The following is a 72,089-nucleotide window of genomic DNA, read 5'->3' on the forward strand; positions in this document are numbered from 1 at the left end:
AAGGGCATACGATACAATAGCAAGCTTAAGGGCAGATAATGTATGTATGTAAAGCACAGATGATAATTCAGCTTATTAATTATCTTGATTGATACGTTCGAAATTGATTTATTAGTGTTACACATTGGGAAACTACGGTTACCGTAGCCTTTAAATATGATATAACGAAGATGATCGTGCATCATCAAGTCTTATAGTTTATTTAATTTACAAAACTGAATAAGAGTTATTTTCCTTTTGTCGCCATGTTGGTGGTCAACGTCTAAAAATTCCTATACAAATCAGCCAAATTCAATTTGTTATACTGACTGCTAGACTTTAGAAATATTGTTTTCTGCACATTTTTTTTAATTTCTTTTAGCCTTGCTAAGGGCATACGATACAATAGCAAGCTTAAGGGCAGATAATGTATGTATGTAAAGCACAGATGATAATTCAGCTTATTAATTATCTTGATTTAAACCATTATGGTGACGTTAGCCTATTCATTTACCGTGGATTCTTTTTCTAGAATCAACGCTTCCTAAATCTGCCGCTGAAATGGACTCACCAAATTATATTCAATTGTTTCCTTTGTGTGTCTAATTTCATTAAGTTTGAATTGGCTAATTTACTGGTTTCTGTTCACTAATGGAATTAATTTAAAAACTTACCTTTAATTTTTGTAATTTGTATATGCCTTTACTGGGAATCGAACCCTTCCTTGAAATCTGCTATGAATGACTGACATCAACACATCGACGAAACCTCTCGGCTACCAATGGGTTACAACTTAGATGTCTATTTTATATATATAAATGAACATCGGACACACAGGGGTTGTCCCTTTATATATACACAATGGGCAGTCGTATAGTATAAGTTGGTAGCCGCGAGGTTAGCATGCTTAAAATCAACGAGTTAAACGATAGGGATTTGTCGGTTTAGGTTCAAATCCCTGTATTATCTCTGTTGTCCCAATTCTGTTTTTTTTTCTAATTTTGCATTAGTGGATATTTTTGTAATAATAGCGAGTTTTACCGTTTATTTTTTGGATTATTATTGGCTATTTCACATGTTTGAAACAAAAATGATTACATTCTATTTGTCAATTTTTGTTGTATAAATATAGTATGATTTCATCTGTTTTACTACATAATTTTACAAACGTTTGTTCGCAAATTCCTATGCGAGAAAGTCGTGATGTGCCTATAGAGTGCTAGAAATTTCGGTAACATACTTATTAATTATACTTTATGTATGCTCTTTGGTCGGGTTGTTGTCTCTTTGACACTTTCCCCATTTCCATTTACAATTTTATTAGAAATAAGTTCGAAGATGTCTTATTTTGTAAAAACAGATAATATTCAGATGCCTGATAATATAAAGATCTTTAAAGGTAGAAGTGTTATATTTGTATTTTGTTAACCAATTAATTGTGATCTGAGATTTATCAATTATGCATCGTTGGACACGATAACATGGTTATTTAAACTCACTTACAATACCTTCTAATTAAGAAAAGGCTTTAATTTTGAAAAGAAATTAACACAAAAGTTTAAGTTATAGATACAATGGATAAGCGTAGATTCATGAAAAACAAACCATTCGCCCTCCGGGCTCATGGTTTTTTTTTCAAGAATCCACGCTTATCCATTGTATCTATATAACTGATATGTTCGAAATTGATTTATTAGTGTTACACATTGGGAAACTACGGTTACCGTAGCTTTTAAATATGATATAACGAAGATGATCGTGCATCATCAAGTCTTATAGTTTATTTAATTTACAAAACTGAATAAGAGTTATTTTCCTTTTGTCGCCATGTTGGTGGTCAACGTCTAAAAATTCCTATACAAATCAGCCAAATTCAATTTGTTATACTGACTGCTAGACTTTAGAAATATTGTTTTCTGCACATTTTTTTTAATTTCTTTTAGCCTTGCTAAGGGCATACGATACAATAGCAAGCTTAAGGGCAGATAATGTATGTATGTAAAGCACAGATGATAATTCAGCTTATTAATTATCTTGATTGATACGTTCGAAATTGATTTATTAGTGTTACACATTGGGAAACTACGGTTACCGTAGCCTTTAAATATGATATAACGAAGATGATCGTGCATCATCAAGTCTTATAGTTTATTTAATTTACAAAACTGAATAAGAGTTATTTTCCTTTTGTCGCCATGTTGGTGGTCAACGTCTAAAAATTCCTATACAAATCAGCCAAATTCAATTTGTTATACTGACTGCTAGACTTTAGAAATATTGTTTTCTGCACATTTTTTTTAATTTCTTTTAGCCTTGCTAAGGGCATACGATACAATAGCAAGCTTAAGGGCAGATAATGTATGTATGTAAAGCACAGATGATAATTCAGCTTATTAATTATCTTGATTGATATGTTCGAAATTGATTTATTAGTGTTACACATTGGGAAACTACGGTTACCGTAGCTTTTAAATATGATATAACGAAGATGATCGTGCATCATCAAGTCTTATAGTTTATTTAATTTACAAAACTGAATAAGAGTTATTTTCCTTTTGTCGCCATGTTGGTGGTCAACGTCTAAAAATTCCTATACAAATCAGCCAAATTCAATTTGTTATACTGACTGCTAGACTTTAGAAATATTGTTTTCTGCACATTTTTTTTAATTTCTTTTAGCCTTGCTAAGTGCATACGATACAATAGCAAGCTTAAGGGCAGATAATGTATGTATGTAAAGCACAGATGATAATTCAGCTTATTAATTATCTTGATTGATACGTTTGAAATTGATTTATTAGTGTTACACATTGGGAAACTACGGTTACCGTAGCCTTTAAATCTGATATAACGAAGATGATCGTGCATCATCAAGTCTTATAGTTTATTTAAGGTAGCACTACAGTCTAACAATGATTTTTTGAAGATATTTTTGTTATCACATAATTTTGAATTAAGTATTATTCTGCACAGTTTGTAAAAATCCCAAAGTCATTATCATATCACAACAGGGAGTAAATTGATAATGAACTTATGTAAATAAAAGCACATCGTAATTAAACTAAATATATAGGCATTTGGGAGGGGCTAATATGTCAATCATCTGTTGATACCAGTGTCCAGCTGTTAATCCCTGACCACAAGATAAATATTGTGGTCTTATCTCATTGTATTGCAACAAAAGTAATTTATATAACATGTTTATAAACAGAGAAAAAGAAAAAGATATGAAGGAAAAAATCTAAAGGGAAGAAATCTACAAAAAATGAAAAAAAATATGGAAAAGAGTGTGAAAGTATCTTTGAAAGCCTCTGACTGCCTGTATAGATTTCTTCTATTTGGTCTTCTACATTTAAATACAGTTTTAGGCATTTTAACCAATTTTAAGTTTATGTAAAATTTTTCAATTCCATAAAACTCAAAAATCATGTTGGAATGTCTTTTTTTAAAGAAGTGGATGGTCTTGGTTCTTTTTATTAACATGTCTTTTGATGCACAATTTTAATGTTCTAGCTTAAATTTCAGTAATAGTATATTTCTTTTTAAAATACAAATGAAATTTATTCTTTATAGTGAGAATAATGATGTTAAATATTGATTATATGCAGCTGGTAAATCCTGTTATTCTCTTATCTTAGACTGTCTGGACAGAGGCGGAGCTTTGTCTATATTTAATTACTACATCACAAATAGTGGTCAAATCTGTGACGTCAAACTCCCGCCAAATGCCAAGTTAATGTTGCACAGTGCCACACATAATGCAAAATTTACAGCATAAGAGCATCAAAGAGACAAAGTGTGAGGTTCTATTGATAAAGTAATGGTGTCAGAATACTCCTGGGGTGTTCCCAGTGTAATTTTTGTATTTATGTTGCATTTATAGGGGTTCTAAGGGGGAAATTCCGTTTTTAGGTCATTTCTCAGAACAATTTTTCATGAGATTTGTTAGGAAAAAATGAAAATATAAACTTTATGGGTACCCCCTTTGGCTTGACTTTGATATAAGTGATTAAAGGGAGTATTTTCTACAATGCCGTGTCCCAGTTTTTGGATAATTTGTTTCTAAATGAATTTATAGGTCTCTAAAGATGAAAGGTGAAATGAGGTTTGGCACCCAGCAGTTAAATCAATATATCTTCTTACTGGAGGCATATATCAAAAATCTGAGACACGTTTTTGCAGTTTGTATATCGTTGATTAAAGGGATGAAAACAAATTTTTACTACCATTTGACCTGAATGTGCCATTTCCATCCAAGTTGGAAGACCATTTTTTTTGGAATTAATGAGCTATATTTTGAGATTTATCATACCAAAAATAAATTTATCTATGGATTAAGAAAGAGTAATATTTCAGCTTTAAAATGAGTTAAAGATTTTAAAAATCCATTGAGTAGTTTTGGAGAAATTAATCTTTAAAGACTGTTGATTGGAGTCAGAAAATTCTGACTGTAGTGCTACCTTAATTTACAAAAATGAATAAGAGTTATTTTCCTTTTGTCGCCATGTTGGTGGTCAACGTCTAAAAATCCCTATACAAATCAGCCAAATTCAATTTGTTATACTGACTGCTAGACTTTAGAAATATTGTTTTCTGCACATTTTTTTTAATTTCTTTTAGCCTTGCTAAGGGCATACGATACAATAGCAAGCTTAAGGGCAGATAATGTATGTATGTAAAGCACAGATGATAATTCAGCTTATAAATTATCTTGATTGATATGTTCGAAATTGATTTATTAGTGTTACACATTGGCAAACTACGGTTACCGTAGCCTTTAAATATGATATAACGAAGATGATCGTGCATCATCAAGTCTTATAGTTTATTTCATTTACAAAACTGAATAAGAGTTGTTTTTCTTTTGTCGCCATGTTGGTGGTCAACGTCTCGAAATTCCTATACAAATCGTCCAAATTCAATTTGTTATACTGACTGCTAGACTTTAGAAATATTGTTTTCTGCACATTTTTTTTAATTTCTTTTAGCCTTGCTAAGGGCATACGATACAATAGCAAGCTTAAGGGCAGATAATGTATGTATGTAAAGCACAGATGATAATTCAGCTTATTAATTATCTTGATTGATATGTTTGAAATTGATTTATTAGTGTTACACATTGGGAAACTACGGTTACCGTAGCCTTTAAATCTGATATAACGAAGATGATCGTGCATCATCAAGTCTTATAGTTTATTTAATTTACAAAACTGAATAAGAGTTATTTTCCTTTTGTCGCCATGTTGGTGGTCAACGTCTAAAAATTCCTATACAAATCAGCCAAATTCAATTTGTTATACTGACTGCTAGACTTTAGAAATATTGTTTTCTGCACATTTTTTTTAATTTCTTTTAGCCTTGCTAAGGGCATACGATACAATAGCAAGCTTAAGGGCAGATAATAAGGCATCCAAATTTAACGCGTTATTTTCACCACCTTGCTTATGATAAGCATCCAAAATTCGCGGAAAAATCATAACGTTATCCAATCGGTTACGTGGATTTGAAAGTATTTGCATAGGAAAACGAAGATAGTGTAAAATATACTGCGAGGACATATATTTCGAGGCAAATGTAGACTGTTTACTTTGCTTTCATCAATAAATACGTATATGACAGTACCTCGTACAGCTGTTTGATGAACGGCGGGAATTACTGCACGACGGTGTTGCATTCAGAAAACACTGCAACGTAATATAGAGTCAAAGGAAAATGGGATCGCCAGCATCTGAAAAAAAAAGAAATTTTCCATTTCTAGATAAAAAATGACCACATGGACCCCCACATTGTTTTTTTGGCAATCTACTATATACTGCTTCAGAATGTTATATCAAAATTGCATGAAAAAAAAACAACAGTAGATTTTTTTCTGTATGAAATTGTATTGGGAAGTAATTTTCGACGGCTTTTTATGGCCAATAATTTTAGGATTTCACAAAAACTTTTCGTATTCAGGCTTCATTTTAGGGACGTACTTTAAAGCCTATAATTTAGAGAACGCTTGGGAAAAGACGGGTGAAAATATCTCTTCCCGTTTGAAGTCATTTTTTTTCCGGAAAAGTATTGGAATATGTATTTTATTGTTTAAAAATAAAACATACATATTTCAAGTATAAATATCGCAAAAGTAATGCATATCAAAATTGACTCTGTGTCAAATTCTAATGGAAAAAGAAAAAATCAATCGTGTCGTATGCCCTTTATTATAGATCACTACGATGTAGTACGGATCTCTTATCAGACTCGATTTTATTTACATGTTTCAATTTGCATAGTCAAAAAAGAAAATCTTCCAGTTACATTTTCTACAAGATGGTCAAGGCAAATAACTCAAACTCATATTATATCATTTCGAAATCTATGTATTGTTAAAAATTCATATAAAATTAAATGCTTTGTAGATACATGTATGACATGTCATACTGTGAAACATATTCGCTACATTTTTTGTATGACAATAATCATATGTTTATTGACATTAGTGTGGTATGGCATTGCAATGTACAACTTCATAACCTTATTCGATGCAAACCTTTTGGAACTGTGAGACAACCACGAAACAACTAAATTCACTATCAAACTTATTGCAAGACAAAGGTCACATGAAAAAACAACAAATTCAACTGTATCAGGTGATGATGTTATCACTTAATTTATAACAACATATATATAAAAACAAATTTCAACGGATATTTTTATATTTATTTGGAATAAGTCGTTTTGATAAGATTTTTTTTTTAATTTCTTGTCACTAAATAGTCTTTTTGACGCTTCTTGTCGCTAAATTATTCTTCTTGTCGCTTCTTGTCGCTAATTAGTGAGACCCAAAATTTTAACCAATTTGACGCTAATGGTTGCCGAAAATGACCGTTTGACGCCTGACCGTGTGACGGTAAGGGGCATTCCTACCCTCAGGAGATGACCTGCTTTATACTATCATAATTACGTAAAGGCGTGACATCTTTCCGTTCGTAAATTTCGCGCGAGTAGAGTTGCAATTCCTTATAGGTCACATGATTTACAATCTTTAAAAATGGCGGAAGCCAGTGCCCGTCCACGAGTTTTAATCCTGGGTGGTATGAATATTTGACTATAAAACGTTTTGCTAAATGAAAATAATCCTCACAGTTAACCTACTCAGACTCATTCAATGTTCTCGGAGTATGGCAAACAAAAATGTAAAGTCTGGGCCTAGTAAAATGTAACAAAACAAAATGTTTAGACATCCTACTACATGTACATGTACAACAATATAAATATTTTCTTTTCCAAATATAACAAAGACTACAGAAAAAAAACTCTACCAACTGGTAGACATTTTATCTGAGATAAAAAAAAAATGTTAAAAGCTCTACAATGTTGAGTCACTATGACTCATCATCTCCTAGGCTAAGGGCTTGTATCATAGACATAGAAGTTTTTGGGCCACAAATATATACCAGTAGCCAGTATGTGTTCTCAACTATAAACACATTGAAGAATGCATATCAATCGACTGGCATATATTTCCGGCCCAAAACGTCTACAATACTATCCCCTGTGGTCATCTGGCATAGTAATTAGATGCCTATTTCTGAGACTACTAACACATTGTGTTATAGTAGTCTCAGCCTATTGTAAACAAACTTCCATATCATTTACAGAGAGATGGACTTCAACTGCTGTTAAATACACGAAGGATCATTACATTACATTTCCTCCATATAGTATACACACTGATACAGTTTTTGTTAAGTTTATCAGAAATCAAACCAAACTTTAAAAAAAAAGACCAAGCTTGAACTATAATGAATAGCCAGTGAACATATGTGTTTCATATTTTTCATGTCAGGGCCTTTTATAGCTGACTATACAATGTAATGGGTGTATACAGTATGGTTTTTCTCATTGTTGAAGGCCTTACGGTTGCCTATAATTGCTTACATCCACTTTATTTGAACTTTGGTGGATAGTTGTACACGACCTGTCTCATTGGCAATCATACCTCATCTCCTTATTTTTATAATACTAGAAAGAGAGAGTGATGATTTCCAAACTGATCAGAAAGGATTTGTGAATATTTCAACAAGAAAAACTGTATATATTAGCAATATATTTAAACTAAATGCTCTTGGTTGAAGTGTGCTTTTGTATTCAGTATATTCAGTCAAGAAATACATGTACTTTAGTGTAGAAATTCCCTGAAGTATTTTCCCTAGGGTCTCACTTCAGAATAAAGAAATATATATAGATAACATGTGTGATGTTTGCTGCTGGGAAAACATGAATCTTAATAGAAGTCAATCGTTGCAAATTATGTCATTGAACGATAACTTAAGAACATGAAGAATGTAAGCATTTTACGAGAAAATGCACGAATGTGAAACTGAAAGTCGTCAAAACATGGAAACATAAACAAACTATAATAATTTGTTAAAAGCTCATTTTCTTAAAAAAAATAAGATGATCATTTAAATTTGTCAAAACCTGTCCCTAAGTATGTTATTGTAAATCGTTTTTAAGCATGTCAATAATTCAGTTTTCTTTTACGTCAATACTAATGTAATAGTGGTTTGATTCCGCCAGTGTCATGAGTGTAGTTTATCCGGAGGAAGAAAATCCCCAGTGATTTTTATCCACCAACAAAAATTCACTAGGTTTTTCTATCCGGGTCCAGTGTAAAACGTCTACCAGTCATTATAAGGTTCTAAAAAGGTTTTTTTTAAGGGGAAATATATATAAAATGTGGTTTTATAGTTTTTAGTGTATTTGACACTTGCATAGTTGATTTATGTAAAAAGTGGAGAGTTATCATCCAAGGAATGTTCACACTAGCATGACTAGTGTTTTGAAACAAGGAATGATTACACTAGTGATTTTGTACCGGAATGATTGCACTAGTTATTTTATACCGGGATTAATTACACAAGTGCTTTAGATCCATACATTAATTGTGAAGTGATTAGTACTCATTTGAACACACGATAACACAATAATGCTTAGCAACGAATAAGATTTAAATAATTTTTCTATGCAAATCTATAAAATCATATCTTCTATGTCAATATCAAAGGATGCTTCTATAATTGAAACTTTATGTAAGAACAAATCTGCTCTTTAAATTTTGTTTATATCAAGTTCAATGTCCTGATCATTGATACAGAATTTTGAGTTATGAAAACGTCCTCCTGATCATCATCAATATTATTTACTAGATTGGCTCAGATTAATTAAACTGGTTCCTTGAAAATCGTTTTAATTTTAACCCATTTATTTATGTAAACAATAAACCAGTCTTATATAAACAAAACAACGATATCAAGATCGACGCTTTCACACTATTTACATCCAATATTCTCTAGTGAAAAACCGTTACATGGAATAAATACATGGCGGAATGAAAGTATGCTTACAAACTAACAGTGTGTTGAATTATGGGAATAGCAAATATTTGATTATGAGAATGGAAACGGGAATGTGTAAAAGAGACAGCAACTCAAGCATGTCAAGTAAAGAGCAGAAAACAGCCCAAGGCCACCAATGGGTCTTCAACACAGCGAGAAAATCCCGCACCCGGAGGCGGGCTTCAGCTGGCCCCTAAACAAAAATGTATACTAGTTCAGCGAAAATAGACGTCACTCTGAAATCTGAAACATATAAATGAACTAATATTTAAAAAAAAAATACAAGACTAACAAAGGCCAGAGGTTCCTGACTTGGGACAGGCACAAAAATGTGGCGGGGTTAAACATGTTTTTTGAGATCTCAACCCTCCCCCTATACCTCTAGCCTATGTAGAATAAACAAACACATAGCAATACGCACATTAAAACTCAGTTTAAAATATTGTTATCGGTATTTCCAATTTGCCTTCTCCTAGAGCGCCTCGATCCAAAAGACAATGAAAGAATTGCAGTCTTTGTCCTATTAGAATAGAAAAAATTCATGTGGGCTTGAATTTGTATAAATTTTTGCCACGGGTTGGCCTTTTATGACGATATTTTACCCTTTCTTTCGCTTGAGGTAAATGTTTACTTTTTGTTTGGAATTCTGACCAACTGCATTGCAATTTATTTTCACAATATTCTGAATTCGTTTTGTACTCTGTTGATGAATTTAATAAGAGGAGACCCATTTTGACATATTCACAAGGATTTATATTTACTTAACTCATTCAGTCATTAGTTGGCTTAAAAAAAGTGGTTCCAGAAAAGAGCTGATTTACAGTATTCAGTGATATTGTATTTTTTATCATGTTTATATGTATATGTTGTAGGTACAGGGTTTATAGGAAGAAATCTGGTGTCATACTTGGTTAAGAATAATCTGATTAGTAATGTAGGTATATCATGTATATAAAACTTAACATTGTACAATCATTACAGAGGGTCTGGATGGGGTTTACAGAATAAAGTGGACAAAGATAATCAGTCAGGGGTACTACTTATACAAGTGATTTCATTATCACCTATTTAAGTGATTTGATAAATTCAGTTTTCACCTATTTAAGTGATTTTTGTGTTTCCTTTTATCTTCAAGTGCTAATTTCATTAATTTTCCGTATTTTGACAAATTTTTCTGTAATTTTCCTACATAGATCAATTATCCCTTTCTCTTGTATATTAATTTCACCAGTGCGCTTGGGCAGTAAGCAGTCAGGGGACTTATTGAAATAAGTGATTTTTAAATCACTTATTTAAGTAGCAAATTCAAAGTTTTGTCACAAATTGTGATTTTGTAGTTTTACCAAAATTTTAAATACATAGGTTTAGATAATATCTTTTCATTAGTAAAATTGAAAAAAATGAACTTCTTGCTTCTTTTAAGCAGCAAGGTTTATGCCTTTGATGCAATCATTTAGCTGCAAATTCTATTTTAGTTAAAAAAATGCTATAAAAATGGCTTTACATAATGAACTGATACTTTCTCAACAGATTTTTCCCAGCAGTGGGAGTATTTTTCCTGTAAAATTCAAGGTTTCATCTTATAGATTATGTAATAAAATTCTACTGTTCGCGATCAAAATTTCACTGTTCGGGGATGTTGAAATTAGTGGGGGTTATTAAAATAACGATACTTAAAGAAGTGATTTTTTGGAAGGAAATTGAGGTATGATACTTAAACAAGTGATTTTTATGTCATTATCCCAGATTTAGTACAAGGTCATCACCTGACATGACCCGGTCATCCTATCAACACAGATGTTGGTTCTGATAATTTTAGCAACATAATTAGTCCCTGGATCATTAGTATTCTATATTTAAAGCTACAATAAAATTAAATCACTTAGTCTAGTGATTAATTTGTACTACTTAAATAGGTGATTATTAAAGAAAGACAACTCTTACTTCCAACCTTTATGGACATAATGTTACTTGATTCAGTGATTTAGAAAATCACTCATTTAAGTAAGTCTCCTGACTGGTAAGTTAGTGCACTAAAGCTTTTAAAAATACCCTTGGGGAATTTTTCTGTAATCAAATATTCATTAACTACTCTTACAATCAGACAAAGGTCAACAATTTTAAGTTACCTGATTGGTCTTCCTTAGAGTTAGAATGATCTACTTCAATGTTATGTCCTGATTTGCAAATTATTCCAGTTTACATGGTTTATGCATATTTTAAATAAACTGTAAAAACTGACAGGCTCATCAAGCAAAAAATAATTTCTGCATGCATATAGTTGTTTTTTAAATGAATCCTTGTCTTTTTACCAATAAAAAAACCAAGCTTGTGGGGAAAATATCAAGAAAATGTTATAAACTCTTATTGAAGTGATTACATTTTTACCTCTCAAATTACTTGTTTCAGTGATTTTAAAAAGTCTGTGTCTATTTTTGTGAAAATTTTCAATTTTTCAAAGCCAAAATCACTTAAAGATGTGATTCTGAAATCACTTGTATAACATGTATAAGTAGTACCCCTGACTGATAATAGAAAAAAAATTGGTAAAAATAATAAAGAATAGAAAACAATATTAAGGTGGTCAAATATAAAGAATATAGAAAAATGAGCAAAATAAATAAAGACTATTGAAAATGTTCTAAAAGAATTAAAAGAAAAAAGAAATAAAGGACCTGTACCAGACCCTCCGTCATTGCAGTACACTACAGCCTAAGCAGATTTTGTCATTTCCACTTGCCATTTCAAGCAGCCCACTCATTTGTAACCCCAGATATTGCTAAAAATATGGAATGTTAATATTAAAGCCAAAAAATATTTTAGGTATTATATCATGTATATGGTCAATAACAAAATTCAGCTTATACATTTGAAAGTATACAAAAAAGACATGGCACTGGTGTTAATATGTCTTTTGATTGAGTTCAGCCATTTCAATTGATATTTTATAGTATGTCTTTCTTTGTTGTGATGTTACACTATTGTTTCAGATAAGGGTGAAGGTTTGGTACCATTAAAATGTTTATACCCACTGCAATTGTTTGCACCTGTCCTAAGTCAGGAATCTGATGTTCAGTAGTTGTCGTTTGTTGATGTGGTTCATAAGTGTTTCTTGTTTCTCGTTTTTTATATAGATTAGACTGTTGGTTTTCCCGTTTGAATGGTTTTAAACTAGTAATTTTTGCCCTTTATAGCTTGCTGTTTGGTGTGAGCCAAGGCCCTGTGTTGAAGACCGTACTTTGACCTATAATGGTTTACTTTTATAAATGTTGACTTGGATGGAGATTGTCTCATTGGCACTCATACCACCACATCTTATATCTATGAAATTCAAAATGATGATTTAAGGTATAAAACCACTAATTTATAGCCCCATTGCTTTCTATGTTAAATTCTGCAATTTCAAGCATAAATGGCTACTTTATCTTAAGTTCAAATAAAGTGGCAGTTATTTCATGTCAAAACTGTACCTTATGCTGACTTGTGCTGAAAAAATCAACATACCTTTAATTGCATATTAGAGCGTACTGGTTCCCGGAAGTTTGATAGTACAAAAACAGGAACTTCTGATCTGAACAAAAGGCCAAATGAGCCCTCCTATTAAAATTTCCTATACTTCTTTATTATTCAAATAAAACTTTCAACAAGGGTTCTACAGTGACCCCAAGTCCCCAAGCTTTCATTTGATACTAAAACTACCCAAATATTCCCACTATTGACAAAGATACAGCTATGCGTAGGAACTATTTTGTTTAAAATATGTACTACTTTCTTGTATGTTCTTTCCGACCGGGCCTAAATTAGTGGTTCTATACCTATAATAAATCATTTATTAAAAAAAATTATACAAATAAACATATTTATACATTTTGAACAACATGTACAAACTTGAAACAAAAGATATATCATGATGTAAAATGCATGAGATGAAATGCTAATTGTTTCTAATTTTTAGTTTATTTAATTTGAAGATTATCTGGCAGTATGTAAACACTTTTCTCTTCAAATATACTCAACTGCTGTGATTTTTTAAAAATTATTTTGTCTGTACATATTTAAATTTTTTAGGTGAGAGTTGCTGACAAAGTGCCACCTCCCATGGCATGGCTTAGTCCCAGACACAAGGTAAGGCCACATATAATAATTCTTAAGCTTCTCAGGTGAGAGAATCTGACCAACTACTACATCCCATCATGCCCATGGCATGTCTAAGGCCTTGTCACAATTAAGGAGAGAACACACGAAATAAATCTTTAGCGTCTCAGGTGAGATGATCAATAGTGCCAGTCCCCATGGCGTGGCTTAGTCCTAGACACAAGGTAAGGCCAAATGAAATATTTTTATGCCCCCGCCATAGCGGAGGGGGCATTAAGTTTTACCCTTATCCGTCTGTCCGTCCATCCGTCCGTACGTCCCAAAATTGGTTTCCGTTCTATAACTTTAGTTTTCCTCAACCAAATGTTATGAAACTTTAACACAATGCTTATTACCACAAAACACTGATCAAGTTTGAATTTTGGTGGTGTCACTTTAACCGTTCTAGACTTGTGCCATTTACAAATGGAAAAATCGCTGAATTTTTGGTTTCCGTTCTTTAACTTCAGTTTGCCTCAACCAAATGGTATGAAACTAATACACAATGCTCATTACCACAAAACACAGATCAAGATTGAATTTTGGTGGTGTCACTTTTACCGTTCTAGAGTTATGCCCTTTACAAATGGAAAAAATTGCTGAATTTTTCGTTTCCGTTCTCTAACTTCAGTTTGCCTCAACCAAATGTTACGAAACTTATACACAATACTTATTACCACAAAACTCAGATCAAGTAGAAATTTGGGAAGCGTCACTTTTACACTTCTTGAGTTATGTCCCTTTATATGTTATATGCAAGAGGGGGCATCATCTGTGTCCCATGGACACATTCCCCATTTTTTTTTATTTTCTAAGGTGAGTGTTGCCTTTCATGGCATATCTTACACCTAGACACAAGATTAGGCCACATACAATAATGTTTTAGCAAATAAGTTGACAAACTGTCACCTCCCATGTCATGGCATAGTCCTAGACACAATTAAGGCAAGGCCTCACAAAATAATTCTTTAGCATTTCTGGCGAGAGTAACTACAGAGCCACCTCCCATATCATGATTTTGTCCTAGACACAAGCTTTAAGGTAAGGCCACATAAAATTTTTTTTTAGCATATCAGAATATCAGGTGAGAGTAGCATTAGTGCCACCTCCCATGGCATGACTTAGTTCTTGTCACAATTATGGAAAGGCCACATACAATAACTCCTTAGCATATATCAGGTGAGAGTAGCAACAGAGAGCCACCTCCCATGGCATGAATTAGTCCTTGACATAAGAAAAGACCAGAGGGTGCCACCTCCCATGTCATGACTTACTTCTATACACAAAGTAAGCACACACAAAATAATTTTAAAGCTTCTCAGATGAGAGCAGCTGAAAAGTCAACTCCTTGTTCTCTATTTTTCAGTAGACAAAAGGAATAACATCAATAAGCAAACTATATTTTATCAAATATTTGTTGTAACATGGGTCATATTACCTTGGCATCATTTTGATGTTTCTCTGACATTATTTTTTTTAAATCCACCAGTTTCTCAGCTATATATAGTACATGTAGTAACAGGTCAGTGTCCGTTATAGGGCAATATGTAATTCAGTAAAAAATAAAATTTTAAAAAGTTTCTAGTGTCATCCTTTAAGAACATTTGCTTGATTAAGTATGATTTTCTTATTAATCTTTTTTTGTAGGAGATATTTGCTATGCCTCAAGTAGAATTCAAACATTCCAATCTTATAAACCCAAGTAAGTAGATTTAATGTAAATTCACAAATTTTAGCAAGTTTTTTTTATTATTGCAAAAATTGCTATGGTATATGCTTCACTAAAAAATCTCACATTGTAAATTTTGATAGCATTATTAGTATGTAGCATTTCTTAAAATCACAAATAATCGTGCATTTGTCGATTGTTCAACAAACACAATAATAAATGCACACAAAAAAAAAGGAAATATGAGGAAAACACCACAAAATAGACAGCAACCAAACAAAACAAATTCATAAAGATAGACATGTAAAGGTCAAGTTTTGATAATTAAAACAATTAATTCTTCTGACTAGACTTAATTCAGAAATTAATGCGTGCATTTATTATTACACATGTACAACTTTTAAATAATGCCTTTTTTAATGGACAAAAATGGGTGAATAATTAATGCGATTTCAGGCAAATTTGCATATAGATATATATATATATATGTATTGAATTCAGATTACAAGTTTTTATAAATGCGATAATCATCCAGTCACATTATTCACAAAAATAAAAACCTTGCAATTCAATGTGAATTTACCTTATTTAAAAGCAAGAGAGAGAAGATAGATTTGTATTTGCTATTTTTATGGCAAGTTTTTATTGGTTAAAGGAGCCAGCTGATTGCCCTGAGTACACGGACCTTCCGCAGGAAAACTGGAAGTCCTAGTCAATTAAGATTGGATACATACACACCTGCCAGGTGCGATATTCAAACTTACAATCTCAATGTTGATGATACAGAAGGTGAAACAAAAGAGTAAGCAGTGTCTAATCCAATAGTGATGGCCATTATGTTAATCAATACAAGTAGGATGTTCCTTGCAAGGTTGGATCCAAATTTTCTTCTGTCATTAGCAATAATCATTATAATGGAAGATACAGTGAAATGAAAACAAAACATGCAGAAATTTTCTTTTGAATGTATTCACTAAGTTTTGTTAATTTGATCATGATGAAATTGACAGTATTTATGATAACTGATTACAGAGTCAGTAGAGAATGCTTTTGCGGACCCTGATGGAGAGTTTGATTATGTGATAAACCTGGCTGCTGAAACTAAATATGGACAGACTGATCCTGTAGGTATTACATTGTGTTTAGAAAAGCAATTGAAATATAAAAAAATTATAAGAAGATGTGGAATGATTGCCAATTAGACAACTATAAATTAGAGACCAAATGATGTAAAACATAACAACTATAAGTTACTGCACGGCCTTCAACAATGGGAAAAACCCACACAGTATAGACAGGTTTTTCCAATTATCTGCTTTAGTTTGTGACGCGACTCCTAGGCATGGTTCTAGTACGATCGCCATTACAACCGTGAAAAAATTGTAAACAAGATATACATCTATTTCCCAGACCGCTTATAATTAACGTAAACACAAGAATGTGAAGTGTACTTGACCTCAGCAAAATTACAAAATAAATATTAAAGTAATTAGATAAGGAATGGACATTAAAATTATAAGTGTATTGCAGGCCAGGTGTCGTGTCCTTAAAATATATCTCATTTTATTTGATACGTTAGAACCAGGACATAATATTTGCAAATACGAATCCCAGGTTACATATCGATTATAATCATTTGGTAATCGTAATATTGATTATTATAACACATACATAAATACAAATTAATTGTCTTGCAGGTCGAATGTGATATATCAGAAAAACCAGGTGCAATTTTATCGACAGCCCGTTTTCTCAGGCGCTGTTACTTACATCTTCTGAAAAAAATATACCTATATGTTATCATATAGTTATTAGGTGTTCGATTCCAATTTCTTTTGTAGAAAATTACTTGACATGAAAATACTAGTATGCATAGTATAACATCATGCTCCGGCCCGTGCTGAAAATAAATGAATGTCATTAAACCACAAAAGACACAAACGTGTAAATTTAAAGCAATGATTAGAATTATGTTTTAAAAGCTTCATTTAGTGTTTTGCCAACTTCCCCCTCCCCACCACCCCAAAACAGAGGTCTCGTATATTTTCATCCTGAATCTGTATTAGACTCCTTTATAAGTCCCCGATATATATATAATACAGTGAAATACAGAATTACAGTATTACATTAGGGATGTATATTGGACCATCCGACTAAAGTGAATATATACTTTAAGCACACATTCCTTCATATATGGACCATTAAGACGAGGTTTATAGAGAAGTGCCCTTAATAGTAAGTTTTGCTGTGATTTGTCTATAGATGCAGCTGTTTGTAAAACCTTTAAGTTTTTCAGCAAGAACTGGCACTCAGGAATGAAATAGTTTACTAGCCTTACTTTTCGAAATATGAAAGCGCCGTCCCAAATAACCAAACATCAAACTAAGTGTTAACCTTTAAATCAGTACGATCCAGCAACAGCTGATCTGCAATATGGTAGTTGAAAAGTAAATTGTGTATTTATTCCACTAAAGAACAGACAAGTTGCTTTTTAAAAAAAAAAAGACAATACGTGAACCATTAGAACTTTTTTATGCTATTTATTAATTCAACTAAATTAAAAATTATATCTCAGTGCTTTCATGGCCATGTGTGTGGAGGAGGATATTTTCTTTTTGAATTATTGTAAATCATGACAATATGAGAGTGGTGTTAATTATAAAGTGAGATGAAAATAAAAAGGGAATGTGTCCATGGGACACACATGATGCCCCTGCTTGCATATCATATAAAGTTTTAAAGGAACATAACTGAAGAACTGTAAAAGTGACACTACCCAAATTTGTAGTTGATCTGAATTTTGTGGTAATAGGTATTGTGTATAAGTTTCATAGTATATGGTTGAGGCAAACTTAAGTAAGAGAACGGAAACTTTTATGTTTGTAAAGGGGCATAACTCTAGAACAGTAAACATTACACAACCAAAATTCTAAATTGATCTGTTTTTTGTGGTAATAAGCATTGTGTATAAGTCTCGTACCATTTGGTTGAGGAAAACTAAAGTTAGAGAACGGAAATGAAAAATTCAGCAATTTTCATTTGAAAAGGGGCACAACTCTAGAACGGTTAAAGTGACGCCACCAATTTCAAACTTGATCTGTATTTTGTGGTAATAATCATTGTGTATAAGTTTCGTAACATTTGTTTGAGGTAAACTTAAGTTAGAGAACAGAAACCAACTCAGTTAAGGGTAAAACGTAATGCCCCCACCGCTACGTAGGGAGCATAAAAAGAAATGGATTCCCAGACGCAGTGTTCCAGCTTGAATCTCAGGGCAGAAGGGTGCTAATTGTCTGAAAGGGCACTTTAGCGTTATAACCCAGATTTTAAGGGCAATGTTGGACAGTGTATAAATTACCTTGAATATTGCTAGGCTCAGCTGGAGAACATTAGTTGTATTTAAACCATATTCAAAAATTAATGTGTTCTTGATGTTGGTTCCAGTAAGAATTTTTTTTATCAAATTATCATACCATGAAGCAAAGCATATCATTTTGATGTTAATCTAAACAAACTTGTACATTTGGTAAGGAAAATAATCATCAGAAATTTCAATGTTTTATAACTTATACCAAAATAAACAAGTAGTTTTGAAAGATGGAGTTATACATGCAAAATTGAATGTTTAATATAATTAAATTATCTACATTTAAATTACTTGTTCAAACATATAGTATATATGTTATTGAGAGTTATTTATTATCATTTGAATTGTTACAAAAAAGTATTTTTAAATGCACACCAAAGTGCTCCTCAGTAAGGAGTTTTATAAATATAACAGGTGAGACAGGAAAGACCATATTATATTGATGCAATAATATATTGCAGAAGGTATAAACAGTTACTTTTTTCTCCATCATTGTTAAAAGTAAATTTGTTGAGTGCTCCTTAGTATGTCAGGAGGATTATAAAATACAAGAAGTAAAACAGGAAGTGAATCTTGTTATGTTCAAAGTACAAATTTCTTTGATTTTTCTTTAAATTTCATACTCATGGTTATGAAACAAAACACCTTCTATTTAGGGCAGGCGGGAACACTGCAGACGTATTGTTTCTTAAAGAATGATAATGATTCAAAACATGGACCCATGTACCTTCTTTCAAAAATTCATAAAATAAATCTAGACATAATTAATGAGGCATTGCGAACTGGTCATTAAATATTCTTACCGACCAATTATTAATAAGTGTAACTCTCCCACGAGACGCATTGAGAGATTTCTTGATCTAATTATAAAAGCATTATTGAAGAGGCTTAACCTTTACATTCGAGATACAAAAGATTTCATTAATAAAATTGAGTCACACGAGGTCAAAAAAGCATATAAACGCATTCCAACAAGAATACCTTGCGAGGTAGTTGTTGGTAGACTTTTGAAAAGGGTCCCATGCTTAAACAATTTTAAGCAAAAAATCCCGAAACACTGATAAAATTCTGAATTATAGTTAACAAACATTTATTTAGTTAGCAAAAACGGTTTAAAGTCTTGAGATTCATTACACATTTCATAATAATTTTTAATTTTTAAAACACAATTTCATAAATTCAGATATATTTATTAAATGAATGTTGGTCTCAGTATATTATGTATTTTCAATCTTAAGTCTTATTATTGATATATAATTGCTTAAACAAACACTCTTTTTCTAACTTTCCAATGTTTACAGAATCCATTGTATGCTTATTCAGTGTAAAAATCTAGAGTTAATTGTTTTGTGTATTTGTATTTTTTTCTTTTGCATAACATATTTTTTAAAAACCTCATGAAAGATTAACATGCAATTGTTAAATCTATTTCCTTATTTAAAAAAGTATATAATATATTTTTTATTATTAAGAATATGATTATTTCCTGGGAATATTAACAAACAGTCTTTATTTTATTTGTTTTATTTTCAGTTTTTGAAATGGACATTTTTGTTTATCTGATTTGTCAAAATTACATGTGCATAAAATTTATTGTTACAAATCAACAAATCCCAAAGCCTACTAGAACTCATTATGTAGAAACCACAACACCATTAATATATATCTGGCACTGATGTTCAATACAATAGGTCGTTAAATCTTGACCATTTAACTTTCACTTGTTTATCAAACGTTGCAACTGTCAACTTTGCTCAAGTAAACACTTACGATGCATAAATATAGCTTTAACATACATGTTTGAAAGTGATCTATAGATACATTTAGTTTATTATCATATATCAGATGAGAGAATAAGCGATTTGTGACAATTTCTTTATTGTGACGTTTTAAATATCTCAGATACCCCAATATGGAGGTGCTCTTAATTGCAGGAGGCTAATACAGATAAGATGAATAAGTGTTCCAAATGAAGAATAATTTAGCTTCGGAATATTCCTCCATAGACTATATTTCTAACTAATAAATATGCGTGAACCCTCAGGGGTTCAGGCATAAACTTAGTTACATAAGACAAGTATACAATAAGGCGTAACTGTCATTCATAATATGTCTATTTATACGCTGACGTGGTTTCCTGATTTTATTCAATTTTGAACTCCTTACTCCTCTGTTAACAATATGTTTGTCTGGGTTAATGTTGTGGGAACGTCTGTCCATTTTGCAGCCTAAAGATAGTCGTCATGTATAAAAAAAATCGTCTCTTCATACTTGTTTGATTTGCATCCAATTATAACTACATGCATGTAGCCTCAGGGTATGTTTCATTATTATTATCTAAAGAAATGTGCAGGAACGGATTTAGGGGGTGCCCAGGCCCCCTTATGAAGCTTCATTCATGGTTAATTCAGACTTTTTACCGCTTCCACTACAAATTGTGTCTTGTTTGGGGACCCGTGGCCCCCCTTTCAAAATCCTGGATCCATCTAAATGTGTAGATCTTCTATACAAACAGAGGCAGATGCACTGTAGTCATCGGATTAATTTTCATAGATAATTTCGTTTGACGACGTGTCAACTTTCGTCTGCCAGTGTAATTTTACTTTCATAAAAAGTTTTATTAAAAAAAAAAGGATTGTGTGCAGTCGGCACAACTTGTATAGTTCACATATTTTATTTATTTATTTTTTTTTGCACATCTGAAATTTTCTACAATTATTTGGACAAATATTAACTGCACAAGAAATGCCTCCACTTTTTTTTATAACTTTTGGCAGTATCCATAGTGAAATACATAAGAAAATGAAGGAAATACAAATGTAAACAGAAAATCGATAATGTTTTGATCAATACACGTGGGTTATTTTTCACGGTTGTAATGGCGGATCGGTCACGTGAGAGGTTAATGGATGCACCCATGTTTTCTAGGTCAATTATAGATAAACCCGTCTATAGTCTACTATAAAAGCCACTGACATGAAAAATAAGAAACAATTCAAACAGGACAACTAATTAACAGCCTATTTATAACCATACAAAATATGACAGACATGAACCAACAACAACTACTGAATTGCAGACTCCTGACTTGGAACAGACACATAAAGAAAATTCATCATTAAAATCAAGATTTAGATTAAAAAGAATGTTAAGGATAGTGCTAATCAACAGAAAAGCAATGGTTAAAGGTTATGGTAGGGGAATTTGTTATCTTTTGGAACAAGCTCTCTAATACATTGAAAGTTTGAAGCTGACCAATGAAAAATCATCTTTTGAAATGAGTACAGCATGATGTAATGGTATTTTGCACTACACAGTACAAGACTCACTTTACCAGTCTTCATTCTAATTTAATTTTCAGTTACTGGTATTTGTTTTTTTTTCATGCATCGCTTATGCCTTGTTCACACGTACATTTAATTCGAATTGAATTCGAATCGAATGCGAATCGAATTCGCTAATCGCGTTCACACACTCTTCTTTTTTAATTCGAATTGATTCGAATTGGCTAAATCGTATTATCCAATTCGCATTAGAAATGCGTTTTTATTAATACGAATTAAAAGTTAACGTCGTTAGGACAGTAAAGCGAATTTGACGCGCATTGCAATTCGAATTAGAATTTACGTTTGGACGTTAAACGTTACGAATGCGAATTAAACTAATTCGAATTAGTTAATGCGAATCGAATTCGAATTACGTGTGAACCCAGCATTAATGTAAGATATAGCTCTGTAGAACATCTTTTAAAATATTACCATCAACGAAAATGCTCTCAGTTTTATCTTTCATGTCTTAGTGTTTTATTTTAATGTCTTAGTGTTTCCTGCAGCTTTTGAAAAGGGCAGTTAACTCAGTGGGTTCTTAGGGTAGAAACTACACTTTAATGGGCACTCTTAATAAAGATATAATTTTAGATATGTATAAAGTGTCAGGAGCCTGTAGTTCAGTAGTTGTCGTTTGTTGGTATGGTTCATAAGTGTTTCTCGTTTCTCGTTTTTTATATAGATTAGACGGTTGGTTTTCCTGTTTGAATTGTTTCACACTAATCATTTTGGGGCCCTTTATAGCTTGCTGTTTGGTGTGAGCCAAGGCTCCGTGTTGAAGGCCGTACTTTGACCTATATTAGTTAACTTTTTATACATTGTGACTTGGATGGAGAGTTGTCTCATTGGCACTCATACCATATTTTTTTATTTGTATATAAAGGCACTGTTAAGTTCTGACATTTTATTTATTTTTATATGTATATAAGAAGGTGTTGTAAAATTAAGTTCTGATATTTTTATTATATTTACAGGTATATCAAGAAGGCGTGGTCAGATTAAGTGATAACTGTGCCCAAGAGGCAGCTAGACGTAATATTAAAAGATATATAGAGTTTTCTGCTGGTCAGATGAATTCTTCAGAAAAGGTAGGATTGTATTAGTGCTATTCCATCAAAATGGATGTGGGAAGGGAGGAAAGGATTTTTAAATCTCCTCAAAGCCAGCATGCATTTTTGAATACATCAAATAAACATACAAAAACAAATGACCAACAACTCATGTCAAAATAAAAAGTGTTCTTCTATCCTTCCACATGTAATGGAATAAACCTGTAATTAATTGAAAGAATAGATGCAGTACCTACAAAGAGATTTTTGTCCTGAACATGCATGAAATATTTGCCACTGGACCTTAAGCAACGAACAATCAATCAATACAAAGAGATTAAGTATAAATTACTGATTGGAGGGTTAAGTGATCACAGTAAAACAGAATGATTGCTGGTGACTACACTGACTAGCGATTGCTTTGTGTATAAATACTGTAAATTCAGAAATTATTGCATGCATTTATTATTGCGATTTTTGAACAATGGAAATAAATGCAAGATTAACTATTGGGATTTCAGGAAAATCTGTATACAGATATATGTATAAGATTCAGAATGCGAGTTCTTATTATTGCGATACTCACCCAGTTGCATTTTTGCATTGATAAAAACCTTGCAATAATTTCTGAATTTACAGTATATTGATCATTATACAGAGAAAACATTTCCAAGTTAATCTCTCAAAATTACTATGAATGTCTACAGAAAAAGGGATTTTAATAAGATTACATTGTGAAGTGCAGTTTAGTACATTCATGGTCATATAAACTAAATAAAAGCATGATATTTTTATGCCCCCGCCGTAGCGGAGGGGGCATTAAGTTTTACCCTTGTCTGTCTGTACGTACGTACGTACGTACGTCTGTACGTCCCAATATTGATTTCCGTTCTCTAACTTGTGTTTGCCTAAACCGAATGTTATGAAACTTATACACAATGCTTATTACCACAAAATACAGATCAAGTTTGAATTTTGGTGGCATCACTTTAACTGTTCTAGAGTTATGCCCCTTTATTAATGGAAAAATTCCAAAATGTTTAGTTTCCTTTCTCTAACTAAAGTTTGCCTAAACCGAATGTTATGAAACTTATACACAATGCTTATTACCACAAAATACAGATCAAGTTTGAATTTTGGTGGCATCACTTCAACTGTTCTAGAGTTATGCCCCTTTATTAATGGAAAAATTCCAAAATTTTTAGTTTCCTTTCTCTAACTAAAGTTTGCCTCAACCAAATGTTATGAAATTTATACACAATGCTTATTACCATATAATACAGATCAAGTTTGAATTTTGGTAGCGTCACTCTAACCGTTCTAGAGTTATATCCCTTTATAAATGAAAAATTACAAAATTTTTTGTTTCTGGTCTCTAACTTAAGTTTGCCTCTACCAATTGTTATGAAACTTATACACAATGCTCATTACCACAAAACACAGATCAAGTTGAATTTTGGTGGCGTCACTTTAACCATTATCGAGTTATGCCTCTTTATAAATCGAAAAATTGCAAAATTTTTAGTTTCCGTTCTGTAACTTAAGTTTGCACCAACCAAACATGATGAAACATATACACAATACTTATTACCACAAAACTCAGATCTAGTACAAATTTGAGTAGCGTCACTTTTATTGTTTTTGAGTTATGTCTCTTTATAATGTTGTATGCAAGCGGGGGCATCATCTGTGTCCATGGGGACACATTTTCCATTTATTTTTTATTGAGTCACTATGCTTCTGATGCATAAAAAAATAGTGTTATTTAATTATTTGAAGGTACACAAGCAGTTATGAAAAACAACAAATAATCTAACAACAACAACAAAATGAGACAATTCAAAAGTTTTAAAGAAGAGTAGAAAAAAAAGAGCAGAAAATACCTAGGGAACATTCAAAACTCATATGTCAAAGAAAGACTGACAATGGCAAGAAAAAAAACGGCAAAAGTAAAGTCAAACAAAACACATAACCATATGAGGCAAAAAATAAAATTTAAATTGTTTGATGTTGCCTACCAACCCACCTTAAAAGCAGCCTACCTGAAAACGTTTATGACACAAATTGTTATCATTTTTTTAAAAAGATTTTTTCCTGCTCTAACATTGTTTTCTTGTCTAAACCATGCAACTCATGTTGTCATGGTTGTTGGCCAAAAAAAATTAAATCCCTACCTACCTACCCAACCCTACAAGGCATGGGTAGACAACATCAAACAAAGTATGTTTTAATGGTGGCCTGTTATGAAGTATTTTTAATCTCATGTTTTTTTGTTTTTTGTTACAGAAACCATGTAAAGAAGACTGCAAATGTTCTCCTTGGACCAAACTTGCCAAACACAAGTTATTAGTAGAAAATCATCTTCAAAACATTCCAGATCTGAATTTTGTAATTATACGACCTGCTATAGTGTATGGTATTGGTGATAGAAATAGCTTAAGTAAGTTATAATCACAAAGCATGATGTGGTTATGATAAATAAAAAACTTGCTTTGGTGGTCTCATTGTAGTTTGCTCAGCTAATGGACAGGAAGTTGGAGGTTCGTTCCATAAATGGTCAAATCAAATACTGTAAAAAAAAATCTTTTATGCCCCACCTGTGGGCATTATGTTTTTGGTCTGTGCGTCCATCCAGTCGTCCGTCTGTCCCGCTTGAGGTTAAAGTTTTTGGTCAAGGTAGTTTTTATATGACTGCAAAAATTAAAAAAATTTTGGTCGTATATTGGTATGACGTTGGCGTCGTCATCGTCGTCGTCGTCGTCCGAAGACACATTGGTTTTCGCACTCTAACTTTAGTTTAAGTGAATGGATCTCCATGAAATTTTACCATAAGGTTCAATACCACAAAAGGAAGGTTGGGATTGATTTTGGGGGTTATGGTACCAATAATTAAGGAATTAGGGGCCAAAAATAAGCATTTTTGTAACTTCCAGACATAACTTGTGTGTTAGTGTATGGATCTCTCTGACATTGTATCACAAGGTTCCATATCACAAAGGGAATGCTGGTATTGATTTTGGGGGTGATTGCCTCAAAATTTTAGGAATTAGGGCCAAAAAAGGGGCAAAAAACAAGCATTTTTCTAGTTTCATGATAATAACTTGTGTGTGAGTGTATGGATCTTTCTGAAATTGAACTACAAAGTTCCATATCACAAAGGGAAAGCTGGAATTGAGTTTGGGGGTAATTGCCCAAAACGTTTAGGAATAAGGGGCCAAAAAGGGGCCAAAAATAGCATTTTTCTAGTTTCTAGACAATAACTTGTGTTCAAGTGTATGGATCTCTCTGAAATTGTACTGCAAGGTACCATACCACAAAGGGAAGGCTGGGATTGATTTTGGGGGTAATTGCCTCAAAATTTTAGGAGAAGGGGCCAAAAAGGGGCAAAAAACAAGCATTTTTCTAGTTTCAGGACAATAACTTGTGTGTAGGTTTATGGATCTTTATGAAATTGTACTACAAGGTTCCATATCTCAAAAGGAAAGCTGGGTTTGAGTTTTGGGGTAATTGCCCTAAACATTTAGGAATTTGGGGCCAAAAAGGGGCCTAAAAACAAGCATTTTTCTAGTTTCCAGACAATAACTTGTGTTCAAGTGTATGGATCTCTCTGAAATTGTACTGCAAGGTACCATACCTCAAAGGGAAGGCTGGGATTGATTTTTGGGGTAATTGCCTCAAAGGTTAGGAATTAGGGGCCAAAAAGGGGCAAAAAACAAGCATTTTTCTAGTTTCAGGACAATAACTTGTGTGTAAGTGTATGGATCTTTATGAAATTGTACTACAAGGTTCCATATCTTAAAAGGAAAGCTGGGTTTGAGTTTGGGGGTAATTGCCCTAAACGTTTAGGAATTTGGGGCCAAAAAGGGGCCTAAAAACAAGCATTTTTCTAGTTTCCAGACAATAACTTGTGTTCAAGTGTATGGATCTCTCTGAAATTGTACTGCAAGGTACCATACCACAAAGGGAAGGCTGGGATTGAGTTTGGGGGTGATGAATCATAAGTGGGTTCAAAAAAATTAGGGGAGGTATTTTTTTTTTTAAATTTTCCATTTTAAATTGGTTATTTCTGATTTATATATATAAAAGCAAACAATAATGATATGGGTTGAATAGGTAAATTAAAAATTTTTAAGTTCTTAGACCACATTCATTCTGTGTCAGAAACCTATGATGTGTCAAATATTTAATCACAATCCAAATTCAGTGCTGTATCAAGCTTGAATGTTGTGTCCATACTTGCCCCAACTGTTCAGGGTTCAACCTCTGCGGTCTTATCAAGCTGCGCCCAGCGGAGCATTTTATTGATAAAGTTGAAGTCCAATCAACTTAAAACTTAGTACACATGTTCCCTATGATATGATCTTTCTAATTTTAATGCCGAATTAGAGTTTTGACCCCAATTTCACAGTCCACTGAACATAGAAAATGATAGTGCGAGTGGGGCGTCCATGTACTAGGGACTCATTGTTTATTGTTGCAAATATTGGGACAGGACAATTAATTGTATGCAGCCTTTCCTGAAATAAAAATAATCAATATATCTTACAGTCAATCTTGCTATAAAGGTCACCTGGTTTCAGCAGTCACATGCCCCTAATGGTCACTTTCAGACCTGTCCAAATGTTTTTTCTATATTAATAAACTCTTTTCAGCAGTCAACTTTCACCTAATATTTATACGAAATCATCATTTTAATGTTTTTGTCTTAGGGCTGTTCCATAAAAATATACATGGAGCCTCATGGCACTTTAAAATCTCAGTTATAGGTGGGTGTGGAATACAGAGGAAAAGCAATACACCCTGTGCCATTACACCATACACGTTATACCTTTGCACCATACACCATAGATATAGGAAGATGTGGTATGAGTGCCAATGAGAAAACTCTCCATCCAAGTCACAATGTGTAAAAAGTAAACAATTATAGGTCAAAGTATGTATGTTTAAATGGAACACCCTTTACACAGTTTTCTTTTATTTTGATAGCTCCAAGATTACTTATCGGTGCTATATACAAATACATCAGACAGAAGATGAAGATGCTTTGGACCAAGGATTTAAAAATGAATACAGTCCATGTTGATGATGTTTGTCGAGCTGTTTGGCACCTTTGCCTGCATGGTCAGAACAGGGAAATATATAATGCGGTGGACGAAGGCCATACTAGTAAGTGCTCATTCATGGAGTACTTTAAAATTTGATTATTTAACTATCGAGATTGGATTGATCCAATAATCCATGAGTAACTATGTAAGAATCTGTTTCTCTCATTATTATCAAATAAATTATCACTTTTGTTATATGAAAATTCCCTTCAAGTGCCTTCCACATTCTGATTTTTCTTAAAGTTGTCAATTTCTTAAGCACATTTGGATTCATCCATAGACTGATAAAGGTTATGACCTTTTAACCTAACCAAACATCTACTGAGATCATGGCAACCACACGTTGATTGGGTTTTTTTTAAACCATATTTATGCATGTAGTAAAATTCTTTACCAGTCTCCAAATGGAAATATATATTTTATGCCTGCCACTAGGCGAAGGGGGCATTTAGTGTTACCCTTGACTGTCTGTATTTCGGTTCATCCCATTTTTGTTTCCACACTTGAACTTAAGTTTGCCTCATGCAAATTTCATGAAACTGGTACATAATGCTATCACTAGAACAATAGAATTCTTGAAAACAAGCAGTGAAATCAAATACTCTAATAAAATATGTTCACATATTATAAGCAAGCTTCAGCTGGGGCATTCATTCCTCAGACACATTCTTCATTCATTAGATTTAAAAGATATTACATTATTGTAAATAGTTTTTGTCAGTTTCGTGAATCCAATGGTTAATGCATGCATACATTTCTGAATTAATTTTACAGTTGTAAAAAATGTGTTGATCAGGGGCTAGCAGAGATCTACTATGAACCACAAATTTCATGAAGGACAAAGCATTTACATATAAGTAAAGACAACCTTTTAAGAAGGTTCCTAACTTGGAATGAAAGAGGGGGTCTCATCCTGAAATCATGAGAAAATAAATGCCAAATCCCGAAATTCCCATGAAAATAATGTACGGTATTTGTTCAGGCATCACAATATAATTAAATCACAAATTCATAACAAGATAACTGGCTATTCCTGAATGCCCTCGAATTTAACAGCTCAATCCCAATGTCCTGAAAAATGTCTTGCCCCTCATGAATTATTTATTTTAATTGTTGTCTTTTTTTTTGTTTCAGCCCAAGGAAGAATCAGTGAGTTAGTGTCAGAAATCTTCAGCATTAACTGTTCCTTTGTAGGATCAGCTTTATCCAATATAGCTCAGGTAACTACAGTCTCTACTATAAATTTGATTACCGTCAAACCTGTATATAAAAGCCACCCTCTAGACAATAGAAAACTGACATAAAAAATAGGTGACCTTTAAAAAATGGTTCAAAATGCATATGTATATTACAGCAGGACAAGATGAGTGTGACCTGACTAGACAGGTTTTTGCTTAATAGAGGTGACCTTTATAGCAGGTTTGATTGTCATTGAAATTTAAACATTACAGTTGTGTTACAAAGATCTCATACATAAACATAAAATAAGGCGATTTGGTAAATTGCCAATTAGAAAAACCTCCACCAAATGCCAATCTGACCAGAGATATGAACAACTAGAAGTCATGTTAAGGTTTTCAAGAGTCACCCAAACCATATGACAAGCTATAAAAATCCCCAGAAAGGCAAATTGTGAAATAATTCAAAAGATTAAACAAATAACCTGATTTATGATACATCAATAAAAGTGAAACAGTTATGGTGGACAGCAAAGAATGACAACCACTGGAATATACTTGGAATACATGGAATACAGGCTCTTGGCTTGAGACAGGCCCATAAAAAATTTGGTGCGGACTAAACATGTTTGTTTTTGGGAAAACATTTTACACGTAGAACATGTAGAGCCCACAAAATGAACTTTACCTTTAATTTCTGTCAGTTGTAAAAAGTTATATATGTCTAATGGCATTAGCTTTATGCAAATTTTATTGTTTCAATTTGTACACAGTACTGCCATTATCATGGATAAGTTGGTCATCTTTTTATAGTGAACTGTGGAATCATAGATACATGTTTATTTTCATAGATAATTTTTTTGTTTTCTAAATTTTTGATATTGAATGTCTATTTTATGAAGCCATTACCGTGATTACAATAAATCTAATTACTAGAATATGATTTTTTTTCTATTCTTATATAATGAAGGAAACATAAAATCAGAATTCTATATAACTAATTAACAGTACTTTTGTTTATAGTTCTTTTATCATCAGCTCTTCAGTATTTGTAATTAGGTATTGGTATTCAAATATTTTGACCTTGAGCACCACTGAAGAGACATTAATTGTTAAAATGTGCTTCTGTTGCTGTAGAACTAATCCTGTTAATGTTATGACATCATATGAGCTGTGTCTGATAGAAATCAACCTTATACAAGTGCACATGTACATGTTCATGTATAAGACTTTGATTGATTTTGGAACATTAAAATATGAAATAAAAGATGAATTTTGGTCTGTTTTGTAGGGTTCTTATATCAACTCAATATTCAAACAGTTACAGACTTTGCATAGAGATTTTTCCACCTGAAATATGTTAGGGCTATTCCATTAAAATGTATGTGGGAGGGTAGGAAGGGACTTTCAAAATATCCCTACAACCAAGAACCATTTTTCAGATAATTTTGCATAATGGTAATAGACGCATACTGAAAAAAGACCCATGACCCACATTCAATAATTAAACTACCCTTCCTACCCTCCCACATACATTTTAATGGAATAGCCCTTAACAGATGTATTGATATTAATTTGCATAAGGTCGATTTCTACCCGACTCAGCCCTAATATTAAAATAATACATTTTATGATATATGTTATGGTTCTTAAAGTTGATTGATTGAATATTTTATATATTTTGCATTCCAAACTTGTGGTTTTGATCATGCCAATAAAGGTTATACCTAAACTGAGTTATAGGCATGAAAATCTGTGTCATGACAGTATCATGCAACAAAACATTGAATGAAAATACTTGCAAGATACACTGTAACTGTAAATTTAAAACGTTTTGTGATGTTTTTATTGTCAAGCCTTCGACTTTAGTCGAAAAAGCGAGACATATCGATCATACATTCAGTCGGCGTCGTCGTCGTCGTCAGTGGCGTCCACAAATATTCACTCCGTGGTTAAAGTTTTTGAAATTTTAATAACTTTCTTAAACTATCCTTGATTTCTACCAAACTTGGACAGAAGCTTGTTTATGATCATAAGATAGTATCCAGAAGTAAATTTTGTAAAAAATAAAATTCCATTTTTTCCGTATTTTACTTATAAATGGAATTAGTTTTTCTGCCAGGAAACAATACATTCACTCTGTGGTCAAAGTTTTTAAAATTTTAATAACTTTCTTATACTATTTTGGATTTGTACCAAACTTGGACAGAAGCTTGTTTATGATCAAAAGCTAGTATCTAGAAGGAAATTTTGTAAAAAAATAAATCTTTTTTTTTCCGTATTTTACTTTTAAATGGACTTAGATTTTCTGCCAGGAAACAGTATATTCACTCTGTGGTTAAAGTTTTTAAAATTTTAATAACTTTCTTATACTATTTTGGATTTGTACCAAACTTGGACAGAAGCTTGTTTATGATCAAATGCTAGTATCTAGAAGAAAATTTTGTTTTCTTCCAGTTAACATTACATTCAGTCTTCAGTTAAAGTTTTTAAACATTTATTAGATTCATAAACTATCCTGGATTTTTACCAAACTTGGACAGAAGCTTCTTACAATCAAAAGATAGTATCAAGAGGAATATTTTTATTGATTTACTTCCTCATTTTTGTTGAGCCTGCGATTAACAGAAAAAGTAGGCGAGACACTGGGTTCCGCGGAACCCTTACGAATTTTTATGTTGTAAATTGTGAAAGGGTTTGATATCTCGGAAATTTTTTAACTCAAATTTTCTATTTTGATAGCATCATTTGTAATCTATGCCGATCTCATGATACTGAAATTACTTATATCTTGTTTTTGTCTATTGTATCGAAATTGCAATTTATGAATGCACATGAAAATTTCTGAATTAACATAAACCAATAATAAATTTATTGTATGTTGTAATTTAAGGTTAACATGTCTAGTGTAGTGGAAGAAATAAATGATAAACACATGGAGCCCTGGGTAGATGCCTGTCAGAAAGACAATATAGAAAACACTCCACTTAATCCATTTATAGATCAGGTTAGTACCCTGTATGTAGCTCTGTAGATAACACGAAACCCTGGTAGATGCCTGTCAGAAAGATGATATAGAAAACACTCAACCAAATGTTATGAAACTTTTACACAAGGCTTATTACCACAAAACACAGACCAAGTTCAAATTTGGGTTGCATTACTTTTACCCTTCTAGAGTTATGCCCTTTAGTATTTTTCGTTTCTGTTCTCCAACTTTAGTTTGTCTCAACCAAATGTTATGAAACTTATACGAAATGATTATTACCATAAAACAAAGATCAAGTTTGAATTTGGGTGGCATCACTTTCACAGTTCTCTAGTTATTTCCTTTATAACGTTATATGCAAATGAAGGCATCATCTGTGTTCCATGAACACATTTCCCATTTATTTAATCTTTTGTCATTGGTCTTTGATATTTGGCATTAAGGTGCATTTACTGTAAGATAGTGTGTTGTGTATCATCATGACTTTCTGTCACCTTGATCTTTGACAACAAGGTCAAAATAGTGTTAGTTTTTGCAATCTTTTAGTGCCCTACGTGGTCTGGTGTCCGTTGACTCTTTCAAAAATCTTCTCCTCTGAAATTACGGCCAAATTGAACTGAAATTGACCACAATCATCTTTGGGGTGCCTAGTTTTGAAATTGTGTTGGATGATGGCCACTAAAATTGTCAATTGACTTCTTAAATGAGTTATTGTCCTTGAATTAGGTTTTTCCCCCTTATTTTAGCTTTTTACCTTTTATCTTGAATAGTTCAATAGGTAGACAGAAGCTGTAAACATCAATACAAGATTTACTCCAAAGTCATCTAACAGAAATCTTTAATAGACTCTTTATTGGAGTACTAGTTGTAGCCTATTTTTTTTTTTTTTTTTTTTGAGGGGGAGACAACTTTCAAGTCTTCTGAAATCCCTGTACTATTGGCCAGTGATTCTTAATTTGTATTTTTTCAGGATTATTACTGTAGCCATTCTCTGCTTTGTAACTTTATAACTAAGCAGCCTAATCTCGACACAAATATGTACAAACGATCAGTTGCCCATTTGTAAAATAATGTGTGCATGATAAAGCATACAGGATTATACAGATAATGCATAAACAACAATACCTTACCTATGTTTCGTCAGATTCTTTTGTATAAAAGTCTCCCTTTTTTGCTCACCTGGCCCGAAGGGCCAAGTGAGCTTTTCTCATCACTTGGCGTCCGTCGTCGGCGTTAACTTTTTACATTTTGAACTTCTTCTAGAGAACCACTGAATGGAATGAAACCAAACATGGCATGAATGTTCCTTATGAGGTGCTGACCAAGTGTTGTTACTTTGTAGCGGATCCATCATCCAAGATGGCCGCCAGCGGGGGACTTAGTTTAACATTGGACCCTATGGGAAATACATACAAATGTCTTCTTTTAGAGAACCACTGAATGGAATGAAACCAAACATGGCATGAATGTTTCTTATAAGGTGCTGACCGAGTGTTGTTACTTTGAAGCCGATCCATAATCCAAGATGGCCGCCAGCGGGGGACTTAGTTTAACAAAGGACCCCATGGGAAATACATACAATTGTCTTCTTTTAGAGAACCACTGAATGGAATGAAACCAAACATGGTATGAATGTTCCTTATGAGGTGCTGATCGAGTGTTGTTACTTTGAAGCCAATCCATTATCCAAGATGGCCGCCAGCGGGGGACTTAGTTTAACATTGGACCCTAAGGGAAATACGTACAAATGTCTTCTTTAAGAGAACCACTGAATGGAATGAAACCAAACATGGTATGTATGTTCCTTATGAGGTGCTGACCGAGTATTGTTACTTTGAAGCCGATCCATAATCCAAGATGGCGGCCAGTGGGGGACTTAGTTTAACATGGGACCCTATGGGAAATAACTACAAATGTCTTCTTTAAGAGAACCACTGAATGGAATGAAACCAAACATGGTATGTATGTTCCTTATGAGGTGCTGACTGAGTGTTGTTACTTTGAAGCCGATCCATAATCCAAGATGGCCACCAGCGGGGGACTTAGTTTAACATGGGACCCTAAGGGAAATACATACAAACGTCTTCTTTTAGAGAACCACTGAATGGAATAAAACCAAACATGGCAAGAATGTTCCTTATGAGGTGCTGACCAGGTGTTGTTACTTTGAAGCTGATCCATCATCCAAGATGGCAGCCACCAGGGGACTTAGGTTAACATAGGACCCTATGGGAAATACATACAAATGTCTTCTTTTAGAGAACCAATGAATGCAATGAAACCAAACATGGCATGAATGTTCCTTATGAGGTGCTGACCAAGTGTTGTTACTATGAAGCTGATCCATAATCTAAGATGGCCGCCAGCGGAGAACTTAGTTTAACATAGGACCCTACGAGAAATACGTACAAATGTTTTCTTTTAGAGAACCATTGAATGGAATGAAACCAAACATGGCATGCATGTTCCTTTTGAGGTGCTGACCAAGTGTTGTTACTTTGAAGCTGATCCTTCATCCATGATGGCTGCCAGATGGGGACAATGTTTAACAAAGGACCCATGGACAATACATACAAATGTCTTCTTTTAGAGAACCACTGAATGGAATGAAACCAAACATGGCATGAATGTTCCTTATGAGGTGCTGACCAAGTGTTTTTACTATGAAGCTGATCTATAATCCAAGATGGCCACAAGCAGGGGACTTAGTTTAACATTGGACCCTACGGGAAATACATACAAATGTCTTCTTTTAGAGAACCACTAAATGGAATGAAACAAACATGGCATGAATGTTTCTTATGAGGTGCTGACCGAGTGTTGTTACTTTGAAGCCGATCCATAATCCAAGATGGCCACCAGCGGGGGACTTAGTTTAACATGGGACCCTAAGGGAAATACATACAAACGTCTTCTTTTAGAGAACCACTGAATGGAATGAAACCAAACGTGGCAAGAATGTTCCTTATGAGGTGCTGACCAAGTGTTGTTACTTTGAAGCTGATCCATCATCCAAGATGGCAGCCAGCAGGGGACTTAGTTTAACATAGGACCCTATGGGAAATACATACAAATGTCTTCTTTTAGAGAACCAATGAATGCAATGAAACCAAACATGGCAAGAATGTTCCTTATGAGGTGCTGACCAAGTGTTGTTACTATGAAGCCGATCCATAATCTAAGATGGCCGCCAGCAGGGGACTTAGGTTAACATAGGACCCTATGGGAAATACATACAAATGTCTTCTTTTAGAGAACCAATGAATGCAATGAAACCAAACATGGCATGTATGTTCCTTATGAGGTGCTGACCAAGTGTTGTTACTATGAAGCTGATCCATAATCTAAGATGGCCGCCAGCGGAGAACTTAGTTTAACATAGGACCCTACGAGAAATACGTACAAATGTTTTCTTTTAGAGAACCATTGAATGGAATGAAACCAAACATGGCATGCATGTTCCTTTTGAGGTGCTGACCAAGTGTTGTTACTTTGAAGCTGATCCTTCATCCATGATGGCTGCCAGATGGGGACAATGTTTAACAAAGGACCCATGGACAATACATACAAATGTCTTCTTTTAGAGAACCACTGAATGGAATGAAACCAAACATGGCATGAATGTTCCTTATGAGGTGCTGACCAAGTGTTGTTACTTTGAAGCTGATCCATCATCCAAGATGGCAGCCAGCAGGGGACTTAGTTTAACATAGGACCCTATGGGAAATACATACAAATGTCTTCTTTTAGAGAACAACTGAATGGAATGAAACCAAACATGGCATGAATGTTCCTTATGAGGTGCTGACCAAGTGTTTTTACTATGAAGCTGATCTATAATCCAAGATGGCCACAAGCAGGGGACTTAGTTTAACATTGGACCCTACGGGAAATACATACAAATGTCTTCTTTTAGAGAACCACTAAATGGAATGAAACAAACATGGCATGAATGTTTCTTATGAGGTGCTGACCGGGTGTTGTTACTTTGAAGCCGATCCATAATCCAAGATGGCCACCAGCGGGGGACTTAGTTTAACATGGGACCCTAAGGGAAATACATACAAACGTCTTCTTTTAGAGAACCACTGAATGGAATGAAACCAAACATGGCAAGAATGTTCCTTATGAGGTGCTGACCAAGTGTTGTTACTTTGAAGCTGATCCATCATCCAAGATGGCAGCCAGCAGGGGACTTAGTTTAACATAGGACCCTATGGGAAATACATACAAATGTCTTCTTTTAGAGAACCAATGAATGCAATGAAAAGAAACATGGCAAGAATGTTCCTTATGAGGTGCTGACCAAGTGTTGTTACTATGAAGCCGATCCATAATCTAAGATGGCCGCCAGCAGGGGACTTAGGTTAACATAGGACCCTATGGGAAATACATACAAATGTCTTCTTTTAGAGAACCAATGAATGCAATGAAACCAAACATGGCATGAATGTTCCTTATGAGGTGCTGACCAAGTGTTGGTACTATGAAGCTGATCCATAATCTAAGATGGCCGCCAGCGGAGAACTTAGTTTAACATAGGACCCTACGAGAAATACGTACAAATGTTTTCTTTTAGAGAACCATTGAATGGAATGAAACCAAACATGGCATGCATGTTCCTTTTGAGGTGCTGACCAAGTGTTGTTACTTTGAAGCTGATCCTTCATCCATGATGGCTGCCAGATGGGGACAATGTTTAACAAAGGACCCATGGACAATACATACAAATGTCTTCTTTTAGAGAACCACTGAATGGAATGAAACCAAACATGGCATGAATGTTCCTTATGAGGTGCTGACCAAGTGTTTTTACTATGAAGCTGATCTATAATCCAAGATGGCCACAAGCAGGGGACTTAGTTTAACATTGGACCCTACGGGAAATACATACAAATGTCTTCTTTTAGAGAACCACTAAATGGAATGAAACAAACATGACATGAATGTTTCTTATGAGTAGCTGACCGAGTGTTGTTACTTTGAAGCCGATCCATAATCCAAGATGGCCACCAGCGGGGGACTTAGTTTAACATGGGACCCTAAGGGAAATACATACAAACGTCTTCTTTTAAAGAACCACTGAATGGAATGAAACCAAACATGGCAAGAATGTTCCTTATGAGGTGCTGACCAAGTGTTGTTACTTTGAAGCTGATCCATCATCCAAGATGGCAGCCAGCAGGGGACTTAGTTTAACATAGGACCCTATGGGAAATACATACAAATGTCTTCTTTTAGAGAACCAATGAATGCAATGAAACCAAACATGGCATGAATGTTCCTTATGAGGTGCTGACCAAGTGTTGTTACTATGAAGCCGATCCATAATCTAAGATGGCCGCCAGCGGAGAACTTAGTTTAACATAGGACCCTATGAGAAATACGTACAAATGTTTTCTTTTAGAGAACCATTGAATGGAATGAAACCAAACATGGCATGCATGTTCCTTTTGAGGTGCTGACCAAGTGTTACTACTTTGAAGCTGATCCTTCATCCATGATGGCTGCCAGATGGGGACAATGTTTAACAAAGGACCCTATGGACAATACATACAAATGTCTTCTTTTAGAGAACCACATACTGAATGGATTGAAACCAAACATGGCATGAATGTTCCTTATGAGGTGCTGACCAAGTGTTACTACTTTGAAGCTGATCCTTCATCCATGATGGCTGCCAGATGGGGACAATGTTTAACAAAGGACCCTATGGACAATACATACAAATGTCTTCTTTTAGAGAACCACATACTGAATGGATTGAAACCAAACATGGCATGAATGTTCCTTATGAGGTGCTGACTAAGTTTTGTTACTTTGAAGCTGATCCTTCATCCACGATGGCCGCCAATGGGGGGACTTCCTTTAACATAAGACCCTATGGGAAATACATACAAATGCTTCTTCTAGAGGTGCACTGAATGGAATGAAACCAAAACATGGCATAAATGTTTCTTATGAGATGCTGATTAAGTGTTGCTACTTTGTTGCCGATTTACTGTTCAAGATGGCCACCAGGATTTTTTTATTAAATTACAGGACCAATATTAAACCAAATTTGGCCTCACTCATTATTAGGGTATTTATTATGATTTTAATCTATTTTTACATGATTTCCAAAACCAAAGTAGAATCAGGTGAGCGACACAGGCTCTTGAGAGCCTCTAGTTATTTTCTTTAGATATTCATATCTAACAAAGCATCTTACAAAACATGTTTAACATTGCCACATTTTTGCACATGTTCTAAGTCAGGAACCTTTAGCCTTTGTTAGTCTTGTATGTTTTTTTTTAAATTTTGGTTCATTTATATGTTTTTGAGTTAAGTGTGACATCCTTTTTCGCAGAACTAGTAAACATTTTGTTTAGGGGCCAGCTGAAGCCCACCTCTTGGTGAGGGATTTTCTCTCTGTGTTGAAGACCTGTTGGTTGCCTTGGCTGTTTTCTGCTCTTTGGTCGTATTGTTGTCTCTTTGACACATTCCCCATTTCCATTCTCAATTTTATATTTCCATCATCTCCACTAAGAAATTTTTAATTTTTATATTAACCTGATGTTTTGAAATTTGATTTAGTAGAACTTGTGTGTTAATTAATTCAAAAGGTTTGAGACAATTAGGCCCATATACTACTCATTCCTTTACATTTAAACAGCTAAAGTCTACTCTTACAATTTATGAAAAGACCATCATTATCATGCTATTTGTTCTAGTTTAAATTTGCCATTAGCTCACCTGGCCTACAAGGCCAAGTGAGCTTTTTTAATCACTTGGCGTCCTCCTTTGATGTCGTTAACTTTTACAAAAATCTTCTTCTCTGAAACTACAGGACCAAATTTAACCAAACTTAGCCACAACCATCATTATGGTATCTAGTTTGAAAAATGTGTCCAATGACCTCGCCTGCCAACCAATATGGCCGTCATGTCTAAAAATAGTCGTCGTCATCGTTAACTTTTTACATTTTTGTCGAGCCTTCGACTTTAGTCGAAAAAGCGAGACATAGCGATCCTACATTCCGTCGTCATCGGCGGCGTCCACAAATATTCACTCTGTGGTTAAAGTTTTTGAAATTTTAATAACTTTCTTAAACTATTTTGGATTTCTACCAAACTTGGACAGAAGCTTGTTTATGATCATAAGATAGTATCCAGAAGTAAATTTTGTAAAAATAAAATTCCATTTTTTCCGTATTTTACTTATAAGTGGACTTAGTTTTTCTGCCGGGAAATATTACATTCACTCTGTGGTTAAAGTTTTTTAAATTTTAATAACTTTCTTATACTATTTTGGATTTGTACCAAACTTAGACAGAAGCTTGTTTATGATCAAAAGTTAGTATCTAGAAGGAAATTTTGTAAAATAATAAATCCATTTTTTCCATATTTTACTTTTAAATGGACTTAGATTTTCTGTCAGGAAACAACACATTCACTCTAAAGTTTTTAAAATTTTAATAACTTTCTTATACTATTTTGGATTTGTACCAAACTTTAACAGAAGCTTGTTTATGATCAAATGCTAGTATCTAGAAGGAAATTTTGTTTTCTTCCAGTTAACATTACATTCAGTCTGCAGTTAAAGTTTTTAAACATTTATTAGATTCATAAACTATCCTGGATTTTTACCAAACTTGGACAGAAGCTTCTTACAATCAAAAGATAGTATCAAGAGGAATATTTTTATTGATTTACTTTCTCATTTTTGTTGAGCCTGCGATTAACAGAAAAAGTAGGCGAGACACTGGGTTCCGCGGAACCCTTACAAATTTTTAATTTCTTCTAGAGAACCACTGAATGGAATGGAACTAAACATGGCATGAATGTTCCTTATGAGGTGGTGACCAAGTGTTGTTACTTTGAAGCCGATCCATCATCCAAGATGGCAGCCAGCGGGAAACTTAGTTTAACATTGGACCCTATGGGAAATACATTCAACATGGCATGAATGTTCCTTATGAAGTGCTGATGAAGTGTTGTTACTTTGAAGCCCATTCATCATCCAAGATGGCTGCCAGCAGGGGACTTAGTTCAACATAGGACCCTAAGGGAAATACATACAAATGTCTTCTTTTAGAGAACCACTGAATGGAATGAAACCAAACATGGCATGAATGTTCCTTATGAGGTGCTGATGAAGTGTTGTTACTTTAAATCCTATTCATCATCCAAGATGGCTGCCAGTGGCGGACTTAGTTTAACATAGGATCCTATGGGAAATACATACAAATGTTTTCTTTTAGAGAACCACTGAATGGAATGAAACCAAACATGGCATGAATGTTCCTTATGAGGGGTTGACGAAGTGTTGTTACTCTGAAGCCGATTCATCATCCAAGATGGTCGCCAGCGGGGAACTTAGTTTAACATAGGATCCTATGGGAAATACATACAAATGTCTTCTTTTAGAGAACCACTGAATGGAATGAAACCAAACATGGCATGAATGTTCCTTATGAGGTGCGGACCAAGTGTTGACAATTTGAAGCCGATCCATCATCCAAGATGGCCGCCAGCGGGCGACTTAGTTTAACATAGGAGCCTAAGGGAAATACATTCAAATGTCTTCTTTTAGAGAACCACTGATTGGAATGGAACCAAACATGGCATGAATGTTCCTTATGAGGTGCTGACCAAGTGTTGTTACTTTTAAGCCGATCCATCATCCAAGATGGCCATCAGCAGGGGACTTAGTTTAACATAGGACCCTATGGGAAATACATACAAATGTCTTCTTTTAGAGAACCACTGAATGGAATGAAACCAAACATGGCATGAATGTTCCTTATGAGGTGCTGACCAACAGTCAGGGGACTTACTTAAATGAGTGATTTTCTAAATTACTGATTCAAGTAACATTATGTCCATAAAGGTTGGAAGTAAGAGTTGTCTTTCTTTAATAATCACCTATTTAAGTAGTACAAATTAATCACTGGACTAAGTGATTTAATTTTATAGTAGCTTTAAATATGGAATACTAATGATCCAGGGACTAATTATGTTGCTTAAATTATCAGAACCAACATCTGTGTTGATAGGATGACCGGGTCATGTCAGGTGATGACCTTGTACTAAATCTAGGATAATGACATAAAAATCACTTGTTTAAGTATCATACCTCAATTTCCTTCCAAAAAATCACTTCTTTAAGTATCATTATTTTGATAACCCCAAATAATTTCAACACCCCCGAACAGTGAAATTTTGATCGTGAACAGTAGAATTTAATTACATAATCTATAAGATGAAACCTTGAATTTTACAGGAAAAGTACTCCCACTGCTGGGAAAAATCTGTAAAGAAAGTATCAGTTCATTATGTAAAGCCATTTTTATAGCATTTTTTCAACTAAAATAGAATTTGCAGCTAAATGATTGCATCAAAGGCATAAACCTTGCGGCTTAAAAGAAGCAAAAAGTTCTTTTTTTTTTTAATTTTACTAATGAAAAGATATTATCTAAACCTATGTGTTTAAAATTTTGGTAAAACTACAAAATCACAATTTGTGACAAAACTTCGAATTTGCTACTTAAATAAGTGATTTAAAAATCACTTATTTCAATAAGTCTCCTGACTGACCAAGTGTTGTTACTTTGAAGCCGATCCATCATCCAAGATGGCCGCCAGCAGGAAACTTAGTTTAACAAAGGACCCTATGGGAAATACATTCAACATGGCATGAATGTTCCTTATCAAGTGCCGATGAAGTGTTGTTACTTTGAAGCCCATTCATCATCCAAGATGGCTGCCAGCAGGGGACTTAGTTCAACATAGGACCCTAAGGGAAATACATACAAATGTCTTCTTTTAGAGAACCACTGAATGGAATGAAACAAAACATGGCATGAATGTTCTTTATGAGGTGCTGATGAAGTGTTGTTACTTTAAATCCCATTCATCATCCAAGATGGCTGCCAGCGGCTGACTTAGTTTAACATAGGATCCTATGGGAAATACATACAAATGTTTTCTTTTAGAGAACCACTGAATGGAATGAAACCAAACATGGCATGAATGTTCCTTATGAGGTGTTGACCAAGTGTTGTTACTCTGAAGCCGATGCATCATCCAAGATGGTCGCCAGCGGGGAACTTAGTTTAACATAGGATCCTATTGGAAATACATACAAATGTCTTCTTTAAGAGAACCACTGAATGGAATGAAACCAAACATGGCATGAATATTCCTTATGAGGTGCGGACCAAGTGTTGTTAATTTGAAGCTGATCCATCATCCAGGATGGCCGCCAGCAGGCGACTTAGTTTAACATAGGACCCTAAAGGAAATACATTCAAATGTCTTCTTTAAGAGAACCACTGATTGGAATGGAACCAAACATGGCATGAATGTTCCTTATGAGGTGCTGACCAAGTGTTGTTACTTTGCAGCCGATCCATCATCCAAGATGGCCGCCAGCGGGAAACTTATTTTAACATAGGACCCTATGGGAAATACATTCAACATGGCATGAATGTTCCTTATGAGGTGCTGACCAAGTGTTGTTACTTTGCAGCCGATCCATCATCCAAGATGGCCGCCAGCGGGAAACTTATTTTAACATAGGACCCTATGGGAAATACATTCAACATGGCATGAATGTTCCTTATGAAGTGCTGATGAAGTGTTGTTACTTTGAAGCCCATTCATCATCCAAGATGGCTGCCAGCAGGGGACTTAGTTCAACATAGGACCCTAAGGGAAATACATACAAATGTCTTTTTTTAGCGAACCACTGAATGGAATGAAACCAAACATGGCATGAATGTTCCTTATGAGGTGCTGATGAAGTGTTGTTACTTTAAATCCCATTCATCATCCAAGATGGCTGCCAGCGGCGGCCTTAGTTTAACATAGGATCCTATGGGAAATACATACAAATGTCTTCTTTTAGAGAACCACTGAATGGAATGAAACCAAACATGGCATGAATGTTCCTTATGAGGTGCGGACCAAGTGTTGTTAATTTGAAGCTGATCCATCATCCAGGATGGCCGCCAGCAGGCGACTTAGTTTAACATAGGACCCTAAAGGAAATACATTCAAATGTCTTCTTTAAGAGAACCACTGATTGGAATGGAACCAAACATGGCATGAATGTTCCTTATGAGGTGCTGACCAAGTGTTGTTACTTTGCAGCCGATCCATCATCCAAGATGGCCGCCAGCGGGAAACTTATTTTAACATAGGACCCTATGGGAAATACATTCAACATGGCATGAATGTTCCTTATGAAGTGCTGATGAAGTGTTGTTACTTTGAAGCCCATTCATCATCCAAGATGGCTGCCAGCAGGGGACTTAGTTCAACATAGGACCCTAAGGGAAATACATACAAATGTCTTTTTTTAGCGAACCACTGAATGGAATGAAACCAAACATGGCATGAATGTTCCTTATGAGGTGCTGATGAAGTGTTGTTACTTTAAATCCCATTCATCATCCAAGATGGCTGCCAGCGGCGGCCTTAGTTTAACATAGGATCCTATGGGAAATACATACAAATGTCTTCTTTTAGAGAACCACTGAATGGAATGAAACCAAACATGGCATGAATGTTCCTTATGAGGTGTTGACCAAGTGTTGTTACTCTGAAGCCGATCCATCATCCAAGATGGCCACCAGGGGGAACTTAGTTTAACATAGGATCCTATGGGAAATACATACCGTCTTTTGGTATGTATAGTGCACACATTTATACCCTGGGTCATGATTCTTGTAAGAGGGGTGCGCGTTATACATTCCTACAGATATTTTCTTAGACTTTTTTCAGGTCCAAACTCCAACAAAGAAATTTCCAGGACAAGTGAAGAGTACGGAATATTTTAGAATCAACAAACAAAAAATATATTTTAACAATTTATAACAGCACTAATGATGTTAATGATTCATAATTATGTTATTGCGGCTGACTTAGTTTAACATAGGATCCTATGGGAAATACATACAAATGTCTTCTTTTAGAGAACCACTGAATGGAATGAAACCAAACATGGCATGAATGTTCCTTATGAGGTGCTGATGAAGTGTTGCTACTTTTTTTGCTAATTAACTGTTCAAAATGGCGACCAGGATTTTTTATTAAATTATTAAATCAAATTTGGCCTCAATCATTATTTGGGTATCTGAAATGTTTGCGGTCGTATATTGGTATGACGTTGGCGTCGTCGTTGTCGTTGTCATTGTCTCCGGCGTCGTCCGAAGACACATTGGTTTTCGCACTCTAACTTTAGTTTAAGTGAATGGATCTCTATGAAATTTTACCACAAGGTTCAATACCACAAAAGGAAGGTTGGGATTGATTTTGGGGGTTATGGTACCAACAGTTAAGGAATTAGGGGCCAAAAATAAGCATTTTTGTAACTTCCAGACATAACTTGTGTGTTAGTGTATGGATCTCTCTGACATTGTACCACAAGGTTCCATATCACACAGGGAATGCTGGGATTGATTTTGGGGGTAATTACCTCAAAATATTAGGAATTGGGGGCCAAAAAAGGGGCAAAAAACAAGCATTTTTCTAGTTTCATGACAATAACTTGTAAGTGTATGAATCTTTCTGAAATTGTACTACAAGGTTCCATATCACACAGGGAATGCTGGGATTGATTTTGGGGGTAATTGCCTCAAAATATTAGGAATTAGGGGCCAAGAAAGGGTAAAAAAAACAAGCATTTTTCTAGTTTCATGACAATAACTTGTAAGTGTATGGATCTTTCTGAAATTGTACTACAAGGTTCCATATCACAAAGGGAAAGCTTGAATTGAGTTTGGGGGTAATTGCCCAAAACGTTTAGGAATAAGGGGCCAAAAATAAGCATTTTTCTAGTTTCCAGACAATAACTTGTGTTCAAGTGTATGGATCTCTCTGAAATTGTACAGAAAGGTTCCATATCACACAGGGAATGTTGGGATTGATTTTGGGGGTAATTACCTCAAAATATTAGGAATTAGGGGCCAAAAAAGGGGCAAAAACCAAGCATTTTTCTAGTTTCAAGATAATAACTTGTGAGTAAGTGTATGAATCTTTCTGAAATTGTACTACAAGGTTCCATATCACATAGGGAAAGCTGGAATTGAGTTTGGGGGTAATTGCCCAAAACGTTTAGGAATAAGGGGCCAAAAAGGGGCCAAAAATAAGCATTTTTCTAGTTTCCAGACAATAACTTGTGTTCAAGTGTATGGATCTCTCTGAAATTGTACTGCAAGGTACCATACCACAAAGAGAAGGCTGGGATTGAGTTTGGGGGTGATGAATCATAAGGGGGTTCAAAAAATTTGGGGGGGGGGATTTTTTTTTTTTTCCTTTTTTTTTTCTTTTAAAATTTTCCATTTTAAGTTTGTTATTTCTGTTTTATATTTAAAAGCAAATAATAATGATATGGTAGGAGATACACACCAAACAGGATGTGTAAATTATTATATAATAAGTATTGTGCAATAGCAAGAAATTTTCAATTGCACAGTATTGCACAATAGCAAGATATCTTCAATTGCACAGTATTGCGCAATAGCAAGAAATCTTCAATTGCACAGTATTGTGCAATAGCAAGAAATATCCAATAGCACAATATTGCGCAATAGCAAGAAATTGTCAATTGTACAGTATTGCGCAATAGCAAGAAATATTCAATTGCACAGTATTGTGCAAAAGAAGATACTTCGTATACGTATAAATTACTTATTTCTTGACCAATTTCAATGGGGTTTTATTCTTGAATTCTTGGGGTTCTTTAATATGCTGATTCTAACCGTGTATTAAGTTTTTGGATTTTGGGCCCCGTTTTTAAATTGGTCCACATTGAGGTCCAAAGGGTCCAAAATTAAACTTTGATTGATATCATCAAAAATTGAATTATTGGGGTTCTTTGATATGCCGAATCTAACCGTGTATTTAGATTCTTAATTTTTGGTTCCGTTTTCAAATTGGTCTACATTAAGGTCCAAAGGGTCCAAAATTAAACTTAGTTTGATTTTAACAAAAATTGAATTCTTAAGGTTCTTTGATATGCTGAATCTAAACATGTATTTAGATTTTTGATTATGGGCCCAGTTTTCAAGTTGGTCCAAATCGGGGTCCAAAATTAAACTTTGTTTGATTTCAACAAAAATTGAATATATGGGGTTCTTTGATATGCTGAATCTAACCATGTATTTAGATTTTTGATTTTTGGGCCCCATTATCAACTTTGTCCACATTGAGGTCAAAAGGGTCCAAAATTAAACTTTGTTTGATTTCATCAAAAATTGAATTCTTAGGGTTCTTTGATATGCTGAATCTAACCATGTATTTAGATTTTGGATATTGGACCATAATAGGTTAATGTCCAATTTAAAATTTTTAAGTTCTTAGACCACATTCATTCTGTGTCAGAAACCTATGCTGTGTCAAATATTTAATCACAATCCAAATTCAGAGCTGTATCAAGCTTGAATGTTGTGTCCATACTTGCCCCAACTGTTCAGGGTTCGACCTCTGCGGTCGTATCAAGCTGCGCCCTGCGGAGCATTTTATTATCTATTTTTACATCATTTCCAAAACCAAAGTAGAGTCAGGTGAGCGACACAGGCTCTTGAGAGCCTCTAGTCTATAAAACTTTTATAGATAGATAGAAACTCAAATAAGCAGAAAAATGATCAGCAAGAATTGATGTACATATAAACTATAAAGCTGAAATCATCAGTCCACTCCTTGTAGGAAGACTTACTCTTTTTGACAAATTTTACCAATAGTTTATGTTTTTGACAAATATCTTGAAAACTATAAAAGATAGATAGACCATTAAATAGCAAAAATGATCAGCAAGACAAGATCTACAAATAAGTAAATTTTTTCTGAAACTGCTCTTTAAAGGAGTGATTGCCTTAAGTGGTACTTTTTTTACTGCTTTTTTGTGTTCTGGGCAAAAACTAAAGAAAATAGAGAGAAACTGTAAACAGAAAAAGTTATCAGCAATACAATATTATCAAAAAAAAGGATATTTGTCGTGAATTCTATTCTAGTCCACAATGTTGGAGATGCTCTTAGAGCCTCTAGTTTTTATAGAGCAACCAAGTTGTCTATCATTGTCTATGGGCCGAGTTGACTTATACCTTCAAATACAATTGCAATCAATCACATGAATTCAACGGTGACTAATTTGCTTGGCCTCACATGTCATCATTAATTTAGTTGTTCTTTTATGATTTTACAAATTCTGCATGAAAGACCACAGGGAGTATGTATTTTATTGAACACTTTAATTAATGGATCACCTTAATCCACAACATCATCAAAAATTAGTACTCCATTAATAAAATTATTCCATTATCTCCAGCCCTTATCCACATTCTTTTCCAGTTGATAGCCTTTATGTGTACCATATTTTTTGTTGTTTAGTAATTTATTATGACTTCTTTTTTAGGAACTTCTCTACAATAAACATGTACACTTAGATGGTTCCAAGTTAAAACAGACTGGGTTCCAGTACAACATTCCAGAACTTAAAACAGATCATCTGAAAGAGGTAAGTTGAAGTGGTGTGGCAGTATTATTCTGTTATTGAACCGCTAAAAGCATAACTTTTTTTAAATGGATTGTAGTGGTTTATTGGAATCACAATAACCGTAGTCTGGCTATCTGTCTACATTTCTTGTCATTGTAACTCCTGTTTAAAATGTAGACTGATATTGATAAAACTTTAGGGCACCCGTAAGAAAGTCTTTGTTTTATGTTGCCTTCCCATGCCATGTAGGTTTGGGTAGGTAGATAGGTAGGTAGGGATTTGATTTTTTTGGCCAACGTTAATGTTTTAGACAAGAAAACAATGTCAGAGCTGGAAAATATCTTTCAAAATAAAAATTTGAAATGATTTGTGTCAAAGTTTTTCAGGTAGGCTGCTTTTAAGGTGGGTAGGTAGGCAACATCAAACACTTTGAATATTATTTTGGCCTTACACAAGTTGAATGCTGTACAGTTACCTACAGTTTATAACAAACTTTTCTAAAATTGCCCGTTTATAAATTTTGAAATTATAAAGAAACTAAGGTTTCAACTCCCTCAGGCAAAGTTGACCTTAGATGGATTTGGCTATTTGTTTTAGGTTTTTTTGTCATATAGCTCTTCAACTGTTTCGGTACTTATACATCCCTCGGGTTTTTAATGTTTGGCTTTGAGCGTTTCTGATGAAGGTAAATCCAGAAAAGCGCTTCGGAGGCATGAAATTATTAAACGTGTTGTTTTCATTTTTTTGCTTAAATCCTTTTCATTTGGACTCTGTTGGATAGTTGTCTCCCTTTGCAATCACATCACATATACATAGTTTATACAGTTTTGGAAAACTACCTGAGGATGTGCATAAAGAGATATAATTCCAGTTCAATATGTTAAAGGGGAGATAATTCAAGTTTACTTATTGTGGATTCATTATTATTCGTGGATACCAATTTTCGTGGATTTGGTGGGTAAAGGTGAACTACCAAATTACTTCTTCAATGAATGACAACATTTCCATAGGTTTGTATGCAGACTAGGGCAAAACCATGAAATTAAATATTCACAAAATGTAAGTTGTCTCTAATCCACAAAAATTGGTACCCATGAAAATAAATGAATCCACAGTACTTAAGTATACTTTTACAGGAATGGGGTTTCCTTTTGTTGGTTCACTCACAGATCTTGTTTTATTTGTAATCTTTAATTACAGAGCTAGGATATCAAAATTGTTTATAGTGCATTCTATGCAAGAATTCTCAATGTCTCAATTCAGCTTGAAACTTTTCCATTCAACCAGAACACGACCTTAGAAAGGTAGACTTAAAACTCCTTTATACATTTGACTTGTGATTCTCATCTGAGATTGTGTCCTATTCACACTTTTAACATTTTGACTCAGTGTGGACTACATGACGGGTGATGCATGCGAAGCAGGAGATGCTTACCCTATGGAAGCACCCTTTCTGGCTCCTTTGAAATTTATGAGATTCTTTCAGTTTTTAGCTCACCGGGGCCCGTGAGCTTATGCCATCACTTGGTGTCCGTCGTCCGTCGTCTGTCGTCGTAAACTATTTAAAAAATCTTCTCCTCTGAAACTACTGGGCCAAATACCTTCAAACTTTAACTAAATGTTCCTTAGAGTATTTAGTTTATAAATTGTATCCGAAGTTTTGATCCATCGACAAACATGGCCGCCGTGGCTAAAAATAGAACATAAGGGTCAAATGCAGTTTTTGGCTTATATCTCAAAAACTAAATCTTTAAGAGCAAATGTGACATGGTGTAAAATTGTTTAATTGGTCAAGATCTATCGGCCCTGAAATTTTCAGACAAATCGAACAACCCATTGTTGGGTTGCTGCCACCGAATTGGTAGTTTTAACAAAATTTTGCAGTTTTTTGTTATTATTTTGAATATTATTATAGATATATATAAACTGTAAGAAGCAATAATGTTCAGCAAAGTAAGATCTACAAAAAAGTTAGTATGACCATAATTGTCAATTGACCCCTTAAGGAGTTATTGCCCTTTAAAGACAATTTTACACAATTTGTTCATCAAGTTTGCTAACATTTAAAAATCTTTTCCTCTGAAACTACTGGGCCAATAACCTTCAAACTTTAACTAAATGTTCCTTAGGGTATGTTGTTTATAGATTGTATCCGAAGTTTGTATCCATCGACAAACATGGCCGCCATGGCTAAAAATAGAACATAAGGGTCAAATGCAGTTTTTGGCTTATATCTCAAAAACTAAATCTTTTAGAGCAAATGTGACATGGGGTAAATTGTTTAATTGGTCAAGAGCTATCGACCCTGAAATTATCAGATGAATCGAACAACCCATTGTTGGGTTGCTGCCACCGAATTGGTAGTTTTAACAAAATTTTGCAGTTTTTTGTTATTATTTTGAATATTACCGGGTACTATAGATAAATGTAAACTGTAAGCAGCAATAATGTTCAGCAAAGTAAGATCTACAAAAAAGTAAATATGATCAAAATTGTCAATTGATCCCTTAAGGAGTTATTGTCCTTTAAAGACAATTTTACACAATTTGTTCATCAAGTTTGCTAACATTTAAAAATCTTCTCCTCTGAAATTCAGGTGAGCGATTCAGGCTCTTGAGAGCCTCTTGTTTATGAATTTTGTGACAACAGGGGAGACATATCTCTGTGTCAACAGTTTATTTACTTTGATTTGTATCTTCTTCTTGGATTTATGGCATTTGAACACTGGTGTACTACTGTTGCCTCTAATCTGATACATTCTGTAAGACAAACATTTATCTAATTATTATCTCCTCAGTACAATGTAGGGGGAAAATTATTAGAAAATATGGGACTATGTGAATGTTTTTAATGATCAGGAGTACAATGCATGAGTGATATCTGCACCTCATTTAAATGTGTAAGTGACATTTGCACATCATTTAATTGCATTTATAACATATGCACCTTATTTAAATGCCTAGGTGATATCTGTACCTCAATTAATTGCATATTTTATATCTACGTCTCATTCAAATCTAAAGTGGTATCTGCATTAAATTTGAATGCCCTAAGTAAAATCTGTTCCTAATTCAAATGCATAAGTGATGTCTGTACCGCATTCAAACGCATTAAGTGATATCTGTAACTCATTAGATGTGAGGCTTGGAGGAAATAATGGGGATCCTTGAAATTTTTTATGGAAAGAAAAGAGGAGACATTCAATTTTTAAATACTTCAGATGGGGGCTTTACATTTTTTTTTTTTTTTACAGAAATTGGGCAATTTCAAACATGCAAAACTGATAGTTGATGAATAAACCAAAAAAAGTATCTGATTCTTCAGCAGAAGTGTCTGTATCACTTGATTCAGACTCGCCGCGATATAGCCTTTTTGAGCTGATGCAGCGTAAAACAACCACCAATCAAACTTGATTCAGATGTCATATCTATATCTCTTATGTCATCCACAGGCATTTGGGTCTTGGTTGGACCCCTTTTTCCTTTCCATTTTAGCTCACCTGACCCGAAACTCTGAAACCACTGGTCCGATTGGAACCAAACTTAGCCACACCACACTCATCATTGGGGTAACTGGTATCTAGGTTAAAAATGCAGCAGATATGGCTAAAAATAGATCATTTGGGTAAAATGGAAGTTTTGTCTATTATCTTGAAAACTGCTTTATAATAGAGAAAAACTGACAGTAGGGTAGAAATGTTTTTACATCAAAACTGTCAAACAACTTCTGATCATAGTTATTGCCCTTACATGATGAATTGTACCAATATTTTTCATTTTTGCCTATTATCTTCAGAACTATTATAGATACATGTAGATAGAAACTTTAAAAACAAAAATAGATAATCAGCAAAATAAGATCTGCAAATAAGCAGATATTTCTGAAATTGTCAGGTTACTGCCTATTATTTTGAATCTATAATAGAGAGAGAGAGAAACTTTCCATAGCAAAAATTATCCACAAGATCTAAAAGTTGGGGGCTATATAACAATCACCTTTTTTACCCCCACTCTAAAAAGTGGGGCTATATTGCAATCACCAGTGACCTTATCCGTCTGTCCATCCATTGGTCAAACAAATATTTTCATATCTATTCTCAAAAACTACTTAACAAAAAGGACTTAATATGAAAATAAGAAGATGTGGTATGATTGCCAATGAGACAACTCTCCACAAGAGACCAAATGACACAGATATTAACAACTATAGGTCACTGTACATCCTTCAACAATGAGCAAAACCCATACCGCATAGTCAGCTATAAAAGGCCCTGAAATGACAAATGTAAAACAAATTCTAACGGCCTAATTTATGTACAAAATAATGAACGAAAAACAAATATGATACACAGCAACAAACGACAACCACTGAATTACAGGCTCCTGACTTGGGACAGGCACAATAGTTGACCATCAGGTTTGATGAGTTGTAATGTGTGAGCACTTTAAGGATGTCAGTTAATTTTTCAGTATGTTGAATGAACTCTATTTTTTTTGTAACGCTTTTCTCTGAAACTACTTAACAAAAACACTTCATATTTGGTCAGCATCTCAACAGTAGGATTAATAATGTGTTATCAGGTTTTGAATCTGTCAGATCATCATCCTAAAATTTATGCCAGCTTGAAAAATTTAAATCATAATATCATTGTACTTTGAATTGTCGATTAACACCATCGAAGGTAACATTTACATTTATTGTGTAAAAGATGACATTTTAACATGATTAGAGCCTTTTATAGTATAACATTTATTTCTCATCTATGCATGGGTTTGTTATCACGTTGGGATTTCATTTCAAGGAAGTTCAATGTCTTAAAATGAGATCTAGTACCCAGCCTTTTTGACATAAGGTGTCATTAATTTACGTCATTATTATCATTGATACTTCACTTTAAGAATAAGAGGTATGATTGCCAACTATCCACCAAAGATCAAAGGTCAAGGGTCAAGGCTGTGAAAATCTATAAGTTTATTAATAGGTTACACAGGTGAGACTATCTCTGTATTAACAGACAGGTGTGTCATTGAAAACAGATATTTTTGATAAATAACTGGTTTTAGTTAGAGCCTTAGTTTTTATGATAATTAACACTGAAGTGGTTTATCATATTTGATTTTCAATTTTCTCAGTTCATAGATTTTTCCTTATTAATCCAAGAACTTTCTCATGTGGACTGACACTTCTTCCCCTTAAATTACCAATAATTTTTCATGTGTATACTAGGTTAAAAATGCACAAAGACTCTTTATAACACCCTTGAGATATTTAATTCTTTAAAACACATCAGTTGCATCATTGTCTTGAAGGACTTGGAAAGATCTATCGAATGGTATACTGATGTCTATCAGATCAAATTCTATTTGAAAGACATAAACATTAAATTGCTTCCTGATGAAAACTGACAAAGAATTTGAAAAATAACTAAATACTAGAAATTATTTTCAAGATTTCTTAAAGTGATGTCCCTTGAAAGACCTTCAATTAATAACTGCTTATAACTGCCAGTTATTTGAAGAAAGAAAAATAGAATATAACCATTAGCTTGCTGTTCGGTGTAAGCTAAGGCTCCATGTTGAAGGCCGTACTTTGACCTATAATTGTTTACTTTTTATACGACCGAAAATTTTTGCGGTCGTATATTGGTATCACATCGTCGTCAGCGTCGTCGAAAGACATTTGGTTTCGAGACAATAACTTTAGTTTAAGTGTAGGGATCTCTATGAAATTGAACCATAAGATTCAATACCACAAAAGGAAGGTTGGTATTGTTTTTGGGGGTGATGGTCCCAACCGTTTAGGAAAAAGGGGCCAAAACAAGCATTTTTCTAGTTTCAGGTCAATAACTTGTGTATAAGTATTTTGATTGCTCTGAAATTGTACCACAAGGTTCAATACCACAAGTAGAAGGTTGGGATTCATTTTGGGGGTAATTACCCAAACCGTTCAGGAATTATGGGCCAAAAGTGTTTAAGTGTATGGATGTCTCTTAATTTGTACCACATTTTACAAAAAGAAAATTTCTTCAAAATTAATTTTTTTGGATAGGGGGTAAAATTCATTTTTATTTTTTGGAGGTGGGGGGGGGGGGGGGGGGGGCAATTTTTTTCTCAAAAGAAAATTCTCTTCAAATTTTTTTCCCTCAAGATTTAAGAAATTGTCAATTTTCCAAAGAAAAAAATTGGGGGTCACAATTTATTTTGCTAATTCTTTGTATATAGTCTGAAAACAGATTTACTAAGTATTGCGCGACAGCACAGTGTATTGCACAACAGCAAGAAATCTTCAATTGAATATAAATTCAAATCATACAACAAATTTCAAGTTATTTGACACATTTATTCTGTGTCAGAAACCTATAATGTGTCAAATATTTAATTACAATCAAAATTCAGACCTGTATCAAGCTTCAATATTGTGTCCATTTTTGCCCCAACTGTTCAGGGTTGGACCTCTGCAGTTGTATCCAGCTGCGCTCGGCGAAGCAGTTTATTACACATTGTGACTTGGATAGATAGTTGTCTCATTGGCACTCATACCACATCTTCTTATTTATATTTGAACTTGTTTTTCAAAAATAATGATTTCCAATAATGCCCTTTAGTGATAAGCAGTTTATGTTCATGTTTAAAGACAGTTTATTGTCATTTTAAACAGAAAAAAACCAATTTTAAATGCCAATGTAACGAAGAAGTAAAAGTTAACAAAGAAAATTATCAATAAAAAACACATTTTCAGGTTGTTTTTAAAGTCATATGAACCTTCAAATTTTACAAAAAAAGGTGAATTTGTTTATATATATACTTGAGTGGCCAAGTTGTACTATAAAACACATCTATATGTTTCAGACCCCCTTACTTTCCTGATTTATGGGGGATTTCCCCCATGAGTGGTGGTAACTAGACTTGACATTATTAATTATATAAACTGAATACTCAAAACAGGCATTGAAAGAGGTTAAAAAAGCTTATTGCATACATGTAACCACTCAAACTGTAGTAGAGTCTACAGATAAAAAGGTTTTTTGACATGTGCAAGAAATTCATTCGGTCCTCTTGTTCTTAAAATCCCCCATTTAGATTTTGATCATGATTGCATTATCTTGGAGTTATTGGATAACAATTTTTTTCAGATGTTAGAAGATTTTCTTCAGATGAAACTTTTCCCATTGTCACTCTTGTCTGGAGACGTAGTATGGACGGGTGAAGAGAAATCGTTAGACTTTGAAGATGGAACAGAAGAGGAGGAAAAATCTTAATGTTTATGACTTTGGCTCAAGTGATTACATAGTTCAAGGATATACTGTTTTACAAAAAAGACAAGTGTTTCTAAAATGCTATTGGTTAACCTATTGAGGACCATAATTAACCAAGTGATGATTTATAAAGATCAGTGGCTAATTTCACCAAAAATCCTACGAGGAAAAATACTTGTAAGTCATGTTGTAAGTCAATATACTGTGGACTCATTATTATATACGATACCAATTTTCCTCTACTAAGAGGCATAGGTAAACTCCAAATTTTAAATATTCAACAAAGTATAAATTTTCAGACTTTGGCAAAACCATAAAAACAATAATCTACAAAAAATATATTTTTCCTCAAACCATGAAAAATATGTTTTCCCTCAATCCACGAAAATTGATACAAACGAAATTAAATGAATCCACAGTAACTAACAATTATTTTTTGTCAGAAGATTTTTTGTGAAAGAGCCCAAGGATGTTGAACAATAATTGATTTTACTACTCTTGAACAATGCATTTGTCCAAAGTAAACAGATTATTTATAGGGTTTTTTAAATTATAAATATTTTACTGCAATTTCTATTTTGGTCCACATGTTTGTAATCAATATCACCAAACAAAAGATGAGAAGTGATTTGCCATATATCTTTGTTAAACAGTATATGCCTTAATTACATAGCCTTGCAAGCCACACATGGAAAGGTTAAATTTTCAGTAAAAGTTTTAGAAAAAACTTGAAGTTCCCACAAAATATTGCATCACAATTTAAAACATTTGATGTCATAATTAAAAAGTGATTGTTGCATGACATCTGAAGGTTATTCTGAGACAATTCATTTAAATACCCAATAGGTTGAATACGTCTTTTGAGGTTTCCAAAATATATAAGAATTTTTAAAAGCTTCAATTTGAACAAAGTTAATACAAATTGTTTATGGCTTTAATGAGAGAAAAGTTAACACAAAATTTTAAAGCTTTGATGTTATTAGGGCTTTTCCAGAATTAATTGAATGAGTGAGGGCATGTCAGAAGGCTCTTTTATTAAAATTTGATGGACGGTGGTAATTTTAGACAGATAGCCTTAACAATTATATGAAATAATCAATTAATACTTTATGCATGGCAGGGTTAAATAAAAGGTGCCTTCCGACCCCCCCTCCTGTAAGCCCATAGGACAGTTGACAATTCACAACAATCATTTTGCAAAGGAATAAATTCAAAAAAAAATTTCTAGATTTGATAATCATGATAATGTTGATTAGGAAAAATTTAAATCTTTAAATATCAGATATTTTACTGCAATCATCAGACAGATAATATACACATATAAACAACACAATTCAAGTTTGAGGTTTTTAAGTCCAAAGGACATCACCCTCTTTTTGGGGTTTTAAAGTTGACATTTTTCAAACAATCAAAATTTGTAATAACAAAGTTAAGGCATTCCATATATTAGATGTTGCTAAAATTCTAATTTTGGAGAGGTTTCAGTGGCCGGGTGGTGTAAGTATTCAACTACTGAGGTTGTGAGTTGAAACCCCACATGTGGCAGGTGTATTCCTTTTCAACCTTAATTGACTGGGATTGTCTGTTTTTTTGCCAAGGTCGATGGTTCTCTCTCAGCACTGCAGCTTCATCAACCCCAAAAAAACTGGCGGCCACGAAATAGCCAATATTGCTATTACATGTATTAGTAGAGTTAAACACCAATCAATCAATCAAAATCTGGAAGATATCTAAAACAAAATGGTATTGGGCAATCTGCTATAGATGTATATTAATCATATGAGAATATGATCATTGGTATTTGGCTTTAATTATTTCCTAGGAATAAGTCATCTCCTTGTAGGAATAGCCATAGAAGAAGATCTAATCTCTATATTTTCATTTATAAATGTTCCCAATGTGATGGTCATTTATATAATACTAAAAAAATAACCTGTTTCTCAGTTCTAGAGTACCTCAACAAAGTATGCCATGTAAATATTTGTAGCTACATGTATTTACACAAACAAATCAAGACAAATTTAAAGTTTTTTGTTTTTTTCAAAAACTAAAAGAATAGGTGTAGTGGAGCTTAATAAATGCAAATGTTTAGCTCTAAGCTGTATTAGGTTTTTAGAAGAGGGGGCAGAACAAACATGTTCACACCTTTAACAAAATTTTAAATGCAAAGATTGATGCAAATACATTAAAGCTTTATATGTTTTAGTTAAGTGTTTAGTGTTTACTCTCAGGAGTATAAATGTAGAAATAATCATACTGTATAATCAGATGTTTTAAGACCATTGAATGTCCTAAGTAGTGTAGTGTTATAAGGCCAAGATAATGTTTCTGTAGATCATAAGATGGCCAAGGTAGTGTTTATGTAGACCATTAGATGGCCAAGTTAATGTTTATATAGACCATCACATGGCCAAGATAATGTATATGTAGACCTAAGATGGTCAAGATAATGTATATGTAGACCATTAGATGGCCAAGTTAATGTTTATATAGACCATTTTATGGCCAGGATAATGTATATGTAGACCTAAGATGGTCAAGATAATGTATATGTAGACCTAAGATGGCCAAGTTAATGTTTATATAGACCATTATATGGCCAAGATAATGTATATGTAGACAATGCATATGTAGACCATTAGATGGTCAAGTCAATGTATATATAGACCATTATTTGGCCAAGATAATGTATATGTAGACCATACAATGGCCAAGGTAATGGATATATATACCATTAGATGGACAAGGCAGTGTAAACTAGGGCATGAATCATTTTTCATACTTTTTAAGCCCGTTTTTTAACGCTGTAAATTTTTCTATTTTTTATTATCATTTTCTCATTTCATAATCTCATTCACATGGACAAAATTGAAAAATAACACTGTGTGTAGAAGGTAATGCACCATTTCTGAATCAAAAGGACTTTGGCTGATTTCATTATGCGTACCCCAAAATGTAAATAATGTCACAGCATTGGTTGAACTGTTGATTACCAAACACAGCATTTTGGTGCTTGCAATTGAAAATATTACCCAAAATGCACTAGATTCAGAAATGGCAAATTGCAGGAGCAGGTTGAAAGAATAATATGTCAAGTTGATTAAGGCCAAGTGAACGTAATCAACTACTCCACAGGTTTTTTTTAAAATTTTACATGTGGATTCTGCTTGTAAAAATACATCAGAAAATAAAATAAAAAAAGGGGGTAACCGTTTTCGTTTTTCAGATACAAGCTGTTGAAATTAACAGCATGATACGCCAAAAATACAAAGGATATATAGGGAAAATCATAAAAATCGGCAGATATTTTTACTTTATCAAGATTTTCTAATTCGTTGGTCCACAGATTTTTTTTAAAAATCGTAATGTGATTCAAAAATGAACGATGAATCCATTGGTGCAAAGAAAGTCCTTAGCAACCGTGCTAGTTTTCAAGTTATATCGTCTGGAAGTTTCATTTTTAGCGGAAAAAAATAAAAAAATATTCGGCGACGTTATTGATGTCTACTGTAACGTCGTCATAAATTCTACTCTATAACGCTATTATACCGTACAATGTCGTAACAAAAATCGTGTGTATAACCCATTTTCCTAATTTTTGCAAATGCTCAAGCGTAATCGAATTGATAAGGAAATAAACTGACTAATTTTTTAGGGTATTTCTGCTGCCAAAAAAAAATTAAAATTGGCGAATAAATATACTGCAAGTGAAATAAAGTTACTTTATAGACTCCATCTTTTCTAAATAAGACAGGGTTCCACATCTTTTTGGCAATGTTTGTATTGTTCTAATAATTATGAATCAAATATCGAGTTTGAAATTGTCCCGGTTAGCACAGCGTTGTCAGAATGATTCGATAGATAGAAAATAAAGGATAGGGAGTAAATGTACATGGGACAAAATCGCACACAATGTATAGAAAAAATAAAAGAATTATCAATGAACAGGGCTTTTATTCCTGTTCTTCATCTTGACAGTTGATGCAGGTTCTTCAACAATAAACGAATCATTCATACCATACAACAAGGTCAAGACGGCCCCTAGCGTCGAATTAAGCGGTACTATTGATAAAAATAAACCACAGTTCACCTTCTTGCTCCCCACCCGCCTCTGAGTGCCAACTTGTGCGATGCTTGTGTACGACTGTTCTCCAGTCGAAAGCACTAGAGATACAAGAAAAGTGCAGTAATTTTGAAAGACATCGATCGCCGCTAAAATGTGCTTTGAAGTTACACATGTCGGGAGCGGTCAATGAATTAAATTATTTATAACTATTTGTCATACATTGCCCCAAAAAAAGACCAATATATTCGAAACAACAAATGATAGACAATACATATAAAACTAAACAACAAATGATAGACAGCACGGGACACATCGAAATATATGTAAGAAAACCTAAAAATATATATATATATTAAAAAATTCGGTTATAATATATTTTTTTTTAAATCTTATTTCTGGATGTTCGTATTTGAAAGAAGTAAATATAATTTTCTGCATCTTTTAATCCTCACCATTTCCGGTGCTATTGAGGTATTGCGTACAAAACCCATTATTTTTGTCAGGTTCACACACGTGCACGTGACACAACTCTGCAATTTTATTTTAAAAGTTCCTGTCTCAATCGCTTTCCCTTTTACTTTAACTACACGACAAAGCATGATGTAATGTTTGATGGAGTTTCAGTAACACAAGAAATAATTTCTTGTCCCTTTTTGTTAAATATCAACATGTACGACTCCCAAAAAATAAGAAAACTGCATCTGAATATTATCTTGAGAATTTGTATGGCTGTAAGAAGGTCAAAAGAAGAACCCGCATATGAATTTCAGCCAAATAAAACAGATCGGAGTTTTTTTATATAACTTCCCGTAGCACAGATCATTCCCAGTGTTATTCCTTAGCATTGTGTATATTGTAATGCAGCTATAGCATTGTATAGTGTAATTCTAAAGCTTTGTGTATAGTGATATGCTATAAATGTACTGATGTAATGCTATAAATTTACGGATGTAATGCATGTTCAAGGGCGATGTTATGAGAATGTATCAGTATGATGCTAAATATTGTACCTAGTGTAATGCAAGGTGATTGTTCATAATGCAATGCTACACGAGTTTAACTTGTGTATAGTGCCATTCAAGTTTTTTTTATATCATATAAAAATAAGGAGATGTGGTATGATTGCAAAAGAGACAACTATCGGTAGATCAGATGGGTTTTTTTTTTTCTGTGAGTCCGTTCTGGTCATGGTTCAAATTCTCTTTTGTTTTAAAAATATTTTACCAAATATCATTCAATATACAACAAAATACCTAAAACTTGAAATTTAAAGACTGAACTATCGACAAATTAAGTGTCGTAAAGTATATTAAACATTGTTGGGAATTTTTTCAAGAAAGTAAGGCGCCCGTGACCCCTATTACTTAAAAGTTTCCCCATTATAAACAAAATGAAATACCCCAAACTTCGTTAATTTCAATGTATCATGACGGAAAAATAAGGTCCGTGATCCCAAGTTTTTATATTGAAATTTGAAATTACATTGACTGAAAAGTCTTTTACAGAAGTTTACGAATAATCTATCGTCGAACATTTAGACACCCCAGCTACCTTACTGAATGAAGTGGATGTAAGCAATTATTAGATAGGCAACCATACAGCCTTCAACAATAAGAAAAATCCATACCGTATAGTCTGTTATAAAAGGCCCCGACATTGTAACATTATTTTCTTCGCCCTTCCCCCTTCTTCCCCTACCTTATACTCTTATACTCTATTATATCATAATCTTCAATTGAGACTTGAGAAGAAAAATTGTACTTCAAAATTGTATTCATTTCTTCTGAATGATACCTTAAAGCACAACAAAAGAATACAAATTTTGCAATCCCTTCCAAATTAGAATTTGATAAAGTAAAAACAACATGTTCTATTTTTATCATACATGCGTAGTTTCAGTTTCAACCATGGTTCTAAATTTAGATTCTATTTTCCCCAAAAATTGCGGACGGAATAGGAGACACCTGTTTATTTTCTGCACATTCAGAACTGAGATTTGGATGACATAGATTTTACTTATTCCGAGATAAATGTGATAGTGCTCAATTCTAAGTTTCTGTGTAATGTTTTGTGGATGGAATCTGATTGTCTTTTTTGGCTATGTTCTTCGACTTATAAATGTTATAAGGACTTATAAATGTTGCACTATAGTGCCGTAGTGGTCGATAACCCCTTTGTATCTTTTATACTTTTAACATAAATGAAATCATCCGAAAATTTTCAATTTGCATAAAAAACGGGACATGCCAACGTCTTTCTAGTTCAACACACAAATTCACATGCAATATAATTATTCGTTACCTACAATTTTACGCTACACTGTGAATTTCATTAAAAACTATTGTTTTTCAAAAAATATTGTGGGGTCAATTTTGGTTTGATTTTAACGAGTTTGATACGACTAGAAGCAGAACTGTCACTGGTTTATTTGTTTATTTGGTTATAATTTTGTTGTTTAGGCGTTTTTACTTTCTGTTTAAATAAACACTGAGTCGTATTGTGTACCTGTTCCTGCCTGTCTAAAACAAAAACAGTGGCAATAGAGTCAGACTAACTCACAAGAGGATACTCAGATTTCTGATTGAAGATGTTGGAGTCATTCTGATAATTTCTTTGAAGTTTTGAGATGGCACAGGAATACTTGTTTTGATTCATGATAGACCACACGAAGTCATTTGTCTTTCATGTGCCCATTTTTCCTTTCTTTGAGTAGGGGAGATAACTCGCGTAACTAACGACGCACGTTGTTTATCCCAAATTCCGCTAGAGGGGTGCAATTACGTATACTTCGCCTTAAGTACTGTGTTTTCATGTTGTTTATATTTACATTGTAATTTGTTTATATTTACAATGTAATTTGTTTATATTTACAATGTAATTTGTTTATATTTACAATGTAATTTGTTTATATAAACATTGTAATTTGTTTATATTTACAATGTAATTTGTTTATATTTACAATGTAATTTGTTTATATAAACATTGTAATTTGTTTATATTTACAATGTAATTTGTTTATATTTACAATGTAATTTGTTTATATAAACATTGTAATTTGTTTATATTACTATATAGATGCCTATCATATATGCTTTGAGTTAGCTATGGGAAAACTATTACAGGGGTTCAAAATTTAGTTCAGAGGTGACAGGTCAAGGACTTTTCAGACTTACAAATCCATGGTCAACTTTAAAAAGTGAAAGGTCAGGTGAAAAAAACATTCTCTAAGGCATGGATGATCCAGGACTTTTGTATTTAGAAATTGAAGGTCCATAATTTTGAATTGCATTGATTTGAACCCCTGTGTAAATTATCATCAATGTCAATGGTACTTAGTTTGCAATGTATCAATGTTATTATATGATGCTATACACTACAGTTCAGTTGCATTAGGAGTTTTCTGCCTGTCCACAATGGGTGTGGCATCATGTTGGCAAAAATCTGTGCCCACCATTTGCAGGTGATTTGCTTTTTTTTTTTGTTTTGTTTGAAAATTAAAACTACATTCCAATAATGTGATCTAACAGTATTTATTTTCAACACTTGTTTGAAATAATAGATGTAAACTTGAATCGACATGGGTGATAAAAAATTAACAAAAATCTACATGTATAGTAGCAAAGATAAAATTTGTTCAGATATTGTTTTTTTTATCATTTTATATAGTGTTATATATGTTTTATAATTGCTCAATTTGTTATGTTTTGTGTTTACTGTAATTAACAGATCATATCATGAAGTTTCCAATTAGAAATAAGGAGTTTATGTATGTTTGTGTATGTTATTAATCAGGTGTTTGTGTTTAGTGATAACAGATACCATTTGGTTGAAGGAAAAAGCTCCATCCATCAAAGTCAGAGTTTGCAAAGGTCATCTTCAAAGTGATCAAATTCACTCAAGTACTTGTCAGACCAGTAAAATAAAAATTTAATCAGACTGAATATCCAATAAAATACAGTCATATCTTGTTATCTCAAAGTTGATTAGACTGACAATTATAACCTACAATATCAGGAATGAATTTAATGAAAATCTGTTTATTTGGACAGATATTTTACTTTTAGAAGTAAACATTTTGAGATAAAAGAGTTTGAGGTAATAGTCAACATTTTTTTGTAATTTTTTAGTTACATCAATGATCAGTGAAATTTTGTTCAGACCTGTTTATAATAATTGTCTAGTAAACCATTAAGCACCTTTTTTTAATCCTGGTATCTATGATGAATTTATTTCCAACTATGAAATTTGTCACATCTACAAATACTATTAAATTGAATACAACAGAAATCCCATTTAAACAGCGGTTTTGATAAAATATTTAGCACTCTAAATTAAAGATATTAAGCTTAAGCTGTTGGTATATGTGCCTTTAGCTTGGATATACTAAAAATGTGCAATTAGGCGCCAGGGAAATGTATTAATATAACGACAATCTTTTGTTTACAAATCCCTTTGTATTATTCTGCAATCATATTTATTATTTCATGTTTTCATATAAGATATGCATTAATTAGGTCACAACGTCTCCCCGATAGACTGTAGGTAAAAACAAATGTAAAATGAAAAATCTTACTACTTACTAACTGTATTTTTTTTTAATCATGTGAAAGTAAACAGATGTATGTTGGATAGATTTTTTAATGTCTTAACAATCATATTAAAAAGTTTTCAGTGTTAGAAATAAAAGTCACTTAAGCTTTTCCTTAAAAGACCAAATTTGAATCGTTTGCCATTTGGAGTTTACCAGTAATATTTTTTAAAACTAAAATACATGAATATTGTAAATATTACAGAATTGCTGGCTTTGATTGCCTGACAAACATTAAAGGGAATTAAAAGGTCCAAATTTAGCACATATAAAATATTAAAACAGTAACAGGTTTTTTGTCTCGCCTGCAATGAATTGAGACATCTGTGTTGCTTTCCTGGAGGCGGAGGCTATGTCAACAATTGTTAAGTTTTCTGCTGAACTCGATTCCATAGGAACTACTTGTGATAAATCAATGATATTTTCTGTAAAGTTGCATTACTATCAGTTCATATCAATTTGATGAAAATTTTGAGGCCCTTCCCCCTAGGTCAAGGTCCAGCAACTTTCAATTAACAAGCAATTTTCAATGTTAAGTTTTCTTCATAAGTTAGTTTTATAGGAACTACTTATGATAGATCAATGATAATTCTATAAAGTTGCATTACTAATAGTACATATCAGTTTGACAACTATTTCGAGGCCCTCCCCCTTGGTCATGGTCCAGCGACTTTGAATTAATTAGCAGTTTGACAACTATTTCAAGGTGCTGCCCCCTAGGTCATGGTCCAGCTACTTTCATGTAATAACAATTTTCAATGTTAGGTTTTCAGCTTAGTTAGTTTGATAGAAATTACTTATGATAGATCAAAATTATTTTCTATAAAGTTGCATTACTATCAGTACATATCAGTTTGACAACTATTTTAAGGCTCTCCACCTTGGTTGTTGTCCAGCAACTTTGAATTAATTAGCAGTTTTCAATGTTAAGTTTTCTGCAATACTTATGATAGATCAATGATTATTTTCTATAGAGTTGCATTACTATCAGTACATATCAGTTTGACAACTATTTCGAGGCCCTCCCCCTTGGTCATGGTCCAGCGACTTTGAATAAATTAGCAATTTTAAATGGCAAGTTTTCTGCAATACTTATGATAGATCAATGTTATTTTCTATAGAGTTGCATTAGTACATATAAGTTTAACAACTATTTTAAGGCCCTGTTCTCTAGGTCATGGCTCTGCAACTTTGAATTGGTTAGCAATGTTGCTGTCCATCAGATTGCCTTTTTCAAATTTTCTGCTGACAGGCAAGACATATTTCTGTGTCAATAGTTTATATAAATAAAGGGCTGTCACACCAATCATATCAAGTTACACACAAATCTGTAGAAATACATAATGAAGTCATATCTTTTTCATAGTACACAAATTACCTCTCAGTAGTTTTTTTATACCCTGCCTATTTTTATAGATGTTTATTACTGACCACATGTATGCTTTACTATTGATATCTCAATACATATTTTATTGTATCAAGTGATATATCAAGTGGCATTACCTACCTAATATTTACATTGTAGTTTGCCATTATGCCACTTATGTTTATATTGTATTATGAGAATATGCCACTTGTGTTTATATTGTATTATGCCATTATGCCACTTATATTTTTATTGTATTATGCAAAGATAACAAAATATTGATAAGTATTCATGTATACTAGTACTACTTAAGAGCAAGCTATGACAAAGTCATCACATATGAAATGAATTTTAATGCAGAACATATGTGAAGTAAAAGACAAATGAAACGTTAAATAGACGAAGCTTTAAAAAATAATTTCTGATTTATGCTGCCATGTTCTTCACATCACATAAGAGATATATGCTTGATGGTTTAACATTTTCAATTTTTTTTTATAAAGTAAATGTTGGTATTGATTGGGTCGCTTAGCAAATGAGCTTTTACATAGCTGTTGGACGTTTTGAGCTCTGCTTATTTGATATATAAGTGTATATATTGGTCAAATCAGTCCTGTGTTTGATTGGTCAAAATGTTCCCCTGTTTGATGTAATACTATTGTTGTTACTTCCATACTGTACTTCATGTTTTTCAGTAATGCACTAAGATGAGTTTTGCCTGCCTTTCACATGTAAATGTGGCGACTAAAATATTTCAAAGTTTATTGAATTGTTTATTACATAGGATCAGTTTAAGTTATAGGATGTTTTGTGAAACAAGGACCTGAACTGAACCTTGAGCTGGACCTACATAAAATATTTGAAAAAAGTACCAATTTAATGTTAGAAATTTTGAAATTTTGATTTGGGCCTTGTCCAAGAAAATTTTTACTGAGAACCCTAGTCATTATTCACTCAAAATGGACAAAATGTTATTTCATTCATAAATTTATTAAACAAATTAATTTGTAAACAATGACAAACTATTTTCAGAACAGTAAATAAAAATATAACAATCAAAATCATGAGGCTATAACAACATGAATTACTTATTGGCTAGGAGTCAGAATAAAGTGTCTGAATATGATGATAGGTCTTCTTGTGGAATGTTACCTTCTGAGCTAGTACGTTTTAAAATTTGACACCACATTGTATGTCTAAAACAAAGTGGTATACAAATAATGCCTCACTTACGTATCTTACTGAACATACCTGTAATATACCCCCCTGGACATTAAACAATCATCTTTAGAAATGTCTATCAGGCATATGGGCATATCCATTGTTTAAATTTGTTTGGCACTATTTACACTGTGGGAGTATATAACTATTTATGATCTGTTAAAAACTCCTCTACGATATCAGGCTTATAATTTAGATGGCAGGAAAGAAAGAATTTCCGACTACAAAAGATTCATCAGTGATTCTCAACTAAAAAATGTTTAAAGGCCAAACAAAGTACAAGTTTAAGACCAATGATTACCCACATTCCAAAAGGTTCTGCCAAATACAGCTAAGGTAATCTATTCCTGGGGTTATCGACTTAAAGTTGTAAACAGTTAATTTGTAATATTTAGCTCGTGTTGGTTTGATAAATTTAAACAAATCTCATTATAGGGACATTTAAACAGGTGCAAAGTTATATATTAGGTGTACGGATTCCTTTTTTTTTTTTGCAACTTAAAGGGGCACTAGCTACGAGATATATAAAAAATTAAAAGTATTATTTTTTTTTCAATCATTAATGAATGTAAAATAGTGAAATAATAATTCGCTTTTAGCAGCCAGTATGTCAAATTGTCAAATTAAGCTAAGAAACATTGATGATGAATTATTCACTTGCAAGTGAATAATACGACCTCATTGAATCCGTATTCATGTGAACTTCAATTTAACCCCTTACCTAGCGATGGATAACACATTGAAAGTGAAACAAAGGTAAATCATTTGATTGACTGATTCGATCCACAAAAAAAATAATTCGTATACATGTAAAAACGATGATTAACATATATTTTTAATCTTTAACATGAAATTAAGCAGACCTATAAAAATCCCAATTCCACGAGTTGGCTTTCTATTTATATCTATATTTATGTTTATATTGCTTGTATGGCCATCAGAGGTCTTTGGAGGTAATCGCGATAGTTAATTAGATGGCATCAAGACTAAAATTCACCCGAAACGAAGCTACATATCACCGAGCCCATGCTCTGTAAATTGTTTATTTTAGACTTTTTATAATTTGGATAAATGTTTTACATGGTTATAAATCAAATATGAGACTTTGAGTCAAATCGGTGAACATGAATTTGACAGCTAGTGCCCCTTTAATGCTTTGAAAAAGTAGATGCCAAAAATTACAAAAAAACAGAAATTGTCTTCATTCAGGAAAGTAATTTACTGTTAACTGCACTCAATATATGAATATATGAATTTCCACTCATTGCTGGTTAATGTTCTAGTCCTGTCCAGAATCATTTGACAGTTGGTTTTAGTTTATTATGACTAGTCTGTGAGTTCGAATCAGGCACGTGGCAGGTGCGTTCGACTCCAATCTAAATTGACTAAGATTATCAGTATTTCTACCGAAGGTTGGTGGTTGTCTCTGGGCACTCCCACTTCCTCCACCAATAAAAAATGACCGCCACGAAATAGTGCAATAGTGCTGAAAGTAGCTTTAAGCGCCTGTGAAAAAACAATCAGTTTATTATATTGTGAGAGTTAAGTAATATGGTTTAGATTATCAGGTCTGGCTCTATGGCTATATTCTTTTTTAATAGGAACTGAAATGATATAGATAATCAAAGATGTTTACGGTTCTCTTAAATATATGAACAAGATGTGAATTTATCCTAAATGTCTTTTTTATTCAAAGTAGTAATTAATGATGAAAATTCCGAAAGCAAACTAGTGCAATGTGTGATACTCCCAAGAAAGTTGGTGTGGAAATTACTGAATTAAGGTCTATGCAACTGTTGGTGGAGTTTTTTCTCCCTGAGGGTATTACCAGCCCAGTAGTCAGCACTTCTGTGTTGACATAATTATCATTGATATATGGTCATACTTTTAAATTAACTGTTTACAAAACTTTGAATTTTTCGAAATAATAAGGATGTAATACCCCAGAAATAGATTACCTAAGCTGTATTTGGCAAAACTTTTAGGAATTTCGGGTCCTCAATACTATTCAACTTTGTACTTTGTTTGGCCTTTTTAACTTTTTTGTAACGAGCGTCACTGATGAGGCTTTTTCAGACGAAACGAGGGTCTGGCATACAAAATTTCAATCCTGGTATCTATGATGAGTTTATTTAAAACCACAATTTACATATAAAGTGTCCAAAATTATAGAATTTCTTTTAAATATATTACTGATTGACATCTAGTTAATATTAGATTGTTGATGAATATAAGGTCGGATAGAACAGTTATATCATGATGAGAACAATGGGGTTGTCATCTGTAGAAGTTATCAAACTAAATTTGTAAACAGTTATGATTTTTAACAAGTCCTTAATAAACAATTTAGAATAGGTAATAATATTTTGCTTAATTATAGAAAATAGCAACGGTATTAAAACTTTTTAGAAATGACTTAGAATACCTAATTTTATCCATTAACATTTTACCAATCAACAAGAAACTGTGTTTTTATTGCTGTAGTTAAAGTTTACTTTCTGAGAAATCCTTTGTACTTTTTTATATACCTGATATTCTATTTTAACTTACAAGCAGAAAGCTGTAGATGCAGAATTACGAGTTTGATGAATCATGTTTAAGACATTTATAAACTGTGTGCTTCTATTTTATATTTTATGTCTAACATTGTCTAATGTAAGAGCATTTTATGTCTAACATTGTCTAATGTAAGAGCATTTTATATCATTTTATATTGTTCACATATGCAAAAAGTGTATGCTATTGTTGGTTATTAAAATACAATATAAAATTACAATTCGGTTTCGTTTGATGAAACAACTGATAAACTTCTATGCATGGTGAATGTTTTCAGCCAACAACTTAACTTTTTAAATATTAGAAATGTTTTTATGTATATCAATTAGACAGAAAACAAAGACATAAAAAGTATAAAACACATCTAAAGATCAATATGCTGTAAACGTGGTTTGTTTTCACAAGAGTTTATCTTTCACAATTTCAAAGAGCAAATATTTCTTACGATTTTATTTTTCGTGTTTTTTGATCTTTGATATTGATTTTCTTTGTGGATCAAGTTGTCAAATTTCTATAAAAAAAGACCCCTTGCGTAAATGTCTCTCTTAAGGATGTTCGCTACTCTGTTTCAATATAACAAGCTTTTAAAAAGACTGTTATAAATTGATAGTATAAAATAAAGGAACTATAAAAGCAGAAAAAAATGAAGGATTCGTGAGTTTGTTTTCGAGATATAAGCCATTGGAAATTTGGCGGGAAATGATTCTCTCTAGATTTTTCATACATTTAACATTGGCACCTTTTTTCTGTCAAAAAGTATGAAAAAAATAACAAGGATTTAATAAGACTTTCAAAGATTGCATTTTTAAACTATATGTAATCAAATTAAGAAACGAAAAGTAGGGGTTAGTGGACAAAAAATTTTAATTGCACTACATGGATAAAACCAGAGGATTCCGAATATTTGGCAAAAATTCAAAAACAAGAGGAGTGAACATCCTTAAGCTTCTAACGTTGTTGTGTATTTAGGCATCCCTGGCTTTCAGATTCAGAAAATCACTTTGGACACACAAAATTTATAACGTGTTTATTTCATGTTCAGTATGGTCTTCAATGAAAGACAGCACATTTCAAGCTCTAAGTCGCCGAGTTTGAATTATTGTGAATAAATTTTGCAGATAATTTTAAATATCTGCCATCAAAACCGAGTTCCCGAGTTTGAATAGCTGTTAATAAATTTAGCAGAGACTATTAGATATCCGCCATCAACACCGAGTTCCCCGAGTTTGAATAGCTGTGGATAAAATTAGCAGAGACTATTAAATAACTCCAATCAACATAAAGTTTACCCAAATGACAGCAGGCATAGAGATACATTTTGTATATCAAAAGGAAACCACTGACATGGTTCTTGACTTTAGACATGTGGATAAACATGTGTCCTAGGTTATATTTTATTAAACATATTTGTTGACAAATAGTGAGTGTGCAAAAATACAAGCGCATAATCATGAAAATCAAATGAAACAAGGTGTGCATGCTTGTCTAACAGGTCTCAACTTTATTAATCTGATTTTCATATTTTTATTTTTCAAAGTGAAGCTTTCAAGGTTTTTTTTCTAACTTGCATTAGGTACGTCTAGATACCTAATGTTAAGAAAACAACCCAAACAATCCTACACAGAAAACAAACAAGACTAAACATGTACTCCACACCCAGGTTAACTCAGGTTCTTGGGTATTGTCACACATTCTTGCTTCACTAATGACACCCGCTGTGTAAATCCTGTTGAGTGATAGGAGTCACTTGATCTTCAAACGTCATGGGTCAAGAACTTAATAAAGGTTAACCGTGTTCTTGCTATCGAACAGATTCTATTCATGCGATTTGTTCTATTTAGTTGAGTTTTTTGACATCTGCAACTTGACAAAACCTCCATTATACACAACACCAATTGTCAGTGGTCACAGATAGTCTTCGTCTGTTCATCCTTCTCATCACAATATCTAGACGGTTTGCCCGAAAGTTTTCATAAGATTGTTTGAAAGGAAGTGATTTATAAGACATTGTGTAGATAATATGATTAAGCCTTTTTTGGCAAAAGTTTTAAAACAATTTGGCATTCAATATGATGACAATTTGAGAAAGCTACTGACATGACTTATCGTAGGACCTTTGTCTCAAATCTTCCGTGCTTTATGCTACTGACACGGGTATGTTAAGAATGAAATACAACAGAAAAACATTTGAATTGGCAATTGGCTCTATATAGTTATATATATCTTATTGCATAATTATTTATAAACTATTAATCTTTCGTAGGAATATATTTATAACATATATTAACTTTGAACAGACTTCATTTGTTTTAAATACATTGTAATTAACTTATTTAGTATTCTGTCACTGTCCCCAATGGTTTTCACAAAATCGGTTACTCTTGATGTCGTAGCTAAAAACCCTTTGTTTGCAGTTCTTAATCTTTTCTGATCTGGCTCAACTCTTTAACTGTTATTTCTAGCAATAATTCATACAGTCGATGCATTGTTGTTGGACATTATGTCCAAGGATATTACCAGCCAAGTAGTCAAAACTTTAATGTTGACATGGAATATTAAAGATACGATCATTTCCTAAACATTTTGTCAACTAAGTAAATTTCTTGCAATTCACCTTTCGAAGCACCCCCGTTTTTGTTTCGCCTGCGACGAAAGTCAAGGAAGGCGAGACATAGATATTGTTTTTCCGGGGACGATGACGTCAACAATTGTTAAATTTTCTGCTTAAGTTAGTTTGATAGGAACTACTTGTGATAGGTCAAAGATATTTGTTTGAAGTTGCATTACTATCAGTATTAATCAGTTTGAAGACTATGTTGAGGCTCTGTCCCCTAGGTTGTGGTCCAGCGACTATCAATAAATAAGCAATTTTAAAATTTTAAATTTTCTGCTTAAGTTAGTTTGATAGGGACTACTTATCAAAGATTAATGTTTTCTATAAAGTTGTATTACTATCAGTACATTTAAGTTAAGCGACTATTTCGAGGCCCTACCCCCTGGGTCATGGTCCAGTGACTTTGAATTAACTCCGTTATCAATTTTCAATGTTAAGTTTTCTGCTTAAGTCAGTTTGATAGGAACTACTTGTGATAGATCAACGATATTTTCTATAAAGTTGCATTACTTGCAGTATACATATATTTATATATATATCACGATATCTCAGTAGCATGAGTTCGAATCCCGGCGAGGGAAGAACAACAAATTTGCGATGATGTTTAGACGAGTTGTATATACAGAATGTACACAGCCATGGATCACCATCACTGCTGGTGATCCGATGGATAAATCTGTTGTAGAGTTGTCACTGGTTCAGACGTACTTATAAATATAATTATTTCTGTGACTGTATCTTGCATTAATTTGTAGGATCCTTTA

The 72,089-nt window shown here is 33.3% G+C and overlaps 1 protein-coding gene across 1 annotated transcript; it reads left to right on the forward strand.

Annotated features, from left to right (window-relative positions):
• Positions 1-7,012: 7,012 nt before the first annotated feature.
• LOC127721999 (uncharacterized) lies at positions 7,013-56,152 on the forward strand. Its single transcript, XM_052228853.1, has 12 exons — positions 7,013-7,055; positions 10,235-10,296; positions 13,431-13,487; positions 15,144-15,198; positions 16,198-16,289; positions 22,833-22,946; positions 25,194-25,347; positions 27,894-28,073; positions 29,147-29,232; positions 32,084-32,197; positions 47,579-47,680; positions 54,792-56,152. The coding sequence occupies exons 1-12, from the start codon at positions 7,013-7,015 to the stop codon at positions 54,915-54,917; spliced, it is 1,185 nt and encodes a 394-aa protein (XP_052084813.1). The 3' UTR covers positions 54,918-56,152.
• Positions 56,153-72,089: the final 15,937 nt, after the last annotated feature.

The sequence above is a fragment of the Mytilus californianus genome, unplaced genomic scaffold (assembly GCF_021869535.1).
Source record: "Mytilus californianus isolate M0D057914Y unplaced genomic scaffold, xbMytCali1.0.p SCAF_12, whole genome shotgun sequence".
NCBI classification, from domain to species: domain Eukaryota; kingdom Metazoa; phylum Mollusca; class Bivalvia; order Mytilida; family Mytilidae; genus Mytilus; species Mytilus californianus.

Coding starts and splice junctions, on each gene's coding strand:
- LOC127721999 (XM_052228853.1), top strand. CDS start 7,013: ATGGCGGAAGCCAGTGCCCGTCCACGAGTTTTAATCCTGGGTG. Junction 7,056..10,234: donor ACGAGTTTTAATCCTGGGTG/GTATGAATATTT, acceptor TATATGTTGTAG/GTACAGGGTTTATAGGAAGA. Junction 25,348..27,893: donor TGGTGATAGAAATAGCTTAA/GTAAGTTATAAT, acceptor TTATTTTGATAG/CTCCAAGATTACTTATCGGT.